Source organism: Neolamprologus multifasciatus, chromosome 3, assembly GCF_963576455.1.
Source record: "Neolamprologus multifasciatus chromosome 3, fNeoMul1.2, whole genome shotgun sequence".
Lineage (NCBI taxonomy): Eukaryota > Metazoa > Chordata > Actinopteri > Cichliformes > Cichlidae > Neolamprologus > Neolamprologus multifasciatus.
This window is the reverse complement of record NC_140441.1, coordinates 1,414,406-1,486,494: the sequence shown is the minus strand read 5'-3', so window position 1 is coordinate 1,486,494 and position 72,089 is coordinate 1,414,406. Positions and strand designations below refer to the sequence as shown.

Genomic DNA, 72,089 nt, shown 5'->3' with positions numbered 1-72,089 from the left:
TGTTACATCATATTCTATAAGGATGTTATGTGTTTAAGATACTTGTCTTTGAGATGGAATAGACATAAAATGATAGGAAATATAAATAAATATTTATTAAATCTTTGCTGAAGCTCAAGTGCTCTTCTTAATTCTTATAACCTGACAGGTTGTGCTGTATTCTATGATGTAGGATGCTAACAGTGGGTATAAATGACTACATCTGTGTGATGATGGTGTATTTGTAGCTTGATATTCAGATTTCAGCCTCTGCCTTTGACTCAGAGGTGACAAAGTGTAAGGGAGAAATGTTTACTCGTTATCTTCGGCTTCTTCTTTAAACACTCCGACTGAGTCCAACCATGAACCTGATCACTGATCTACGCACGGTCATGTTTCCACTGAGAGTCAGAAAGCTGATGTTTGCAGTGGAAAACGTCTCTAAGAACATTTGTCAGCCTTGTTGTGGAAGATTTAAAATAACCTGCAGACACCTCGGTGAGCATGATTGAAGTAGGTTTAATGAACACACTGCAATGTGGAGAGAAACACTCCAAACTCCAAATACTCTCTCATTCCAGTCTCACATTAATTACATAACCCGGTCTGCTTACTTCCATTTACGTAATATTAACTGACTCCGCCCCTTCCTCCCCATGCTGCTGCCATCCTTGTCCATAGTCTTATTACGTCCCGTATTGATTACTGTAATTCCCTCCTATTTGGTCTCCCTAAAAGGTCCCTTCATAAACTCCAACTTCTTCAAAACTCTGCAGCTCGGGTCATAACTCTACTCTGTCAAGAGCTCATATTACAACAGTTCTTCAGCAGCTTCACTGGTTGCCCGTAGAAACCAGGATAAACTTTAAAATCTTACTTCTTACATGCAAGTGTGTCCATAAATCTGCTCCTTCATATCTGTGTGACCTGCTCCATATCACCACTGTTTCCCGCCCTCTCAGATCATCATCTGCTGTTCATCTTAGTGTTCAGTCTCATCACTGTGGGGAGCAGAGCTTTCAGTCGCTCTGCTCCCCGGCTCTGCAACTCTCTTCCTCCTGCACTAAGAAATATTGACTCCCTCTCCGTATTTAAGACACAGCTCAAAACACACCTGTTTAAACTGGCTTATTCGCTTTAATGCTGATTTTATCTGTTGTCACGCTCTGTTTTGTAATTTTAACTTATTTTATGTATTTTATGACTACTGTTCCTTTTATTAATTGTGTTTTTTGTAAGGTGACCTTGGGTTTCTGAAAGGCGCCTTCAAATAAAATGTATTATTATTATTATTATTATTATTATTATTATTATTATTATTATTATTATTATTATTATTATTATAAACACCAGGCTGATCTCTGGCCACCGCCCTCACATATACCCACTCTCAAACAAAACACATTTCACAGCACGTCATACATCCCTACACCTTTAGTCCAGCTCATCTTTGACCCCCTCCCACACTAAGGACAACAACCACCAGTCACCTCCCTTGAACAGGATGTCTTTAACTCTACAACAGGTCCACTGTGAAGGTGCAATAAACATGAGGCCCATTAGCATTAACATTCATGCTGGTGACAGGAGTGATCTGCTACGACACCCTCATCAGCTTCCTCTTTATCAACCCAGCCTCTGCATCGCTTCCTGTGGTTTCCTGCTGATGTGAGGAGAGCTGTCCTTATTTTAACTGTGAGTTTCGGCTCTGTGGGCTCTCCTGTAAAGGCTCAGTCGAGTTACAACAGCATGTGGCTCCATCTAGCTGTTTATCATAAGTAAGTAAGAATAATGTGTTTATGTCGCACTTTTCACAGATAAAAATCACAATAAAACCAGAAATATAAATAAACTATGGAACAATGAAATAAAAACCTAAAAAACGAATTAATAAAAATATAAAACAAATAAGATATAAAATAGAAATAAAATATAAAAATAAGCAACATGAGCTGCTTTTATGTAAAGGACAAAGCAGAACATCTGAGCTGAGACCAGTCAGGAGGAATCATGAAGACAGAAACAAGAGTTGAATGCAACGCCTCAGGTACTGTATATGCTTTAGCAAAAAGGAAAGTTTGAAGCCTAATCTTGAAAGTAGAGATAGTGTCTGTCTCCTGAATCCAAACTGGAAGCTGGTTCCACAGAAGAGGGGCCTGAAAACTGAAGGCTCTCCCTCCCATTCTACTTTTAAATACTCTAGGAACAACAAGTAGGCCTGCAGAGCGAGAGCCAAGTGCTCTCTCACAAACACACACTCAAACAGAGATGGGTGTGGCTTCACACAGACTAAGTAGCGGGTTAGTCAAACCGTCCTCTGCTGTTAAAAGCGCTCACGTTCATTATTCTGTCATCGAGCTCGTTCATGTGAAGCTCCTCCCCCGAGGCCTCCATGCAGGGCGGGTCCCGCACTTTCAGTGTACACTGTGTATAAGGACACGCTGTCTAAAAATGTACATAATAAATACACTATACATAGAGTTAGACCTCACAGCACAAGCATACTGCCAACCTATTACATGACTGTGTTGTACATACACATATATAGTGTGTTTTTCTAATTAGTAAAAACATCAAGAAGTCACCAGCAAAGGAGAACACACCATGGCCCACATTTAAACAAGGAAGGTTTATTCCTCTAAAAGATTTATTATTAAAATAGATATAACATCCCCCCAAAAACAAACAGAAGCTCAGCTCTGTAGAGCGGCCAATCATAATGAAGCCCTTCATTATAAGTTGTTGACTCAAGCTGCTGCTCTTCATATGTTTGTCCACCAGATGTCACCAAAGAGGACTGTGTTGAAAAGCTCAGGGAGACCTATGGATATATTGAGCTTTTTATAATGGTTATACTGAGTTATGGAATGCAAAGCCCATCATTCCCTTCGTAGTCTTTGACATCAATGAGTGTGTATTGGGACCAACATTCCAGGAAGTCTGTATAGCCCAGCTTTGCTCACCCAATATCCAGCTTTGCTCACCCAATATCCAGATATGAGTCTTAGCGACCCATTTTTCCATTAACGACCCAAAAGGCTAGAAAATTACTCTTACTTCACTAACTACTGAGTCCCACAGTGATGACAATCGTAAACCCACAACTTTTTAGGAAACAACCACATTGACACCATTAGATCCTTTTTTACAGAAAAATGTTTTTAGATCATGATTGTTAGCGAGAGGTACTCAGACCCCAGGGGCTCTCCAGATCCCCCCCAGGTGTGTCATATGATTCCTGAAAGGAACACACGCAGCTCTGCTGCTGCTCTCTCTCACTTTCACTTCTGCAAAATGACGTTGAGCTTCTTGTTTTTCAGCTGTTGCTCCGCCTCTTCCTGCCTCTCTCTTTACAGGAATCAGCCTGTACTCAGTGACTGTGTGCAGCGGGTGGGAGGAGTGAGGAGTGGTGTGTGGGTTCACACAGTAATGACGGCCTCAGGTGATCAGGAGAAACTCACCTGGATTTCCTTTTTCCACAGCAGACTGAGAGTTTCAGGTGGACCCTGAAGGAGGTCTCAGACACAGGTGGTAAAAGTACACACAGTGTGTACTGAAGTAGAAGTACTACTGTTAAAAAGTACTTTTTCAACTTCTTTACTCAAGTAAAAGTAAAAAAGTCCTGGCTGTGAAATGAGAGTAAAAAGAGCTGATTGAAGAACATTTCTAACACATGTGTTTATACAAAGCTAACTGAACCATGTGCTGCATCAACGTGATAATAAAATAATAAGTCCTGTTTGTCTCTAAAAGAAGATCCACTGGAGTCCATCAGGTTTCTCTCAGCAACAGTGGTGAGTGCAGCTGATCACACTTCCTGTTTCTACACAAATCTTCACTCTGTTCACTTCATCAGGACTCATCACAGTCACACTGGATCCATAGAAATCTGCTCATGTAACCACAGATCCACTGTAGGAACATCGAGCTGCTGCTTCAGTCTCACTGTGGCTCTGCTCAGGACTGTGGACTCAGTCTGTGCTCTGGACTTCAGACTGACTCCACACTTCCTGGTTATTCATCACTTCCTGTTCCTATTAGATTGATTCTGGATCTGATTGATCATAAGGATTACAGACGTGAAAACACCTATTTATTCTTTATTGATATAAAGCCTTTGATACTGTAAACCAGCAGATTTTGGTCAGTACTTCAAAAAGTCATTCACACATTTTACAAAGATTATCTGACTTAGTGTATCCTGTAAGAGTCACAGATGTTCCTAAATCATTCAGAAAACAGTCGATGCTGCACTTTATAACTTTGTGTGGAAACATGAATCTCATTATTTAAACAGATGTGTTTGAATCATCCTGATAATCAGGCTTTAAACATGTCAGAGTTCCACACATCAGCTGTGATATTCAAGCTGAACTGGATCAAACATGTCATCAGACACAAACATAGATGATGGTGTTCAATGCCAAAGCTTATTTAAACAAACTGGAGGACAGAATTCCTCCTTAAATGTGATTTTGATCAAATCCACTGATCTCGTTTTCACACACAGGCTTTATCATGGTGGCTTCTTCTCTACTAACATCAATCTTTGATTTGGACAAACAAATTGTATAACTTTTAGTGAGATATCAGTATGTAACATCTTGTTGTACATTTTCTGTCACATCGTCATTAATCACACAAAGTATTCATGTTCCAACAGGTCGGAGTCATCATCATTTGTATGTATGCAGCAACAGTGGACAATATTATGCGGTTAATCATGAGTTTTCGACATGGCAGTATACATGTTACAAAGACACAAAATAAAAGTAAAAATATCCCAACTCCAGTGAGTGGTCTTTTTAGCACCTGTAGCCAGGAGCCAGTGTAAAGCCAAGAAAACCAGTTGCTTAGTTTGTGGCTGTGGTGCATTTTGTATGGCTTCTTTTCTTTTGTTTAGTAGTTTTCTTCCTTCACCTGAGAGGGTGTGGCCTAAGTATGTTACTTCAGATCTCCATAATTGGAGTTTATTCAGAGACACTTTGTGGCCTTGCTCAGCCAGGTAATGTAACAGCCATAGTATTCTGTTTACACCCTTCCTCTGTGTGGCCAGTCACTAAAATATCATCTATGTAAAGTAGAAACTGTCCTCCTGCTGGCAGGAGGCAGGACATCATTGATTTCTTTAAAGCTTCAGCATAGAGAGTGGGGCTGTAACCTAGTATAGGTGTATCTCTGTCCCTCAAATGAGAAGCTGAACAGATATTGTGAATTAGGATGTAAAGGCACTGAGAAAAAGGCGTTTGATAAATCTATCACTGAGAACCATTGTTCTTCTGGAGTGACTTGATTCAGTATAGTGTGAGGCTTTGCTACTACTGGTGGTATCATTTCAGTAATTTCATTTATTGCTCGCAGATCATGTTCCAAACGATACTTTCCAGTATTAGCTTTCTTAACTGGGAAGATTGGAGTATTGCAGTAGCAGAATTAGTTTTTATTAGAATTCCTGCTTTTTCCATATCTTTTATCACTGGCTTAATCCCTTCTGTTGCTTCCTTAGATAAGGGGTATTGTGGCTTAATGGGCCTGTGGGATGAAACAGTATGTACTGTTGCTGTGTCTGCGTTTTTTTTAATCCCACATCAGTTGGTCCATCCGACCACAGTGTAGAAGGTAAACTTTTAAGTGCTGGCTCTTCTTCCAGCGAGAGAATTTCTCATTCTTGTGTGCCGTCATGCAGATGAGTGTTGGGTGTAGTTCTCATCACCCAGCCCAGTGTATATCTTATGCACCCTGTTCTTTTACCCTGTGCCCAACCCTCTTCCTCTGTAGGTGTATATTTATCATTTTCTACCTTTTGCAGGATGTCACCTAATTGCTACCATTGTATACCTGCTGTTTTTTCAAAACTGACACATGGGGTTTTGTGATCCTGTTTAGTTTTTTAATGGGTCTGGTTGGATCACTGAGCATACTGCATTTCCACTTTTTGTAATATATAAGTGTTGCAGAGTCAGATATGGGCTTTTTAGGCTGTGCACCTGTTTATCATACAGAGGGTCTGGGCCTGGGGTTTGTTTATAGCGCTGGGTGTTGTGATACTCAGTTGGCTTCATTTTTTCGGTACTTGCAGGGAGATGTTTTTCAGCTGCTTCTTTGAGCTGTATAAGCGGTGGCAAATCTAATGACCAGTGGTAGTTTGGCTCTCCTTTTCCTTCCCTCTGATAGGGGTCTCCCTCTGCTAACATTATTTCCGCTGTCATGCCTGTTTCTGTGGGGATGACTCCTATCCCTAATTTTGTCATCGCATCTCTTCCTAGTAAGTTTACTGGGCAGGTTGGGTCTATTATAAATGGCATGTAACAGGAGCGTTGACTGGGTTTGTGCAAAAATGTCAGTGGCATTATTAGTGGCTGGGTTTCTACATGCCCTGACGCTGTTTTCACCATTACTACTTCTCTATAAAAGGTTGCGTGTAGGGGCTCTGCCTTAAGTACTGTTTTACAAGCTCCTGTGTCACACAACACTTGCAACTTTTTGCCATTTACATAGACCGTAAGTGTTCCATCCGGTAAACTTACTAGCTGATGAACGTTATATACTTCAGCTTCATCCTGTTCTAAATTGTTTTCTTTGTTTGTTAAAGCTTTTACTTCTTTTTCATCTATGTGGCTCTCCATGTCAGCTGTCTGGGTGGTTGCAGCCACAGTGGTTGCAGCTGGTCATTCTGTGTCAAGTGTTCTCTGTGTCTTACAATGGCGTGCAAAGTGACCTTCTTTCCCACACTTCCAGCATGCAGTACTGGAGTCACCGTCTGCGGTGTATGTGTGTCTCTGTCTCCCTCTGCCTCTTGCTCCTCCTCTATACATTCCTCTCCCTCTCCTTTGACCTCTGGAAACTCCCCTGTAGCCTCCACTCCCACTAAAAGCTGTGAGAGCAGTGTCTGTGTCTAGGGCAAAAATTGAGGCTTTCTCTTTGTTTTTCACTACTGTTTGTGCATGATTAGCGTATTGAAGCGCCTCATCTACTGTGCCTGTATCATGTGTTACCCAACATTTTTCTACATGAGACCTAATACGTGGTAGTATCAAACACAGTTATTAACGCTGCTTGGAGATCAGCATGACCTGGGGGAAACGCTCTACCATCTGGTAGGGAGCAGGTAAAGTCTCCCCTAATTCTTCCCCAGGAGAGGCTTAGGCAGTCCTGGAATAACTGCAGTACCTCGTGACCGTTTAGATGCCACTGGGTGATTACTTCACGCATGGCAGCTTGCCATGGTTCGCACCCTTCTTGTATTGATGGAATGCCTTTTATTACATTTTGTCTGTCTTTATGTGTCCATGGGCGGTACACAAGAATTGTGGGTCTGTTGTCCCTGCCTCCTCCCTGACCATCACCTAAAAGTGTGCCATATCTGGGGTTTGCTACTTCAACTAATGGACATGCTAGTGTAGATGGCGGTGGTGGTTGGTCTGGGTGTGAACCACGACCGTCGCACTCTTCTTCAGAGCCATAATCAGATCTTCCTGGATGAAAATCTGTTTCATGCTTGGCTAACATTGTTTGTGCATCCTCATATGCATTGTCGAATTTAATTTTCATTGCACTTGTCCATATGGGAGATCGGTTAAAATGAGATTTTGGTGTAATTCTGGTTGTGTTTTCTGCAGCTAGTGTGGAAGGTTTAACGGGGGGGTTTAAAGGAGAGTTATGTGGGTGTGTGAGTGGAGGCCTTTGTTCAGCACGTGCCTGATTTATAGTTTCATCATCAGGGGTTATTAAAGCTGCTGCTAATTGTTTTTTCTTTTCCTCTTTCTTTTTTTTATTTTCAGTTCTCTTTTCAGTTTCATTTTCTCATACTTGGAAAAGCCTATACTCTTCCTTACGTTTTAATTTCTTCTTTGGGTCTTTTGTTAATGTAATTTCTTGTTTCAGGCCAGCTCTCAGCTGGGTGACAGCTGAGGGATTGCATTTCCCTTCCCAGCTGCGGTTTTTTGCTTTTCGTGGATTTCTCCACCTATTTGCACTTATTTTACCTGCTCCGGTTTGTTGTTTTTCTAACCATTCTTCATCAGGTGTTAATTTTACTTGTTTATTCCCCATTTTCAAAGATTTTGCTGGGCAGTCACTGGCACGCTTGACTTCAGAGTGGTTTACTGATTCGGCCTTCGACTTCACTCTAAAAGTGAAGCGGTATCAGTTTTATGAGATGAAACTCAACCGTTCTCCTTTGTCACCAGTATGTGAGCCTCAGCAAAGAAAACATAAAATGGAAGTAATTCAGCGGCGTATTGTGCTGTAAAATCAACTTACTTCCAGACACACACACACATAGACATTTGCGCGCTTTTACAATTTGTTACGAAGTAATTACGGCTACTTCTAAAACCTACGTTTAATTTGATTCCTTTTGGCGAATCCTAACCTATTTTATTTTGTTACTTTAAACCTTTGCGGCGGTTTTATATACCAAAATAGTGTTTCTCACCCTCGGACGTCTCACTGGTGGTTCGGATCGTCAGACTGAATTCCACCGCTGTGGACCAGGCTACCGGCCCAGACCCGAATTCACGTCCTGGGGCTCTCTCCTCGTCTAAGAGGGCTGTCGACAGACTTCGGTGCTGGCTTCCCACGGCGTCAGGAATCAGTGCTGGATCTTGGAACAGAGTCACAGGTAACAGTTCTGATATTTTCTGATCCGGCTCGAATGTTTTCTGAGGATACAGAATAATCTGAATGATGTACCCAGCGAGTGAATATCACTTTCTCACTTTACTATAGTACAGAGCACTCCTGTCACCAGTTTACATGCATGTGGAACGTTAACACAGTGGGGACGTTGTAATGGGAGACGTTAAACAGATAGTGAAACTCCTTCGGCTTATCAGGGATGTAAATCCTTAGGTGACGGCCAAGTAGAAAACAAGGTCATAATTCTTTTTGTGAGGGAGGAGGTATAGGCTCCCACTTCAAATCAAGCTCACTGGGTGTGTTGCAGGTTATTGTTGAATTTTCCACAACAGTGTGTTGCTGGGTCTCCACCAGTTACTCTGAGAACTGAAGAAGCTTCTCTGATGAAATGTCTTCAAGAATCTTAAAGAAGTCCTGATGCTTTTCTTTCCAAGCTGCTCAGACTACTGACGCTTGTTTCTCTCCTTTTAAAAATGAAATTTAAAGTGAATTTTGAATCAAATGTTTCTTTTCTTTCTCCCTGAGAGTGCAGACATGTCTGCTGCCAGCAATCTGCGATCTGAAGATCAGTTTCTGTGCTCCATCTGTCTGGATGTGTTCACTGATCCAGTCTCTACACCATGTGGACACAACTTCTGCAAAACCTGCATCAGTCAGCACTGGGACATGAATCAGAGCTGTCAGTGTCCCATGTGTAAAGAGACTTTCTACACTCGACCTCAGCTGAGGGTCAACACCTTCATCTCTGAGATGGTTGCTCAGTTCAGACGTGAAGCTCAGCAGAAAGCCAGCAGCAGCAGCTCAGAGCAACAAGCTGCCAAACCAGGAGAAGTTCCCTGTGACGTCTGCACTGGAACCAGACTGAAGGCCCTGAAGTCCTGCCTGGTGTGTCAGACCTCCTACTGTCAGACTCACCTGGAGCCTCATCTGACAGTGAAACGTCTGAAAAGACATCAGCTGATTGATGCTGTGGAGAACCTGGAAGGCAGGATGTGCACGAAGCACGATAAACTCCTGCAGCTGTTCTGTAAGACCGACCAGACATGTGTCTGCATGCTCTGGCCTGTTTTAGACCACAAGAACCACGAGTTTGTTCCTCTGAGAGAAGAATATGAAGGAAAGAAGGCAGAGCTGGAGAAGACAGAGGCTGAGATTCAGCAGATGATCCAGAAGAGACGACTGATGATTCAGGAGATCACAGAGTCGGTGAAGATGAGTAAAGATGCTGCAGACAGACAGAAAGCAGAAGGTGTTCAGGTCCTCACGGCTCTGATGGAGTCTGTTGAGAGACGCCTGAAGGAGCTCATGAAGGAGATCGAAGACAAACAGGAAGCTACAGAGAAACAGGCTGAAGGTCTCATCAAAGATCTGGAACAGGAAATCTCTGAGCTGATGGAGAGAAGCTCTGAGGTGGAGCAGCTCTCACGCTCTGAAGACCACCTCCACCTCCTCCAAAGCTTCTCCTCCCTGAAAGCTGCTCCACCCACCAAGGACTGGACAGAGGTCAGAGTTCATCCACCATCATATGAGGGGACTGTGGGGAGAGCTGTGGCTCAGCTGGAGGAGACAGTCTGGAAACCCATGAAGAAGAAGCTGTTTGAGGCTGAGCTGCAGAGGGTCCAGCAGCATGAGGTGGATGTGACTCTGGATCCTGATACAGCTCATCCTGCTCTCATCCTGTCTGATGATGGAAAACAAGTTTATCATAGTGATGTGAGGAAGAAACTTCCAGACAACCCAGAGAGATTTTCTCAGTCTGCTTGTGTTTTAGGAGAGCAGAGTTTCTCTTCAGGCAGATTTTACTTTGAGGTTCAGGTTAAAGGAAAGACTGAGTGGGTTTTAGGAGTGTCCACAGAGTCGATCAACAGGAAGGGAGACATCACAGCGAGACCTCAGGATGGTCTCTGGACTGTGAGGCTGAGAAATGGAAATGAGTACAAAGCTGGTGCTTCCCCTCTAGTCCGTCTCTGTCTTCATCCTGGTCCTGAGAAGGTGGGGGTGTTTGTGGATTATGAGGAGGGTCTGGTCTCCTTTTATGATGTAGGTGCTGCAGCTCTGATCTACTCCTTTACTGGCTGCTCCTTCACTCACAAACTCCACCCATTCTTCAGTCCATGTAACAATGATAGAGGTAAAAACTCTGCACCTCTGATCATCTGTCCTGTCAATCAAACCGATCAACGACTGATTTAATTTGATGAATGATTGATTTTTCTTGAAGGGAACAAATGAACATATTGAGTGTAAATCCTCTACAGTCTCCATGTTTCTATAGAATCTGATCATCAGGACTCTGATTCACACTTTGATTCTCATGGAGTTTGATTTGAACAGAAGAAAAGTTGAATCAGGAAATGTTCCCACTGATGGAGACTCGAGCAGAAGAGCAAATATGACCAGTGTTGGACTGTCAGAACAGCTTTGAAATTCGTATGAGTTGTTCGCACTTAAGTAAAAACCATCATCACTTCATGCGGAGACCTCTTCGGCGCCATCTGCGGTCTCAAGGCTGGAGCTGGCGGCTACCCCTTTGGCGCCAGCAGCGGCAAGGCTGGAGCCGAACAACAACACCCTGATAACGACTGTGTTTAGACTTGTTACGGATTCACATATTGGGTATGGATACAAGAGGAAAACCAAAATAACAACACTGGTCCGGCCGGGTCAAGTCAAACGATGATTTAATGAACACACGCGTGGGAGATGGACACCATACAACAGACAGCATCAGATCTCAAAATGGTGGAGCCTTGATCAAACTCTTATAGCCTCTAGTGGCCCCCACCTCATCATAAAAGCCTAAACATTCACATCCTTTCTCACACAGCGCCTAAGCTACGACCTTGGCTCCCTGTTTATCTGCTCCTGATGAGATGGGGCAGTATGCTCTGTTCTCTTCTAACCAGACAAATGAGACGATGACTTTCTGGAACCGTATTTCTTATAACTCAGCAGTATAATGCATCATAAAACAATATCATCCATTCACAATAAATCAGCAGTGTAATGTAATGCAAATCAGTTTAACAAATGTAATAGTTATCACCTTCTTCTAATTCAGGAGAATAATGCAAACTGAAACTACATAATAATTCACAATCTTTAATTAGGGGTCTAACATGGCATAAAATAATATTAAAATCCAACAATAGCAAAAGCAGCAGTGAATCTTTCTAACTGGTTCTTTCTTTATCCATCATTTGTAAACACAGCAGTGTGCTCTCTACCATCAAGTTACCAGTTTCTCTGCATTCATCATGAAAAAAAGCAGCAATGAATCCTTTTAGTACTGGATGCCAGTGTTAGGTTCCCTGGGTCGTCGACCCAGTGTTTTGTATTTTTGGTTCTTTGATTTTGTTATTTCATTATATTCTAGCTTTGCTTCATGGGTTTTAAGATTATTCTTAGTTTAGGTTCTCTGGGTGGGGTTTGGTTAGAGTTTTAGTGTTCTGGTTTTCTGTCTGTGTTCCATAGTTGCTGTCTCCCCTGTCTGCAGTATCCCTACGTCCAGTCAGTTGCTGTGTCCCAATTCAGGGTCTGCACTCTTGAAGTACGCATTTTAAGTGCGGTTACGTCACCGCCGCCCGACGACGGCTGTTCCAATTCGAAGTGTACTTGAAATGCATACTCCAAATGCGCCGTCGATTTCCCCAAATATCAAGCGTGGTCCGGTGCACGCTTCGTGGTCCCATATATCCCACAATTCATAGCGCGGCGGTGGGTGTGGATAATTTTGCCGCAAAATACGGCAGAAGGGAGCGGCCAAGAGTGAACTGTCAAAGGTAAGTACTGAATATGACGTCACTTATTCATGTGCGAATGTTTAATAATGAAGAACATTAAAACATTGCTGTTGGCCACATGTCGGCAAAGTTATGTGACACTAGTGATGTTTGTACTTAAAGTGTTAACTTGGTTTTAAAGCCATATATATGTGTGTGTGCATATATGTGTGTGTATATATATGTATATATATATATATATATATACATATATATATATATATATATATATATATATATATGTATATCATAATAATCTGACAATACTATAATATTGGCCATATTATATTTACATTACCACAGTGAGATGATTTTAGTCTCATGAACAACATTAGCTAATTATTATTTACTAGCTAATCTTAAATGACTGTTCAGTACAGAAATGAAGCCCTTGAATCATGTTTTACAGTCCTGTGGTTTCAGCCTCAGATACTCAACTAATCAAAGTGATGTCATGACAAAAATGATTGACCAACAAAACATTTTTCTCCTTCATTTCTGTCACACAAAGCTGTATGAAACGTGTCTCGCGGTTAGTATCATGGTTGCTAGGCAACCTGAACAGCACGACGAAGGCTAGACCGTCCCATTTCACAAGCCTCTCACCTCCGCACTTCTCGTACTTATAGTACGCACCGTACGTAGTATGCGTAGTACGCGTAGTGCGCGTAGTGCGCGTACTTCAAGCGTGCAGACCCTGAATTGGGACACAGCGAGTGTCTGTGTCTGCCCTGGTCCCACGTCTCTGTTCCCTTTGTTATAGTGCCTGCCTGTGAGTCTGTGTTATGTTTCCTGTTTTACTTTGAAAGTCCATGTCTCATGTTAATGCGTATGGTTTGCTTCCCCTTGTCTCGTTAGGCCCGATTTGCCCCAGCTGTGTCTCCCTCCTGTTGCCCATTCCCTGATTGCTCCCTCTATGTATTTAAGCCCTGTGTTTCAGTTTGTCAGTGTTGCGATCTACTCTTATCTACCCTCACTTATGCTGTGTGTTTTGTTTTTCCTGCCTGCGTTAATGTTTGGAAGTTTGTTACTTTGAGTTCAGCATTAAAGCTGTTTTTTGAGTTCACGTCTGTCTCCGGAGTCTGCACTTTTGGTCCATTTCCTGCCTGCACACAGCCGTTCCATAACAGCCAGGATCTCATCTCTCATTGCCAAATTCAGCAGCAGCAAGCTTTCTACCAAAAAGTTGCCAGTTTCTCTTCCCTCTATCCCTCCCTTACAAATTCAGTGGCAAGTTTTTTGCACCGTGATGTGAGGTTCTCTTCCTCTATCCCTCCCTTGCAAATGCAGTTGCAAGCTTTGGCACCAAGATGCCCGGTTCTTTCTTTATCCCTTATTCCCAAACACAGCAGTGAGCTTTCTACTATCGAGTTGCCAGTTTCTCTACATTTATTCAATTCAATTTATTGAATTCTCACTCACTATGCAATAAATTGAATTTAATTCAATGTAAATATATAGCACCAAATCACGAAAACAGTCGCCTCAGAGCACTTTTTATTGTAAGGTAGACCCTACAATAATACATACAGAGAAAAACCCAACAATCATATGACCCCCTATGAGCAGCACTTTGGCGACTGTGGGAAGACAAAACTCCCTTTTAACAGTAAGAAACCTCCAGCAGAACCAGGCTCAGGGAGGGGCGGGGCCATCTGCTGCGACCGGTTGGGGTGAAAGACGGAAGACAGGATAAAGACATGCTGTGGAAGAGAGACAGAGATTAATAACAGATATGATTCAATGCAGAGAGGTCTGTTAACACACAGTGAGTGAGAAAGATGACTGAAAAAGAAATACTCAGTGCATAATTGGAAGCCGCCACCAGCCTACACCTATTACAGCATAATTAAGGGAGGATTCAGGGTCACCTCATCCCCAACTATATGCTTTAGCAAAAAGGAAAGTTTTAAGTAGCGACAGTGTCTATCTCCCGAATCCAAACTGGAAGCTTGTTTTTGTCACGATCCTGGGTCTTATGACCCAGCGTTTTGAGTTTTAGTTCATTTTGATGTTTAAAGTGTATGTTTAAGCTCATTAGATTTCTATGTTCATTTGCTTATTATATTCCCCTTGTGTTTCCAACCCTTGTGTTAAGTCTTCCTTATCCTTCATATGTTTCATGTCTGTTTCTTATGTTGTCAAGTTCATGTAGTCATGTCAGTGTTTCATTGTTTCCTATTTTATTTTGAAAGAGGTCCTATGCTTCGGTGGTCTGTTTTGCTCTTTCCCTGTGGGCGTCGTTATGTTCATGTTGTGTCTACTTTGCCTTTCTGTCCCATGTTTCAGCTCCCTATGTTCTGTTTCAGTTGCTGTTAAGTTTACATGTTTTGAGTTCAGTCAGTGTGTTTCCTGTTTTACTTTGAAGGTCCATGTCTCATGTGAGTGTTTCTAGTTTTGCTTCCCTTGTCTCGTCCAGCCTGATTACTCCCAGCTGTGCTCTCCTTCTGTGTCTCATTCTCTCGTTATCCCTCAGTGTATTTAAGCCCTGTGTTTCTCTTTGTCAGTGTCGTAGTCTCCCTCATGGCTGTGTTTTCCTGTGTGTTAGTTATCTATGTCCCAGTTTAGTTATATTTTTTGGTCCATTCTGCAATAAAGCAGCTTTTTGAGTTTAATTTTGTTGTCGTGAGTTTTGCGTTTGGGTCCTTCTCCTGCCTGTAGACAGCCGAAACATGACAGTTTTTCAGCGTCCCTCTGAGTGTGGATATTTCTAATTTTAGAGATTTTGCGGAAATGGAAGAAAGCAAATGGTAATGGTAAATGGACTGGTTCTTATATAGTGCTTTTCTTCTCTTCTGAGCACTCAAAGCGCTTTACACAACTTGTGCATTCACCCATTCACGCCCACAAGCACATTTTTCGAAGTGCTTTCTAAGAAACATTCACACACAGGCTGTGTCCCAATTCAGGGTCTGCACGCTTGAAGTACGCGCACTACGCGTACTACATACGGTGCGTACTATAAGTACGAGAAGTGCAGAAGTCTCTCTCTCTCTCTCTCTCTCTCTCTCTCTCTCTCTCTCTCTCTCTCTCTATATATATATATATATGCGCCACGGTAATGACATCCAGAGTAAGAATCTGAATAGATACCATACAATACTTTCACTACTATGCAGTTGGGTGTCAACTGCATAGTAGTGAAATAATTTAATTATTTATTTTGAATGGTATTAGATTAGATGGGATATTTTTCGCAGTTGCATTGATTGGGATGAATTCACTTTTCTGAGGATTTGTTTTGTAGCCAGACATTTCAAACCATTGCAAAATGCTTAGTAGTTGTGAGGAGTTTAGGGTAAGGTCAGTTATAAAAAGCAACAGATCGTCTGCGTAACGTAAGACTTTGTATTCTTGGCCTCCTCGGACAACTCCTGTTATACTAGTATCTTGCCATATGGTTGATGCTAAGGGCTCTATAGCGATAAAAAACAAAACTGGAGATATTGTAAATTTTTGCGAGAATCTTCGCCTCATTGTTTAGCAGTGAAATCAGCTGGTGTGAGCTACATTGGAGAGGGTCTTTATTCTTTTTCAGAATGAGTGAAATAACCGCTTCCAACATAGTTGGAGGGAGAGTGCCAGATGAATAGGACTCTGAAAAGACTTACAGCAGAAGTGGTGGAAATTCATTAGAGAGCATTTTTAACAATTCAAAAGAGGAAACCATGTAGTCCAGGGGACTTGCCGCTTTGCATTCCACCAATCACCATCAAGACCTCCTGGATGGAGAGGTCACTTTCGAGTTCAGTGACCTGTTTAGGGTCAACTGTGGTTATATTGAGGTGACTAAACAAGGTGTCCATAGCAGACTCATCTTGGCTTGACTCTGGGGTGTATAAAATCAAAGTAAAATTATTGGAAACAGGAATTGATTTCTGCGTGTTCGGTAGGCCCTGTTCATCAGCTATTTCAGAGATGAACTGTTTGGATGACTTTTGATGTATTTGATTTGCTAAGACTGTGCCAATTTTTCTCCTTCCTCATTGAAAGTACATCTAGATTCTAGGATGAGTCACTCCGCTTGCTGTGTAGAAATAAGATCAAATTTCCTTTTCAGGGCCTGACGTTCCTTAAGGATGCTTTCTGATGGTGGGTGACTGTAGTTCATATCTAGCTGCAAAATATCATCTAATACCTGTTTCCAGTGCTCAGTATCAGCTTTTTTTCTTGCTGCTGAGAAAGAGATCATTTGGCCCCAAGGACAGGCTTTCAGTGGCTCCCATATGACTGAAAAAGACATCGCAGGGGTTTGGTTTCGTTCAAGAAAGTCTCTATTCTCAGATTTAGTCAAATTCACTAATGTTTCATGCGAGAGAGTAAAAGAGGATTAATCCTCCTTTGGCCATATATGCGACTGGCACCAGAGATGCGCATTCTCATCACTAGGGTAGCGTGGTCCAAAATAACAATAGATTGATGATTGCAAGTTTTGACCAGTGAAAACAGTAATCTATCCGAGAGAACCTTTTGTGGACAGGAGAGTAGTAGGCATATGCCCTTGGTGAAGGATTATGAAAATGCAAAATGTGAACAACGCCGTAGGATTGGAGAAAGCATTTAATATTTTTTTGCTGATTTTGATTTAGGAGTATCCTTATTAGAGCTTCTGTCTAGGTTAGAGAACACACAGTTTGTGTCTACAGCTAAGATGAGATTATGTGTGGTCATATCTGGAATTTGTGAGAATAAATTGACAAAGAAGTTTTCATCATCCCAGTTGGTAGCATAAATACTGGCTAAAATTAGTCTGAGTTGATAAAGATGGCCAACCACAATAATATAACGGCCCATAGGATCAGATAAAATGTTTGATACAGTAAAAGGGATGTAAAACATCTCTCGTCGTAGAGTTGAAGAGTCTGCTAACTGGTTATGTTAAGCTCAAAAAGGTCCTTACACACCTCAAAGATCTCAAGGCTGATATCTCTGTTCTGCAGGAGACTCACCTTTGTATAGCTTCGACAGCAGCCATAGAGTTATCTAATCAAAAACCAACATTATGAATGTATATGCACACCCAGACTCCAAGGAGAGAAAAAGAAAAAAAGTAGATAAATTCTGGCAGTATCCCAAGCCAAGTCACCATGTAAAACCCGGTGACCCTGAAACCCCATCTGAACAAGACCACACATAGAAATGCTGGCATTGGGAAACAGTAGGACCAAGAGAAAACAAAAAACAAAACTGGCAGCCGCCTGACTATAGCTCAGAATGGAATAACATAGCACCTTAATAAAGACCTTAAGTAGTGCAAATGTCATTTATCCAGCCTAAACAAGATGTGTGATTAATGAAGTAATTACACTGTCCACCAAACTTTGCGTCTTGCAAAGCCTCATCACCAAGGACTGGCTAGAGACAAAAGTCAATCAGGAGGGGCACTTCACCCGACAGCTTCACTTGGTGAGACAATGTTTTTTACGTATAACATTGCCTTCTCTGAATCCAGAAACTCCTTACTCTCGCCCCTGTCTATCTGGAAACATCATACCGGACATCTTGACGCCCTCGAAGCAGGTTCCTCACGTCGTTAAAAGCGAAGCGAACTTTGGCAATGCTCTCGGTGTAATCAGGGAAGATAGCCACTGGGTTCCCCTTGTATTGCAATGGCCCCTGCTCCCAGGCGCGCCGCAACACATTGACACAGTCTTGGTAGTAATGGAGTTTTGTAAGTAAGTAAGTAAAACGTTATTTATATAGCACCTTTCTAGATAAAAATATCACAAAGAGTTTCATACAAGGACAACAAAGTATAAAACAAAACAGACAACATTTTAAAAAATGCAATTCTAGAAAGATGTGTTTTTAGTTGTTTTTTGAAAGTAGTTACTGAGTCCAGAGATCTTAAGCTCAATCGGAGCGAGTTCCACAGTCTGGGAGCTACAGCGGCAACAGCTCTGTCTCCCTCAGTGATCAGTCTTGCATGACGAATGACAAGTAGACCCTGATTACATTACCTAAGAGACCTGCCAGAGATATAAGGCTGCAGAAGTTCAATGATATAGGCAGGTGCTTGTCCATGGATAGCCCTATAAGTCAGTATCAGAATCTTGACTCTGGATTTATTGGGGAGCCAGTGCAGCTGTATTAGCATTGGTGTTACATGAGAGTACTTAAATGTTTTGGTCAGAAGTCCAGCTGCAGCCTTTTGAACAATCTGCAGACGTTCCAAGGAGTTTTTGTTTAAACATGTAAACAGTGAATCACAGTAGTCCAGTCTTGAAAATAATAATAATAATAATAATAATAATAATGACTTTATTTATAAAATGCTTTCAGACAAAGTGCTGTACGGCTATTTGAAAATAAAGAGATAAATAAAAGTTATGCATAGCAATACAAGTTAAAAAGACAATAACAAGTTAAAAACATAATAAAAGTTACAAATTATAAAAATGTAAAAAACTAAATGGCATAGAATTAAGACATGTAGGATAGGCTGAACAAGTGGGTCTTCAACTTAGCTTAAAAAACCTCCAAAGGCCATGCCTGCCTAATATCTTGAGGGAGTTTGTTCCACAAAAATGGGGCACGAAAAGAAAAAGCATGTTCCCCAATAGTTTTTATTTTCTGGCCCTAGGAACTTTTAAAAGGCCAGAATCCTGGGATTGGAGAGGACGGGATGGAACATAAGGGTGCAAAAGATCAGAGAGGTATAAGGGGGGCCAAACCATTTAAAGCCTTGTTAGGTGAGCAGCAGGACCTTAAAATCTGCTCGAACCTGACAAGGTATCCAATGAAGGGATTTCAATACAGGGGTAATGTGCTCAAATTTTCCAGTTTTATTTAAAATATGAGCAGCTGCATTTTGCACCATCTGTAGACATTTGAAACTTTTCTTTGGTAGCCCAGAAAGAAGAGCGTTACAATAATAGATACGTGAAGACACAAATGTGTGGAGAAGAACCTCTGCAGTGTCGCTTAATAAAACTTATCTGATTTTAGCTATGTTCCTTAAATGATAAAAATCGGTCTTTGTTATCTCTTTTACATGAGACTCGAAAGAAAGCACCATGTCGAACCACACACCCAAGATTTTAACCTTGTCCCTGCAATTTATGACATTGTCATAAATTTTCAAGGTGAAATTTTGGGACAAGTATTGAAATATTTGTGGTTAAGTGACCATCAACTCAGTCTTATCAGTATTAAGAAGCAGGAAATTATCCGATAACCAAGTAGACATGATTCCAATTTCGACACTTCAGCACAATTTCCAATGGTTAAAGGAACAAAAAGCTGCAGGTCGTCAGTGCAACAATGAAAAGTTACATTAAAAGAGCGTAAAAGAACACAGAGAGAAGAGCAATGGGCCAAGTACAGAGCCCTGAGGCACCCCATGCACCACTGCACAGGTCTCAGAGAGATCATTTTAAAAAAAAAAACAGTCTGAGATCTCCCAGACACGTAAGATCTCAGCCATGGTAAAACATTTCCTGGAACTCCAATAAAATGTTGATGCAATGAAAGCATGAATGACAATTTCCAATCTTTACGAGATACAATAGGGCTTAGTTTAGAAATGTTTCTTAAGTGATAAAAACAGGACCGAACCAGAGATTTGACATGAACATCCAGAGTGAGAGCTGGGTCAAAAATTACCCCTAAGTTCCTGATAGACGATTTCACAACTGTGGCAAGGGGACCAAGAGAATTCATTATCTTAGGTATGTGTTTAACAGGGGAACATACAAGGACTTCATTCTTTCGTTCATTAAATTGGAGGAAGTTGTCAGCCATCCAAACTTTAATGGATTCTAAGCACTCATTCAAAATCTCCAGCTTAGAAACATCTTAGGGGTTGAAAGAAATGTTTAACTGGATATCAACAGCATAGCAGTGGTAGCAGATGTCCTCAAAAGGGTTCAAAATATGCTGGAGGAAAGCAGATACATTAAGAACAATAAAGGCCCAGCACAGAGCCTTGCAGCACACCATAGGACATTAACGTGGAAGATGACCTGTACTTAGAAACTGCACTGTTAAAAAAACATGTTCTTCTGTGTTTTTTGTCCATTCTGAGGTACCTCTGACCTCAGTTACTCCTCCTGTCTCTGTCACACCCTTTCAATCACTTGTTGGTCCATTACTGTCCTGCACAGTGTTAATGCAGAGTTGTTAAGGTCAGCCTTCTTTTGCTCGCCCTCACTTTTCATCCGGGCTTAATGGTCGTCCCGTCACAGCTCTTGTCAGCTGAAGCTGTCTGGAAATCTTCCCCGTGTAGCGAAATGAGCCTTGGGTTTAACGCTCTCTGTCTCCGCTGCATGAGATCGCTTTCCTGCAGCACTGTTGACATTTTAAGGTTGTTATTGTGGGTCCAGCTGCTGTAGCGTTTGGTCAGGGTCACATCAAAGATGGTAGAGGGGAGAGCAAAGATGGTAGAGGGGAGAGCAGGAGTCCAGGTCAGCCTCGGCTTTCCGGGCCGACAAAGCAGCCTGTAATTAAGCATAAAGAGAAAAAACAAAACAAAAACAGATGAACAGGAAAATGATGTTGTTTGAAAATAATGTTGTTTTGGCTGTGTTGTTCAGAGAGGGGCCAGGCCCTGTGTCAGCCTTCTCCCCCCCTTTTTTTTGTTTTTTCTCACTATATAATCAACTCCTAACTCACCAAGTTGACAGGACAACACAGGTACACGTTAAAATTCTTAAGATCATGTTTAAAAGCCCAAAAAAGGAATTTTATTTCATTCAATAATCACTTGTATTAATCAATCAGAAGAAAACATGTCACAATTTGACTCTTTTAACCACTAAATTTATTATTTCATCACTGGTTTGTGATTTACCAGTGTCTGTCTTTTTGAAGTCAAGTTGTTGTCCTGCAACCCAGAGAGTTTATTTGTTACTAGTGGATAGACTTTATCATTTAACATCAGGTGTATGTTACGTTTTGCTACTTTAACCTTGCTGGAAACTCTTCACGTGTTCATGAGTGTAAGCTGTTTCTTCATTGCGTGTATGTGCGTTTGTGGGTGATTTTAACTTTTTTCTCAAACAAGGCATTTCTCTAACACGTGCCTTTCTCATACATTTCTCTGGTTGTGTGTGTTTTTAATTTGTTTCCCAAATTTTGATTTCCCACCTTAAATAACAGCATTCCATGTCTTCAGCCAGGAATTAGAGCTTGCTTGTGAGATTCAGGAACACATGGTGCCAAAAACAATTCAGTGAAAAACTTGCCTGAAAATTTCCAGTGATGGTAACCGATAACTGGAGGAGAAGATGTCCTTTAAGCTTCTTTTTTGGGTGGGGACAAAGTGAGAGGTCAGACTGTAAAATTTTGAGCCAGAGCTTGGCCTGTCTGTCATCCCAATTCTGTTAATCTATCCTTTTGCTGCTGTACTCAGGTCTCCAGGTTGAGAGAAATCCACCTGTATTAAGAGACTAAAACATTCACTTACTATTTCTTTTCTGAAAACATCCATTCGCTTTATCTGCCTAGATTTTACTCTCTCTCTTGGTGTATACTTCACACAGTCAGGCAGTTGCCTTTTATGGGCATGCAGAGTTCTGTCACACACACAGCTACTCACCCCCAGCAGCTGCAAAGCCATCTTCACGTCCTCTATCCACACTCTCTTATTTTATATTATATTATTTAATATACATACACACAGATAGACATCTAATTTGTCACGAAGTATTTCACGGCCACTTCTAAAACCAGTCTAAACAGAGTTCCTTTCGGCGAACTCAACCTATTTCACGTGTTTTATGAAGTAATTCCAGCTACTTCCACCCGTTTTGCGCATTTCTCGAAGTAATTCCGGCTACTTCTAACCCGCATTCTCCTAAACCTTTCCAGCGGTTTAAGACCAAACAGTGTTTTCTCACCCTCAGTCGTCTTTTGCTGGTTGTCAGGTTGTCTGGCTGAATCCCAGTGTCGTGGTACTAAAGCACCGGCCTGGACCCGAATTTCACGTCCCAGGTCTTTCACCTCTACCTGGAGACGGTTGTCGACAGACTTCGGTGCTGGCTTCCCACGACGTCAGGATACAGCGGTCAGACCTCACAGAAACGTGTCTGTTGTTTCCATCGCTAAGCTCGAAGGACCAATTTAAATGACAGGGGATTTCTTAAAATCACCCCGCAATTCTTCAGCTGAGACACTTGAGTTAGAAAACACAAACACTGCAGTTGTCTTTACTCGCGAGGACAAGTGACAGAGCGCTCGTACACGTAAGAGACACTCACGGACTTGTGCTCTGTCACCGTCTGCGTTCTTTATTTATACAAGAGAAATGAATACATTCGTTCAGTGACATGAGCATGTGCGTATGTGATTGTGTGTGTGTGTGTGTGCAAGGTGAGGACTGCTTGTTCAACTTCTTACTATCGCTGTGGAAAGATTCAGATACAAATATCCGAACACGTTTCATAAAGAACAATCAGTTCTAAACAAGGAAAAGGTCATCATGCAGTTTTCTATCATCAATAAACTTATATCACTAAAAGCTTATACTGACTACTCAGTACAATTTTCCATTGACAGACACCAATAACACTGAGGTCAAAGTTCAAACTTCAGCTCTGCTGGTGTCACATGATTAAACCGTCATGTCACATGATCACTTTGCTATGTAATGTTATAATAACCCATTGTCCTTTCTAATCTAATGTTGAAGTCTTCCCTGTATGGGTCTTTGTCTGATTTTAAATTAAAGAAATTAAAGAAATGTGAAGCTTTTTATCACCTTATGAATAAAACTCACCTGAAACCTTCCTGTTTTTGAAAGTGCTGCATTCAGATGCTCATATTCAGCTGCTGGTGAACCCTACTGCTCAGATATAACAGGACACAAGATTTTAAAGTAAAAGCTGAACATACAGGAACACAAACCACACACAAACCCAAAAACCTATGCATCCCTGTGACCATTTTCTGCCACTTGCTTTTTAATCTCAAGCCATTTCCACTGTATTGAATGGAATATAGCCAAATTTGCCAAAGGATATTCATTTGTTACAAATTTTAAAACTTTGGTCTGAGTTTCTTAAACTAGCTTAAAATGGTTAAGCAGCAAAAAAAAAAAGAAAACCCTCACACTTATTACCCTAATGGCAGTTTTCTGCCCCATTCATAGCCATTAAAAATGGTATTTTTTTATTTTTTATTCCACATTTATTATAACATAAACTAATGCATTACTTCACATTAAGATTTCATCTTGGACTTCCCTAAATTTGTCTATTTTTTATTTGTTCAGCAGTTGGAGCCATTTTTACACATTTAAAGCATGCATCAAAATTCCACGTTTTAAATGTGCAGAAAAAATAATGATGGATCAAAATGAATGTTGGTGCCAATCTTTTACCCATGTAAAGGCCTGATTATAATAACAATCAAATATTACTTGAAATAGTTTATAAAAACTATTTACGTATTTTATTTTATTTTTATTTTTTTTGGGGGGGGGGGGGGTTCAGCTAAAAAAACAGCGCGTTCATGTAAAGATGCTGGGATTTACAGGGTTAAATCCCCCTAAAACATAATATAAATATCATTAAAACAGAATATTTTAGGCAGATGTAGTTTTAAAAGACTGACTTGTTTAAAGTGGAAAAAAATATTAATATATAACTTTTTTATAGCACTTTTTGGGGCGGGACCGTTTTGTATTCTTAGGGTAGCTAGTGTGATTTTTTTTCAAGGAGGACCTGAGGATTAAAAGCAGCAAAATAAACACAGTAAAGATGAACATGTTACATTCCATCATTAGGTGTGTTTGAGAAACAATGAGACACAAACATGAGTTTATGCAATAATCAGCAGAGGGCGTCTGCGAGCCAGCCCTGTCTGAGGATTTACTGTTTGCAGCTCTTCTTCTCCTGTCAGCAGCTTTACTTGGTTCAAGGCTGGGTTGGCCATCTGGTGTACCGCAATGACTGATGTACATTTTGGGCCATTGTGATTTACCAAAAAAAAGCTATTTTATAAATCATTTTTATCAACCATCCCATTAGAAGAACAAGAAAGAGATCAGATTAGCTAAAAGAACTGCTCATGAAGAGAGACGTTTCTTATGTGTGTGAGAGAGAGAGAGGGGGCAACTCTGCACACAGAGGTAACAATGGAAACAAAAACAATAATAAGAACATTGTTATTACTATTAGGTTCGTTTTTACTGCCTTGCTATGAAATTAAAACCACATATTTGTTCTCGAGGATTATTGGAGGGCCAGTCAACATTTCCTCCACCAGTATGTACAGTGTATGAGATTTTTGTGTAATGTGTATGTTAATCATTAATCCTGTTGTAGTACAGTTAGTGTGTATCACTCACTTTCTGAGCCTGCCCTGTCCCCAGTCATGCCTTTCATTCATTCTTTTTGTTTTGAGCTTGTATGCCCGTTTCTGCTTCAGTGAAGCACTTTGTAATTTTATCTTGAAAGGTGCTATATAAATTTTACTTTACTTTACTTCACATCTGTATGTTTACTTTACTGTCTGCTTTCTCTGCATGCTCTCACACTGTAGGGTCCCACTTTGACGAGCAGCTCTTTTTTTCTATGGGCCCCATTAAAATACTACATATACAAGATAATAATACCAATGACACAAGATTGTTTACAAAACCACCAGGTTATAAAAACAAGACAATTAAAATGAATGTTTCTAATATTATTCATCACTAATAATTGAATCTTTCATGTACAGGTGATTTATGCAAGAGACAAGTTTGTTTACAAAAATCTGCTGTTTAAATTTTAAAATAATGTGTTTTTCAAATAAATGTGTTTATATTAAAAGTGAAAGCAGATGTGATGTCAGAATTTTAAGACAGCTTTGATTATGGGGCAGATTACTGCCATCATACCATCGAGACTCGTCATGAACCCCTATGACCTGAACATCAGCTCCTCCCTGTGCAGCTGGATCCTGGACTTCCTGACAGACAGACCTCAGGTGGGTCGGCTCGGCAGCATCGCCTCATCCAAACTCAGCACCGGTGCCCCCCAGTGATGTGTGCTCAGCCCCCTGCTGCAGACCCTGTTCACTCACGACTGTACAGCAACACACAGCTCCAACACTATCATCAAATTTGTGTGATCACAAAACCAGCAAGACAGCAGCTCTTCTTCCTGAGGCACCTCAGAAGATTCGGCACGAACTCCAGAATACTTACAAACTTCTACCGATGCACCGTTGTAAGTTTCTGACCGGCTGCATCACCACCTGGTACCTGGACCTGCACACAGGGATAGTTTGTACCTACAAGCCACACGGGTTTTGAACTGCACACAGCATTAAAAACTCACTGCTAGACTCCACACCGTCATTTTAACCACTTTAAATCCTCACTGCACAAGTTTTTGCAAAAAACGTAAATAACAATGATTGTCCTAAATTGTCTTAATATTTAATACTTTAGTATTTTATTACTTTTTTTATTTTATATTTATTATTTCTTCTTAAATATAACTGCACACTTTCTATATATTCATGTAAAGCTGAGGAGCACAAGCCAAATAATTTCATGATGGGTAAATGTGGCTACACTGTTTATCTGTACATTACAATAAAACTTGAAACTTGAATGTTTGAACAGAAATCCTAAAAAGCAAGACCCTAAACTCTTTCATGACTGTATCCTCCCTCCGTCCTCTGCACACGTGCGAACCCCATCAGCCTCTCTGACTGAAACACGAGAAAATAGAAATGCACCTTATCCTGTTCACATAAGTCAAGAAACATCATCATACAACAACAAACATGTGGTGTTCAGTCAGGCTGGTTTACCACACTGAACCACAGGGGGGCGATAGAGGCCAACACGTCAGCAGGAAGTCAAAAGGACATGCTGAGTCACTGAGCTGAGAAGGGGCACACGGTGGCTGAGCTCTCCAGAAAGGAGCAGCTCCACACAGGTGAGTGGAGCTAACTGATGGCGGTTACTTTGAATAAACTTTATGTAGTCTCAGAGAGACACAGGAAGCTTCTGTATAAAATCAAAGAACAAAGTGTTTTAGTAATCTGGCTCTACTCCACAGGTGGGCAGTAACGAAGTACAAATACTGTACTTCAATAGAGTTTACTACTGTCTGTACTGAGCATTTGTTTTTCCAACTTTTTACTGCTATTCCCTAAAAATATCTGTACTTTCTACTCTTTACAGTTTCCAGACAGGTCGATGTTTAATCTTTAAATCTGATCTCTGTGCGTGTCGTTTTTAACACTTAGTTTTAGACTTAGAAAGCTCACGTGACCTCATCAGGTGACTCTACAGCACTGAAGCACGAGGCAGGTGTCTGCACTGATCCGTGTTCGTTATTTCCTTATGTTGTTGCTCTTCGTTACACACACCTCTCTGTGAGGGTGGTCAGCACAACTACACACACACTTCCTGTTACCTGCACTCAGACTGGGTGTCAGTGCCAGCCACACTAACCTGTGACGCACCTGTCACCTGGGTTCATTCAACACTTCCTGTTTCATGCTTGTACTGGACACAGTTCTAACAGCTCCCGCTTCAGTTCTTGCAATCAGCCAGTCGGACTCCGTCATCACAGTGACGTCAGCACTGGAGGAGTGAGAACAGGCAGGTAAACGTTTCAGTGGGTCAGACAGAAATCTCACAGTTATCCACTGATAAAATACATGTGTCATACAAGATCCCTCAGATAGTAGAAGTAACAGAGAATCTCAGTAAACATTATGTAGAGACGCTTCTTTATTATTATTATTATTATTATTATTATTATGATGAGGTGTGCAGCATACAGAATAGAGCCGGATAGGTTTGATTAGGAACCTTACAGACAAGACAGAGCTGGTAGGAAAATAATACAAGCGCGATGTGACTTTGTGTACTGAGTGTGTGTAGTGAGAGAGTGAGTCTGTGTGTGTGTGCGTGGACTGAGTATGTGCAGTGTATTCTATGGATAATTTATAGTGTATGAGCTACAAGTTCATACTTGTAGTTGTAATACAGTTATCATTACACAGCTGGTTCCTGTGTTCAGTATTTGTAAGAACGGAGTTGCTTCATACTTTACTCTGGATTTTCTTTAGCTGGTGAGATACAGCAGTTTTTGAACTGTGTTTGGGAGAGTTAGGTTTATCTGGGTTTTCCTTCCTTTCCATTGATAATATTATCCATTTTAAGTTTTTAAGTACTGAAGAAACTTTGTCAGTGCCAAAGATCAGGGATAAATGATGAAGGCTGAAAAAAAGTTTCATTTTGGATGACATGGTTAGGATGTGTAATTCCTTTGGTTTTCCAGGAGAAAAAGTTTAATGTTTTTTATTGATTATAAGTAAGGTATAAGGTATAAGTATAAGGAATAAGAGCCTTCTTGCTAGGTTAGAGCAGTAGGCCTGTGTTTGATGGACAAAGGTTTGTACACAGACTGGGACTAGGCCTCGTCATTCACTCAGCTCTGGTGGGGATGTGCTCTTGTTTTCAAAGGTTAATCGGATGTTTCAGCTGTTTCTTTCACACCACAGTCACCCTTAAATGTCTTTATTTAATCCATACATGTTCTTAAACAGGAAGTGTCTGCATTCTGCTCTCAGAGGTGATTGTAAGATAATGTCCAGGTTTTTTCCAGACCACAGTGAAGGCGTTCAACACTCCTTAAATGTCCCTGCAGGTTCCAGCAGGTTCACCTGAGCTCTGCAAGCTACTGTGTTGAGGATAACTGAGTGAAGATGAGTAAACTGGAGAAAAACCAGGAGCGATCAGCCATTCCACCATCCAGCTGTGCGTCTCTGCAGAGTGACTGGTCCAGAGACTCCCCTCCTTACTTCAGAGATGAGCCTGGACCCTCAGACACAAAGTAAGAGGCTGTCTGACTCCTCAGACATGTAACATGTACATACAGTGGTTTGCAAAAGTATTCGGCCCCCTTGAACTTTTCCACATTTTGTCACTGTTGGGAAGCACTAATGTAACAAAGTGTTCTGCAGGTTACCTCTGTGGTGGCCATCTTGTTTTCCCAGTAAAGAGGAGGCCTGCCTCAATTGCAGCTCTTTTATATGTTGCAGCTTTAAGGCAGGAATGACTCCGGGAGTTGCTTTCTCACTGCATATGCTTTATTTCACAATCAGATCGATGACAAAAACATACAACAGCACCTTGAACTTTCCCACATTTTGTCACATTACAGCCACAAACATGAATCAATGTTATTGGAATTCCACGTGAAAGACCAACACAAAGTGGTGAACACGTGAGAAGTGGAACGAAAATCAGACATGATTCCAAACATTTCTTACAAATAAAAAACTGCAAAGTGGGGTGTGCGTAATTAAAATAATTTAAATAAAACGAGTACTGATACAAAAAAAAGAGAGGAAAAGATAATTTATTCATAACACACGGGAAAATACCCAGGGAAACTGAGTTAAGGATGAAAATCCTGAAAACCATAAATTTCACACCTGAGCCTCAACTCTGGCGGCCCGGTACCAGACGACTCACGGCTCGGTACTGGTCCATGGCCCGGGGTTTGGGCACCGCTGATTAACACTCAAAAACTTTCAGCTAATTTTAAGTTTCATTATGTTTGAGTTCTTTTCATTCAATAAAGCATGAGTTTTGAGACTCTTTAATGCTCTCGGCTCTGCAGAACTCAAGTTTAAGATGTACAATCTGAATATTAGTTCAGGTTTTGCTCTAATTTAATTTAAATATCTCTGCAGATGCATCAGTCAGGCAGAGTGCAGACTGTATGGCTCCCCAAAGATAAGGGTTAGGGTTAGGGAGCCTAGCTGTTTCTTTTATTAACACAGCCAAAAGTGATCTTGATTAAATGATCCATGGAAGGAAAGAAATGTACCAAAACTTTTATCCAGATTATAATTTTGAAGAAATGGACCCAGATCACAGGAAAGGATGAATATGAATGGGTGGAGAGGGTGGAGAGGAGCTGCAGGCTGAAAATCAGACATCACCACCAAAGTTCGTCATCAGCCAAGAAACACACGAAGCAGGAAAAGAGACAAAAACTGATTCAGGATCAGAAGGTAGAAACATGCAGGCTACAAATCCAGACTGAGGAGAATCCTCTGCTCTACAACTAGGTAAAAGCATCAGAAAGACCTCTGAGACATTTCATTGGTCCCACAGCCAACAGAGGGTGGAGTCATTACAGGTGCTCCACCCTTAGCAGCTGAACACTCTCAGGCACGTCAAAGCAAACACAGCTTCAAAGCTTCAACACAAACACTCTACAGCTCAGAAGGCATGCTCAGTGGTGACATCGGCAGTGACATCATCACCATCTTCATCCAGTCCCTGGCCTCCTCTATCACGCTGGCTCATCTCTATGGAGACGGCTGGTTTGTTCGCTGTCTTCCTGCTCCAGCAGATGAACAGCAGCAGACCAGTGGAGATGAAGTACGGACAGAAGACCACTAGATGGCAGACGAGTCTGAGCACAGACTCACAGGGAAGAGGAGGAGGACCTAAAAGAGGGCACAGAGGAGGAGTTAGGCAGTGTTCTTGTACTCCAAGTACTGCATACAGTACACATATAGCTAACCTGTCTTTAACCACACTGAGCCTGTTATCTACAGCTCTGACCTTTGACCCTCAGGTGTACATGTTTGTGGGTCAGATCTGATCCAAACCTGCAGGTGGTGAAGGTGGAGGTTAGACTGTCAGAACTCTAGTTAAATATTATTGATAATATTACTTATAATTAGCCAGAGTACCCAGGGAGACTTCACGCAGACATGGGGAGAACATGCAAACTCCACACAGAAAGACCCGGGCCTGATGGTGGAATTTCATGTTCTCCTCGAGTACTCCGGCTTCCTCCCACAGTCCAAAAACATGCAGTTAGTAAGTAAGTAAGTAAAACTTTATTTTTATAGCATCTTTCTAGATAAAAGATCACAAATATCTTCACACAAGGATAACAAAGTATAAAACAAAACAGACAACAGTTAACAAAATGCAGCTCTAAAAAGATTTGTTAGTAGGGATAGGTTAATTGAAAAATCTAAATTGCCCACAGGTGTGAATCTGTGAGTGAATGTTAGTGCGAATAGTTGTCTGTCTCTGTGTGTTAGCCCTGCAACAGACTGGCTCCCAATGATAGCTGGGATAGGCTCCAGCGCCCCCTGCGACCCTGAAAAGGATAAGCGGAAGTGACTGAATGGATGGGATACTTATAATTATTCCTGAAGAGGCTCAGACTCAGTTTGTGACTGACAGGAGGATTTTTGGCCAGACAGGTGTAACCCATGGTTATTTTATTGCCAATTGTATTCTATTTTTATTCTAATTTGAAGTGTTACTGTTTTGTTAAGTGCTGAGTTTTCCCATGTACCTTGAATGCACCATAGCGCGTGCGTGGTGACTTTCTTTCACTGCATCCGCCTGCACGGTAGTGATGGGATTTCCGGCTCTTTTTAGAGAACCGGCTCTTTCGGCTCCGAACCGGCTCTTCAGGTTGTTTTGTTGCTTTAATTAATTTATTATTAACAATAATATAAATTTATGCACAAAAGGAATTACTAATGTAAAAAAAAGTGGTTTTATTTATATATGTTTATATATGGCCCCTAGAGACAAAGCACGTACAAACTCTAAAGCTTATACAAACTCCAAAAAGCACGTACAAACTCCAAAACACATTTCTAACGTTAACTGAACTTCCAAAACAGAGCTACCTAGATCACTTAAATTACACAATTGAAAGCATGTGTGTATTGTTTGTGTATTTATAGACAAGCACTCATATTTATTCAAATAATTAAAAAAAATAATAATTTACCTGTTACTACCACACACCAATCCGGTCGTTGGTACTTGCTAGCTTGTGTAGCCACTAGGTAACAAAAGCTCAACACTGCGCCCAGCATCCTGGAGCACTTCTGTTGTCGTTTATACGTGCTTCTGAGTTTGTACGTGCTTCTGAGTTTTTACGTGTTTTGGAGTTTGTACGTGCTTTGTCTCTAAGGGCCACCATAAATATACTTTATTTATTCACTCCACATAAAATGTAATAAATAAATCATATAATACAAAAAACAACTATTTACATTTTAAACTTTTAACTATTTAAATTTTCAGCTTTTTCCTTTTAAACAAATTTAACGTGAAACAACACAAAACACTGCAAACCACAACACAATTAAATATAAATTAAAATATTAAAACAAAAAGAAGATGCACATTCTCTGTCATATGGGCCTGCATGATTTCTGAATCCTTTATCATCTGCAACTGAAAACAGTGGATGATTACTATACCTTTCTAATGTGACGTTGTTGTCTCTCGCTCTCTTTCTCTCTGGCTCTGTTACTGTGCTGCTGCGATTGTAACTAACGCCCCTCCCCCCTCTGCCCAGCGCAAAGTACAGGCCGTGCGTGCGGAGTTTAGCGGAAAAAGGGCGAGAGAGAGGGTGAGAGAAAGAAAAAAAAAACCACCTCATGGCTCGCGTCGTTCACTTCAAAGAACCGGCTCTAAGAGCCATTTCGTTCGCGAACGACCCATCACTACTGCACGGAGCTAGATGCGCAAAGCTGTGTGAAGATTCAGTCCTGTAACGTGTTGCGCTACGGAATTAATGTTTTCTTTGAAGAATATCCTGGTGAGTCTCACAGTTGCAGTTTAAGTTGTGATTCATAGTCCAGTTTCTGAGCGTAAAACCAGTCAGGATACTATGCTTGTCAGAAATGTGATGTTTGTCTTAGAACCTGCTAACAATTGCTTAGCTGTGTTAGCCTGTGGAAAGTATGCTAGCGTACCCTCATGTGCTCCCTGGGCTAATGCGCTTACATGTGAAGTTTTAGCTAACACACCACGGAGACACTTTTCATGCTTCATGATTTGCAGTGAAATGTATTTTTGTCGTTGATAAATTGTTATTGGCCAATAAGAACTGTATAGATGTGTGATGTGTGAGGAAAAAAGGGATAACACTAGAGAAACTCATGTTTTATTTTACAAGTGAAGTGATTGCACTGCACGTTGTGTGCAGGCTGGTTTTTTTTTATGTGGTAGAAATCTGCTGCAAGGACTGAGCGGTGCCGTCTAAGGACTGGATGCCACTGGAGGTGCCTAGAAAGGACGTTCTCAATCTGAAGGCCACCTGTTCACTTGGAGGGTGGTAGGATGCAACGATTTTTTTTTTGATTAACGTTTTTTCTGAGATCTCAGGACGCTTTATGTTGTTACTTTTTTCCTTTTTGGGTCAGATCTGATTCCACTTAACACAAAAAAACTGATGCATCAAAAAGCAAACCAGTGACTAAAGACAATTAACACTTACTAAGAACCCTGAATACTAAGTGCACTGAACTGAAATGGACAGCCTACCTAATACATTTATGGACACTTTAAGTGATATATTGTACATTGTTGAGATTTACATGTTTGAAATGATTTAAATGTTTTGTTCATGTCTATGTTTTGGACCATTTAAATGTTGAATACACTCAAATCACTTTTCTCCCTTTAAGTTGTTGTCAGTGTCTCATTCTGAGTGGAGGGATATTCCTTCTTTAAGTTGAGTTACCACTGCCAGTCTCCTTACGATCCTAACTGAACCCAACAAGAGTAGATTCTCAAATATTGTTTTTTTTCCTTGACTTTGTATGACAGATTACTGTGGATTCGACTGATTTTGGACTGCTCAGTTAAAAAGGGTGACATAGGGTTAGGGCAGAATTAACCTTAACCCTGTTCATAAGGGTTTTACTTTGAGGACAACAGTATTTAAATGAGTCACACGATGTGAATTACAAACTCTGTGACACACAATTTACTCTAACAGTGAAAAACAAATCCTGCCTTCTTCTCCTCCCTGAGCCTGGTTCTGCTGGAGGATTCTTCCTGTTAAAAGGGAGTTTTTCCTTCCCACTGTCACCAAAGTGCTTGTTCATAGGGGGTATTGGGATTAGAGAAATGATTTTACTGCTATTGTCCATATTACCATTGCATTAATAATTAATAGTGATATTGCATTTAGATGTTTAAACATATTGGCACCCAATTTAGCCTTTATTACAGGTGCAGTTATAAACACTTTAAACTGTTGAGTTGAATTTATAATCCTAAATGCTTTTTAATGCTTCTTATAATGTTAAATGTTTATAGGCAGATTACATTGCATTATATGAAAGGCTCACCTCTGAATATAATCTGGGCCTAAAAGTCTTGACAGGAAATTACATGCTTTTGCAGAGCGTGCTTTTGCAAAAGCGAAACTAAGAGCAGATTGTAAGTGTAAGTAATTGTGAGGAGCTGTTTGGATGATGCTATTTGAATAACCAGGTTGTTTATTATTATCTTTTATGCTTTTATATTCTTTTATTAAGCTTTTAGTAGTGGTTCTTGCTTAAAACATTTACTCAGTATATTACACATATAGTTTCAGTGGTGTACGTGTGGCCTTCTGTCTGGTGGAAAGGTTACAGGTTTTAGCTGGTGAGGTGAGAGGTGAAACAAAGTGCAACGGAGGCCATCACATACACACACAGTAGTAAACTCATTTTGTAGGTGAAGAGTTCAGACTTATTTTGCTGTAACTGCATGTTGTGCCTGCATACGTGACAGTTTGTTGCAGAACTGAGCTTGATGTTCCAGAAGATAAGCGCGGGCAGGACGAGTGACAGGATGCACCTGCCGTGGAGACGAAGACAATGTTCTTTTCAAATTATGTTAAAAGTCATTGTGGTTTTGATTTGACGTATGCATGTGTTGTATCTGCTTAATGCATGAAGGGGCGTTGTATTACCCCAACCCTATAAAACCTTTGGTTTGAGTATTGTTTGACAGATCAACACTGATTCTGCACAGTGTTCATCTCCCACGCGTGTGGTCATTAAAATCAATTGTTTGACCAAGCTCTTCTGGACCATGGTTGTTTTTACTCTCGGCCTCAATATTGAACCCCTAACAGGGGTCATTGTTGAGGTGTTAATATATCGTGAAATGGAAAATCAAGCCATGATAAACATTCCCATGATCTGCTGCACTTTATTTATTATGTCAATGTTTTCATGAAGTCTTAGCTGGACCATCACTTTGAATTATATTGTTTTCTCTTCCTCAGTACAGGTCTGATTATGTCTCCTACACAGACCCTTGCAGGTCACACAGTTAGAATGCATCCCTAATGATGTAGAAGAAGCTGACGAGGCTGGGTCACAAAGACCATGACAAAGGTCACTTGACAACACTTGAACAGCTCAGGAGCTCCTGTTAACTCTGTGAATGCAAACAGAGCAAACACCTGGAGAAGGTCCAAGCCTAATGGAGTGCTCCCATTGGTTCCTCCTCTCAGGAACACTTTAGCTTAATTCCTTCATTCATACTTCACTTCCTGTTTGTTTTTACCTTTAACTCACCTGCAGAAACAGTCAGAGCAGACAGCAGCAGCACACACACACCTGTAACAGGAGGACAGAGGTCACTGAGGGTCACTAAAGGTCAGAGGTCATCATGAGGACAGACAGGTGTAGGAACATCAGCTCACCTGCAGCAGTCAGCAGAAACAGGCCTGAAACTGAAGAACACACTGATCAGAGATCAAATAGTCACATGACCAAAGAGAAGCATTCAGACTGCAGTGATTGGTTGCTGTTCCCACAATAATTCACAGCGCCATCCAGTGGTGGAAACACAGATAATATCTTGATGCATGCTCAATCATCCAGGTAAGTAAATGCCAAAAAGTTGATTCTTTTCATCCTGACGTTTTCAGTGGGAGAAACGTTTCGTCACTCATCCAAGTGACTCCTTCAGTCTCAACTAACTGCAGGTTTCCCTCATAATCAGTACATCTGCATAATAACTGAAATTGCACCACTAAAGGAACAATGGGCTGGAAGGTCAGTTTATCATCATTAATATGCAAATTATCATCACCATTGTGTAACAACGACTGACCAAAGACCACTGATCAAAAATCATTGAATGTTGATCATTTGTCAAAGCGGCAAATGCACCTAAAGAAAGCTCCAGTGATCCAGGAGAGAAGTGTAATAATAGCTGCTAGTGAGGAAGCTACCCACAGGGGGGCACTCAGAAATCAATAACACAAAGAAGGAGTGAGTGAGCGCAAGAGAAAATAAACAGCTAGCTAAACAATGTGCCATTCATGATGTTTTATTCATAGAGGAATAAGAACATTACAAGAAGGGCAACCACTGCCTAAGCAAAAACCCGTAACAATCCTGTATGTGTCACTAGTAGTACTTTGTAGTAAAACATGAGTATGAACTTATACAAAATTCAATTCAATTCAATTTTATTTATATAGCGCCAAATCACAACAAACGTCGCCTCAAGGCCCTTCATAGATACAGAGAAAAATCCAACAATCATTTGACCCCCCATGAGCAGCACTTTGGTGACAGTGGGAAAGAAAAACTCCCTTTTAACAGGAAGAAACCTCCAGCAGAACCAGGCTCATGGAGGGGCGGGGCCATCTGCTGTGATTGGTTTGGGTGAGAGAAGGAAAACAGGATAAAGACAATGTATAAATACTGGCACTTAACAGTGTACACTATATTACTCTGTTTGTGTCGGGAAAGGAAAAACTCAATGCATCATGGGAATCCCCGGCAGCCTACGTCTATTGCAGCATAACTAAGGGAGGATTCAGGGTCACCTGGTCCAGCCCTAACTATATGCTTTAGCAAAAAGGAAAGTTTGAAGCCTAATCTTGAAAGTAGAGATAGTGTCTGTCTCCCGAATGCTCTCCCTCCGATTCTACTTTTAAATACTCTAGGAATAACAAGTAGGCCTGCAGAGCGAGAGCGAAGTGCTCTAATAGGGTGATATGGTACTACAAGATCATTAAGATAAGATCATTTAAGACCTTGTATGTGAGGAGCAGGATTTTGAATTAAATTCTGTATTTAACAGGAAGCCAATGAAGGGAAGCCAAAACAGGAGAAATCTGCTCTCTCTTTCTAGTCCCTGTCAGTACTCTTGCTGCAGCATTTTGGATCAGCTGAAGGCTTTTCAGGGAGTTTTTAGGACATCCTGATAATAATGAATTACAGTCGTCCAGCCTGGAAGTAATAAATGCATGAACTAGTTTTTCAGTGTCACTCTGAGACAGGATATTTCTAACTTTAGAGATGTTGCACAGATGGAAGAACGCAGTCTTACATATTTGTTTAATATGTGCGTTGAAGGACATGTCCTGGTCAAAAATGACTCCAAGGTTCCTCACAGCATTACTAATAACTAATTGGTGTGTGTTACCCGGCTTCATGGACAGATAGAGCTGTGTGTCATCTGCATAGCAGTGTAAATGTATGCTATGTCTTCTAATGATGCTGCCTAGGGGAAGCATGTATAATGTAAACAGAAGTTTTATTGATTATAAGATACACTATATATCGGTTTCATATCGGTATCGGCAGATATCCAAATTTATGATATTGTATCTGACAAAAAAAGTGGTATCGTGCCATCTCTAGTATTTAGTAGCCAAAAACTGATCCACCCAAAGGATCGGGTCCCCCGACACAAACAGAGTAATATAGTGTACACTGTTAAGTGCCAGGAGGAATGCCAGTATTTATACATTGTCTTTATCCTGTCTTCCTTCTCTCACCCCAACCAGTCACAGCAGATGGTCCCGCCCCTCCCTGAGCCTGGTTCTGCCGGAGGTTTCAACCTGTTAAAAGGATGTTTTTCCTTCCCACTTTTGCCAAAGTGCTTGCTCATAGAGGGTGATTGTTGGGTTTTTCTCTGTATCTATTATTGTAGGGTCTACCTTACAATATAAAGTGCCTTGAGGCGACTGTTGTTGTAATTTGGCGCTATATGAATAAAATTGAATTGAATTGAATACATTGCAGAAACCAAACAACCTCTGAATAAGAGGATGGCACAACACAGAAGAGCTACCTTGTCAGGCCAGGACTCTGCAGTCTGTTTACACCTACAGGCCAGTGGACAGTCTTTCAAAGATGAGGATGTACACATCATGGACAGGGAGGAACGCTGGTTTGAGCGCGGAGTCAAGGAGGCCATTAACGTGAAAAGGGAAAGACCATCTCTGAATCGAGGAGGGGCCTAAGGGTACATCTTTCGCCATCTTACAATGCTGCGATTGCAGCCATTCCCCAACTCTCTGTGAATGGTATTCATGGTTATTGATCAACGGGCTTTGATCAGAGACCATGACTGATGAAACATTTCTCCCCCTGAAAACCTTACATCCAGATGAACAGAATCAACCTTTTGGGATACAGAGGTAATAATTTTGGAGAAATGTTTAAAGAGAAGATTGGAAGTAATATGAAGGAGACTCACAGCAGAGGCAGATGATCCATCTCAGACACTTCTCTGCAGGTTCTTCACAGTTGTGACCTCCATAACACCACAGTCCGCTCGTCTCACCCTGGCTAGGTATCGAGCTGGTGGGTAACAGGCGTCTTTGAAAACGTCGGAGCACTATTGCAAATATGTGATATCTTAATAAACCAAGCAGATATTTGAAGTTTACACGAATACATTCTCGCCTGAAAATATCTTAAAAGTTTATTTTGTGACCCAGAAAGAGTAATAAAAGTTATATTAAAATGAAGTAGCTGCGGCTATTGTTGGAAACTGGAATTTCCTGGCCGCGCTATGAATTATGGGATATTGTGGGGCACGAAGGATACACCCAACCAATCCTTTAAATCTGGGGAAAAGGAGGACACATTTGTTGGGCACATTTGGAGCAGCCTTCAAATTTGGACAGCCTTCGTCACATTGCTGTAACGTAATTGACTAAAAATGCGTTATCTTAAGGATGCTACCCCTAAATTTGGGCATAGCTACAGATTCTTAGGATCCAGTTTAAAGTTTTACAGGTTCAATGTGAAGCTGTTGCTTAGAAACAAACAGCAGCAGTACTGAGCTCAGACATTCACTGCTGTTCAGATCTTTATTTTGCAGCTCTGTCACACATCACCAGTTTAACCAGTTTCTGCACCTTTGATCTCAGTTGACTTTATAAGAATGTGACATTTTTCTGGTTAATATTATTATGTTCTTTATATACAGCACTTCACACCTCCAGACTCACTAACAGCTTCTTACCCTGGGCAGTTCAGACTGTTATCCCCCCACTCCTGCCCACCCACCTATCTGAGCCGTGGTCTGACTAACCCTCATCACTCAGGCCACTCATGCATGGACCCTATTCAGACCAAGTCCTTTTAAACTGTTTCAAAGAAACAGTCCTCCATTGTGTGCCTTTCTTTGTTTTTGTATATATCACTCTAGTATTTATTTCTTTTGTTTATTTTTTCTATTTTTACAATGACAATTAAATGCTATTCTATTCTATTCTATTCTATATTTTTTATTAAGGAGACGGGTTTTTACTTCCTGAAAAGAGAGGAGGGGGAAACACATGAACATGATTGTGGTGACCTTCAGTATGTGTGAAATCTGTGTTTAGGACTGATCTTTGTGGTCCTTGTTTTGTTAGCTAATGTTGGGAGACATTATCTTCAAAAGTAACTTATTACTTTACAACATAATTAAACATTTATGCTAAATGTTACTTTCTGAGAAGATTAGCTAGTTAGAGTTTTTGCTTTTCCAAGACAATCATTTAGCTTGTTGACACTAACATGTTATTACAGACTGAAGCACTCTGTGCTGGATATGATGGACTCTTTGAAGAAACGTTTTTAATATAATGTACATATTCTAGGAATTAGCTGGAGCTCTTCTGCCTTGCTCTACGATAAATCCTAAAGAAGTGAAAGGTGATGAAATGTAATGTCACCAATTTATTCTTTTTACACTACATTGTGACATCTTCCACACTAAAAGAATAAACTGAGATATAATATAGATTTATGTGTCTGGGGCGGCCCAAATACACATTTTATTTTGAAAGGTCACAGAGGAAATTGAAGAATCACTGAACAGCATCACTCGAGTATTCATTCAAACCCACCATGACTGCATGTTTGGATGAGTAAAACCCACTGATCTGGACAGAGGTGACCCAGTCAGTTCATTTTTATGTAGGGTCAGAAGGTCAGCACAGTAATCAGATTACACCTGTTCATATCAGGTGAGTGAGAGCTTTCATACCTTTAAGTTTCCAGCAGAGGAACAGAAACAAACCCAGAACTAGAACCAGGAGAAGCCCAGAGACCAGACCTGCTACAATGGGGACCAGGAGAGAGGGAGGAGGAGAAGGAGGAGGAGAGGGAGGAGGAGAGGGAGGACGAGTAAAAGGAGATTTTACAGGAGGAACAAAGTTTGTGGAGGTGCTTGGAGGAGGACAGTGAGGAGGAGGAGGACAGTGAGGAGGAGGATGGATTTTGGGAGGATCTGGAGGAGAGAGGATGAAGATGGTTCAGTCAGTTTATTATCAGGTCACATTGTTACATCATTTTTTAAACAGGAAGTGATGTCAGTGTTCTGACCTCTGACCCTCAGAAAGCTCTGAGGAGACTTTCCACTCTCATCAGTAGTACACCAGTAGAGACCTTCATCAGCCTGCTGGATGTTAGTGATGATGTGCTCTGGTTTAGGACCAACAATCCTTCCTTTAATGAAGAAATAAGCTGTGACTGTGGCACCATTCCTCTGTCTGCAGCGCAGAGTGACATTACTTCCTGTCCTCACAGGAAGTGCAGGGATCTCCAGGATGACACTTTTTTCTGACCATCAGAGACAAACAGAGTTAATGAGAGCAGAGTCACACAGAGACAGAGACACAGCTGGAACATCTCACCTTTAGTGTCTGATTGGACACTGAAGGAGACGTTGTCACTCTTCTGTCTAGAGGAGTCCTCACACCAGAAGGTTTCACTGGGAGCAGAAACATCCACAACACAGTAGGAACCAAGAAGCCTCCCAAAGCCTCCACAGTCCTCAGGGACGTTTCCTCTGGTCCTCTTCACTGTCCACCCATCAGCTGTCTGTCCATCATCAACACAACTCAGATACACTGAAGAAGATCCTCTGAAGACCTGCTGAAGGTTTGGACTGACAGACAGAGACACTGGAGGACACACACACACACACACACACACACACACAGTAAATGTGTTTGTGTTCCTGTTGGAGTCTCACTGATTGTTTTCACTTCCATCTCCTCACCTGCAGAAACAGTCGGTGCAGACAGCAGCAGCACACACACACCTGTAACAGGAGGTCAGAGGTCAGTAAAGGTCAGAGGCTCCACCACCTTGTGTACCTGCACAGGTGAGGAGCGTCTTTCTCTGTGTGAATATGACCAAACAGATAAGCAGATGTTTGTGACAGTCACACTGAGGGGACGGCAGTCATTACAAAATCACATGAAAGTTAGAACAGTTATGAGGGAGCTGAGTGTGAGCAGAGAGGTGGCATTAGACTCCAGAGTCTTGGAGGAAAAAGTGAATGTTAGCTCAGAATTGAACATGTTTTAACACCTAGATTAGACCAAAAAAAAAAAAAAATGACGGACACCTAAACACTGCATAATCATTCCCAACATCCTGGAGGACAGCTGAGAGAATTTAGATGCTCTCCAACATTAGATTAGATAAAATTTTATTAATCTCTCAGGTGAGTTTCTGTTTCCAGTAGCACAGCACAAACAGAAATTGTAAAAGAATGTAAGCAGAACTAGAAATATACCATATACAGTGGCTTGCAAAAGTATTCGGCCCCCTTGAACTTTCCCACATTTTGTCACATTACAGCCACAAACATGAATCAATTTTATTGGAATTCCACGTGAAAGACCAACACAAAGTGGTGAACACGTGAGAAGTGGAACGAACATCATACATGATTCCAAACATTTCTTACAAATAAATAACTGCAAAGTGGGGTGTGCGTAATTATTCAGCCCCCTGAGTCAATACTCTGTAGAACCACCTTTTGCTGCAGTTCCAGCTGCCAGTCTTTTAGGGTCTGTCTCTACCAGCTTTGCACAGCTACAGACTGAAATCTTTGCCCATTCTTCTTTGAAACAGCTCCAGCTCAGTCAGATTAGATGGACAGCGTTTGTGAACAGCAGTTTTCAGATCTTGCCACAGATTCTCGATTGGATTTAGATCTGGACTTTGACTGGGCCGTTCTAACACATGGATATGTTTTGTTTTAAACCATCAGACCTGTAAAGAACACGTTTCCATGGACCGTGATGAAGCTCATGTAGCTTATAAATGTTGGGCCATGGCTGGAAGACCTAAACAAGGCCCAGAATTTGAACAGAAAAAAACGTGTGAATGCCAGATACAAGTACGCTGTTCGCTTTAAAACTAAAAATGAGAAAATGCTGAGAGCAGATTCTTTGGCCAAGAAAACGCTGTGTAATAATATGACAGATTTTTGGAAAGACGTGAAATCAGAAGAACTTCTTAAGATGGTAGACCTACGTTACTCGTTGCTGGAACATTGAGCCACCAGCATCAGTTATTCTGTGATCAGCAAGTCTGAGCCTGTTAGTCTTCGTGCAAGCTTGTATTAATTGGATTTTTCTGTGTGTGTGTAGATCTTCCATGGACCCGTCCCTGTATCTTTGAGTGAGCGAGTGAGCGAGAGGAGCATTGGAGAAAAAGGAGTGGGATCGTTGCTGAGAGAGTGGAGTGTGTTTTCGGACCCTTCCCCTCCCCCTCGGACCCTGGAGCCATGGACCCCTCTCCCAAACACTTTGTATATATTATCACCTGGTGAAATCACTAGTGATGTGCGGATCGATCCTGAAATATCGATTCCTCCGATACCAGTCATTTATGTTCTAGAATTGATTCTCACATTAAAATATCGATATTTTAGTAATTTAGGGTACATTTGTAGTTTATCATTAACAGGAACACAGTGGAAAGAAACTATAACATTCGGATTGTCTACATTCAAAGGGGGGGGGTGGCACCAAGATGGCGGCTTGAACAGTCGTGCTTTTTCAGGAGCTCCGAAAGACCGCAAAATTTGCTAAGTAACTTTATTCTCTTTCCACTCAAATTTTAACTATGGACGCCTGAAAGGTTATTAAGAATGCAAAGCTTCAATTTGTGCCGTCAAACCCCAATGTTAAGACGTCTTCGCATGCTAAAGTCAGTGACCATGGCTATGCTAGCACTGAAGCTGCCAATGTGGGCCTAAACAAGCGAGAACGGGGAGCAGACTCGGCGCCGTCAACTCCATCAAAACAACTGCCGGAGGAGAAAAGAACAAAATCTTCAGAGAAGGAAGATGATATCTCCAATAAAACTATTTTTGAAGCCATTCAGGGACTTGAGAAGAAATTTGAAGTATAACTGGAAGATATCAAGGAACAAAACAGACAAAGTGCAGCTATGGTTGCCAGCTTGGCTAAGGCTGTGGAGTTTAATGCTGCAGAGATAGCTGATTACAAACTGAAAGTTGTTAAGCTGGCAAATGCGAATGAACAGCTGCTTAAAGAAAACGAAGACTTGAAAAGAAAAGTGAGAGAAAAAGAGCGCTACCGAATGAGGTGGTGCTTAAAGCTGAAAGGGGTGAAGGAAGACGAAGACGAAAACATTAGAGGGAAGGTTTTGCAAACACTTCAGAAGATTGCCCCTGACTTGAACTTAGAAGAGGCCGTTGATATTGTTCATCGCTTAGGGAAACGAGTTGATGGCAGAAACAGAAACATCATTATTTTAGTCACACAAAGGCGAATCAAAGAAGAATTGTGGAGGCGCACCAAAGATTCTTCAACCTGCAAACAAGAAGGCATCAGCTTTGCAGAGATGTTGCCGCAGGAGGACATACAAGATCGACAGCGCCTATGGCCTCTGGTGGAGGAGGCAAGATGTGCGGGTAAACGACCCTACTTTCGTGGTCCACATGCCTTCATTGATGGACGCAAAGTTGAGGAAAGACAGGAGAACTTAAAATGACAAAAACTGAAATAGTGGAAACTTGTTCGCAGTCTGAGGAGCTCAGCATTTAGTACTTTTTTTCTTTTTCGTTTTTTTCACGTGGTAAGTGATATTCTGTCTATAGTTCATGTTGAATGTTAACATTTGTTTTGGTTCTTTAAATGTTAGGGGTTTAAGAGAATCTGTTAAAAGAAAAGCCTTATTTTTGTACTGCAAAGGTAAAAAATCAAACTGTATTTTTCTACAAGAGACTCATTCATCTGATAGTGATGTATCTTTTTGGTCAAACCAATGGGGCAGCAAAATCCTGTTCAGCCATGGCTCAACGAGGTCGGGGGTGTAGCAATTTTTTTTCAATAACTTTCCTGGGGATCTTGTAATACAACGGACTGACTTGAATGGTCATTGGTTGATTGCTGTAATGAGAGTTGAAACTTTGTTTTTCATTTTAGTCAACGTTTATGGATATAATGATGAGAGTCAGAATAAAATTATGTTAGAAGATATAACTTTAAATATTTTTGAACTTAAAGGTCGATACCCTACGGAATACATTTTAATGGGTCATGATTGGAATATGACTCTTGATGAATGGACTGATAGACGGCCCTCAAGAAAAGGTAGACCACAAAAAAATAACCGAATTATAGATTTTTTGATAAACAACAATTTGACAGATATTTGGAGAGTAAGAAATCCAGGAATTAAAAGCTTTTCCTGGTCCAAACAAAATGGAGCTTGTAAATCTAGAATAGACTATTGGCTAGGAAGTGACAACATTCTTAACCACACTGTAAAAGTTGTGATGTCAAATGCACCTCTTTCTGATCATTGCTTTATTGAACTACGCTTAGAATCGGAAATTAGACAATCAAATAAAAGAACTTATTGGAAGTTCAATGCCAAACTTTTACAAAATGAAGATTACTGCAACATAGTCAAAAAAATTATAAAAGATATTATGGCTGACCATTTAATTGTAGGATATATCAGTAAATGGGAATTCATTAAATTCAAAATTAGAGAATTTAGTATTCAATTCAGTAAAAACATAAGTTGAAAGCAAAGAGAATATGAATGTAAATTATTCCAAGAAATTACTTATTGCTGTAGTAAAGATGATCTAAATAGCCAAGAAAGGAGTAAACTTATGGAGTTGCAAACTAAATTGGATCAGCTTTACCTAAATAAAGCAGAATGAGCTTTTGTGCGTTCACGCGCCAAGTGGATTGAGGAGGGGGAAAGAAATTCCTCATATTTTTTTAACTTAGAAAAGAGCAGACAGAAAATAAATTTTATATCTTCCCTGTTAATTGATGGCATTGAACGTGATGAACCTAAAATTTTGGAGAATGAAACTTATACATTCTATTCCAATTCATACTCCTCACAGTTCTCCCAAGCAGATTGTGATGTCTTTTTTGATCAAATAGATAATCTGATCCCTAAAATTGATGAATAATTTAAGGAATTTTGTGAATCTGACTTTAGAATTGAAGAGTTAGATGCATCTGTTAAGAAAATGGCGCCTTATAAATCCCCTGGTCCAGATGGGTTTACAGTTAATTTCGTCCAATTTTTTTGGGGAAGACTTAAGGGAAATTTTATTCAAAGCTATACTGGCCAGTATTGAAAAGGGAGAATTGATGTCTAGCGTGAAACAAGGATTAATTACATTAATTCCTAAACCAAATAAAGATGAACAACAACTGGATAACTTAAGGCCCATAACTTTATTAAATACAGATTATAAAATTTTCTCTAGCTTAATTGCAACAAGGCTTAAACAAGGGGTTTCAAGTATAATTAGTGAGACACAATCAGGGTTTTTAAAAGACAGGAACATTCATAATAATATCAGATTGGTTTTAGACTTACTGGATTACAATGATCTAATTAGTGATGACAGTTTTATTCTTTTAAGCTTTCGATTCAGTAGAACATCCTTTTATTTTAGAAACACTAACTCTATTTGGATTTGGAGATAAATTTAGGAAGATAATAGATGTACTGTATAATATAAATAATAATAATAATAAATAGCTCTGTGTCGTTAGGCTATGGCAAAAGATTTAGCGTCAAAAGAGGAATTAGGCAAGGGTGTGGAAGCTCTCTGTTGTTATTCATAATGGTTGTGGAGATGCTCGCAATTCTAATTAAAAACAGCAGCGTTGCCGGATTGAGATTATGGATATTTTTTTAATAATTAGTCAACTTGTGGATGACACTACTCTTTTCTTAAAAAATGAACATCAGATTCCCCTGGTAAAACAAATAATCACTACATTCTCAAAAGCTTCAGGCTTAAAGTTAAATTTAAATAAATGTGAACTATTGGCGTTAAAGGAGTGTCATTCACAATTACTGTACGATATAAAGGTGAAGAAGGAGGTAAAATATTTGGGCATCACAATATCAAAAGATCATAAAGTCTTAGAAAAAGTAAATATTTCAGATAATGTTGACAAATGTAAGACAATCTTAAATAAGTGGTTACAAAGAGACATCACAATTTTTGGAAGAATATTATTAACCAAAATGGATAGTTTATCTAGATTTATATATCCAGCTTACTCTTTATCAATATCAAATAAAGTTATTAAAACAATTAATACCTTGAATTTTAATTTTATTTGGAGGAATAAGTGCCATTATATATCTAAAGATCATTTGGTTAAACCATACATTGAAGGTGGTGGAAACGCAGTTGACTTTGATATAATGAATGGTGTCTTGAAACTTAAATGGTTAAAATCCTTCCTAAATAATCCACATTCCATTTGGTGTTTTATACCAAGTAAGGTCTTTAACACATTGGGGGTGTTGTGGATAGGCGTAGCTTTGGGTCACGTGGTGTCGGTAATAGTAATAGTGATCGCTATATCAGCTGTTCAGGTCCCGAGGGAATTTTTGTGAATGAGTGGGTGATGGGGTAAGTCGACTTTTGCTGACCGCTCAAGCTTAGAATGTTTTTGATCACTGTTTTTCTACGGATTTTAAGGATTTGATAACAAATAAAGAAGTTTTTAATCTGGAACTTTGACTTACGTTTTGAACAGCAGGCGCGTCAACATTATTCCCCTATTCAGCTGCTCGGCGACTCAAAGGCTTGACAGTCGCCAACATTTGTCAGCAAAAAGTGCGACGGCAATGGAGCCTCCCGCAATCAGCGCTGAATTAACGCCGACGCGAGCCCACACACCGCCGCCACTACACCCATAAAAGCGGCTAGTCTGACAGATAAGGAGAAGACGACGGTGGTATGTAAACTGTGTTTTTGTGCTCCGTGTTGTTTGTTTGAACGCAGGTTGGATTCTGACCATACGAAGATGTTGTTGTGACACGCCCACCACTACGTTTGCTGTTGGATTTGATGTGTGTGTGTGTGCTGTGGCTCTGCAGGCGTTCAACTGAGTTTGAAGGAATTGCTGTTGCTTTTGTTTTGGATTTTGGAATGCTGCTTATGTTGGATGCTTAAAATGAGTGGATCGCAGGCTGCATCTGTTGTTGGAAAAACTGAAAAGAATAAAAGATTAATTTCTCTCACTGAGAAAGCTCTTGCAAACAAAATTGAAACCATCCAAACAGATCGGAAAAGGCATGTAAACAAAATGAAAAGTGTTATTATGTCTCTTAAAGAGCTAATGAAAGATGATAAAAATCATTCACGAGTCAAATCACAGTTTGATGAGTTAACACACCTGTTTAAGGATGCCAATGCATTGCATGAATCTCTGCTTTCTCTAATCTCATTTGATGAGAAAAATAAACAAAATGCATGGTTCTCAAGCATCGCTAAATACAATAAAGGGTTTATGGAGGATGTTACGATATGGCTTTCTGAAACTGATAAACGTTCGGGGAGGCCATCATCTGACAAAGTACAGTCACAGGAAACTTCCCTGGGAGGAGAAATGGAGGTGCGAGAGCACACTGGAAAAGAACCTCAATCATCTCTTAATCCCCAGAATGATGTTAATGATGACGTGTTGCCATCCGACAGTGTGTCAAATCAAGGCAGTAGGTCAAGCTCAAGAGTATCATCTACTTCATCTGCACGTCTCAGGGAAGAAGCTGAAATGGCCGCCTTGCTCGCACGTCAACATATGCTGAAAGAAAAACACTCTCTTGAAGAACAAGAGGAACAATTGAGGAGAAAGAAAGAACAACTTCAGCTTGAAGCAGATATAGCTGCAACTGTTGCAAAGGTGAACTTGCTGAGAACTGGATCCACTATGCGAGCGTCGCTTCACGGAAATCTAATGGAATGGAATCATATTTTAAAACAAAAGGAAAAAGCCTTGAAATTCTTAATGCGGATGCAGTGACTTTTGTTCCACAGACGCTTACAAAAGGAAATGCAATCACTGGGAATGCAGAGCCTTAACTAAAAACAGTGCAACAGACTATGAAAAGGGAAAAGCCTGCACCTCCTCTTATGGGGCCTTCTGACACTTTTGGAACAATTCCACCTTTGCCTAAGCCACAAGCTGCTCATCCAGTAGCCAATGAAAATCTGTTGTCCATTATGGAAAAACAAAATGAATTAACTTGTATGTTGGTCCATCAGCAAAGTCTTTCTTCACTGCCCAAAAGGGAGATTCAAACCTTTGATGGCGATCCTTTACATTTTCCAGCTTTCATGCGCTCGTTTGAACAGGTCATAGAAGCAAAGACTGGCGATGCTGGCGACTGCCTGCATTATCTTGCACAGTACACCAAGGGGCAGCCCAATGAACTTGTTAAAAGCTGTCAACATATGTCTGAAAGTGCTGGATATGTAAAGGCAAAGACTCTGCTGTATGAGCACTTTGGGAATGGACATGTGATTGCGTCTGCTTATTTGAAAAAAGTTCACTCATGGCCACTGATTAGATCGGAAGATGGAAAAGCTCTTCAGGCATATTGTTTGTTCTTACGTGGATTCTGTAATGATCTCTCTGAATTAAATACACCTGCCAATATGCTTGCTGTGATTAGAAGACTGCCATATAAGTTAAAAGACAAATGGCAAACAGTAACATGTGACATTCAGGAGAGGCAACATCGCAGAGCCGCATTCATTGACATTGTTTCCTTCCTTGAGTGTCAAGTTAAAATTGCTACAGATCCCGTCGTTGGAAATCTATGTGACGTTCCAGCAAAACATCTAGCAGCCAAGGGCAGCAATGGAGGGAAACGTTCTCCACATCTAAGAGCTAAAGGAAGTAGCTTTGCCACAACAGTCTCTGATGTCGAGAGACAGAATCAGACAGGGCCTCAAGATCGTCACAGTACTGTGAAGGCTTGTTTTTTCTGCAAAGGCGGACACACACTGGAGTCATGTGCTCTGCTTGATAAGAAACCCCATAATGAGAAGATTTATTTTCTTAAAAAGAACAGCATCTGTTTTGGCTGTTTGTGCACTGGGCACATAAGCAAAGAATGCAGAAAACACCTTTCATGTAAATCTGTGGTCTCAGACATGCAAGTATACTCCATATCCACCAAATAGAGAAGAATGAAGTCAAACCTGATAATGAGGCAGATAACATTCCTGTTACGATCCAGACTAGTGGTCTTACTGGGGCCGGTGAACAAGACTGTAAGCTTGCCATTGTGTCAGTTAAAGTAAAATCAAAGAGAGGTCAAAGAATGGTGGAAACATATGCCTTTCTGGACCAAGGGAGTTCAGCATCCTTTTGTACAGTGGGTCTTATGGACAAGCTGAATATTGCTGGGAGGAGGACAAAGATTCTCCTGCGCACCATGGGACAGGAGAAAGTGGTGGACAGTTTCATTGTACCTGAACTTGAAGTTGCTGGATTGGAAAGTGACATGTATTGTGATATGCCTAACCTCTTCACTCAGCATAAAATGCCTGTAGATACTGGTAACATCCCAAATCAACAGGACCTGGATGACTGGCCACATTTGAAGCATGTTCATTTGCCAGAAATTAAGGCCAATGTGGAGCTTTTGATTGGCATGAATATGCCCAGAGCTCTAGAACCTTTGGAGGTCATCCGGAGTGTAGGTGATGGACCTTTTGCCATTAGGACTGTGCTTGGCTGGACAGTGAATGGGCCACTTAATAGAGAATGCTGTGGAAGGCCAGGATGTTTGGTAACAGTTACTGCCAACAGAGTTTCTGCTGTCACACTGGACAAGCTATGGAAACAGCAGTTCAAGATGGACTTTCCTGAGAGCAGCGATGATGAACAGATGGGGCTGTCAAAGGAAGACTTGAAGTTCCTGGAATTGGCCAGCAAGACGGTGACTTTGGGGGATGGGCACTACAGCATTGCCCTGCCACTGAAAGACCGAGACATAAGAATGCTTGACAACCGTGCAATTGCTGAGCAACGAGCCTTAGGTTTGAAGAAAAGGTTCATCAGAGATAAAGACTTTCACAAAGACCCAAATTTTTATTGTACCTTTTTAAAGCACCTGCCAGATTTAACAGAGTCCCATTTGATTCTGGGTGGTGACTTTAACTGCGTGCTTAATCCTCAACTTGACAGATCTAATCCTAAACCTGATAGCAAAATTTCAAAAGCGGGTAATGTTCTAAAATCCTTTATGCAATCTTATGCTTTTTTTGACCCTTGGAGGAACAAAAACCCAACATCTAAACAATTCTCTTTTTTTTCACCAGTGCACCGGTCATACTCACGGATAGATTTTTTTGTTGTAGATAATAGAATTATTCCCAAGGTTTTAGATTGCCAATACAATTCTATTGTTATTTCAGACCATAGTCCAGTACAATTAGACGTACATTTTTATGAACGCTCAAGTCAAAAAATGGCTTGGCGACTTGATCCTTTACTCCTAACTAAAGACTCATTTAAAAAAATGGTCTCTGAGCAAATACAGTTTTTCTTAGAGACAAATCAAACCCAAGGGATGAAAATGACCGTTGTATGGGAGGCATTAAAGGCCTATCTTAGAGGCCAGATAATTTCATATGTTTCATTTCAAAAAAAGAAAAACTTACAACAAATGAACAACCTAGCCAACAGTATAAAAGAGATTGATGGCTTATATGCAGAAAATCCAACACCAGACCTCTATAAGAGAAAATTATTACTAAATTCAGAATACAAAATTCTGTCCATTCAGCAAACAGAACGTTTATTTTTCAAATCAAGGCAAAAGTTCTATGAACATGGGGAAAGAGCCGGAAAACTTTTGGCACATCAAATTAAGCAATCCATATCAGCTAACACGATTTCTGAAATCTGTAAAACCTCTGGAGAAAAGACGTCCGATCCAAAAACCATTAATGACCAGTTTAAAATGTTCTATTCCAATCTTTATACTTCAGATCCGGTTGATGAAAAAAAGGTTGCTGAAATGCTTGATAGATTACCAATTCCACAAATATCTGTAAATGACAGAACAGAAATTGATAGAGAGATAACCATTAGTGAAATTGTCGAAGTAATTAAATCAATGCAAAGTAACAAGGCACCGGGACCTGATGGTTTCCCTATTGAACTATATAAAATGTTTATAGACAAACTAGCACCAATACTCAAAGATGTATACCAGGAAATATTCTTTCAAGAGAAATTACCAGATACTATAATTTCTGTGCTGTACAAAAAGGGTAAGGATCCCTCACAATGCAGCTCCTACAGACCGGTGAGCCTTTTAAATTGCGATTACAAAATTCTCACAAAAATCTTAGCTAATAGAATTGATCTTATACTGCCAAAAATTATTAATCCTGATCAAACCGGCTTTATACCAGGGCGACAGTCATTTTATAATATGCGCCGCCTATTTAATATTTTATATGCATCAGAACCAAAAGAAAAATCAGAAATAATAATTTCTCTTGATGCAGAAAAGGCCTTCGACCGTATAGAATGGCCATATCTTCATGCGGTCCTAAATAAATTTGAATTTGGCCCATTGTTTCGAAAATGGATTAAAATACTGTATTCCTCTCCAGTTGCAGCAGTGAGGACAAATAATGTAACCTCTGACATTTTTCAGCTTGGTAGAGGCTGCAGGCAAGGCTGTAGTTTATCCCCCTATCTCTTCAACTGTCACGGTCTGCCGGGGCAGGCCGTGTGGTGATTATTTAGGACCCGGAAGCGGCAGCTCTGGTGCAGGTGAGTATTTATTTACCAAAGTAAACACAACAGAAATGGCACGGGTGAAGCTGTAACAGAACCTAAACTGTGCAAACTAACAAAACAAACCAGAACAAAGATGCAGGGAGGTCCGGGGAAAATATACACACAGAGAGATGGATGGAGAAACGCAGGGAGACCAAGGGGAAACAACACAGACGAACCAGCAACGACTATGACAGAAGACACGACTTAAAAACACTCAGAGAACACAGGGAGATTACACACAGGTGGGGGACACAGCTGGGAGTGATAAACGTGACGAGACTAGGGAGGCAAACTGAAAACACTCACATGAGACGCAGACCTTCACAATAAAACAGGAAACACACATACGCAAAGACACAGACTAGGAAACGTGGACTTAACACAGGAATAGATGGCAGAACAGAATACACTAAACAGGAGGAACAGAACCAAAATCACTAACAGAAAACACAAAACGCTGGGTCAACAGGACCCAGGATCATGACATCAACTTAGTAATCGAACCCTTAGCTATCGCTCTTAGGGAGGACAGTCAGGTTGCCGGAATCTCTAGGGACGGGACAGTGCACAAGGTATCATTGTATGCAGATGATTTATTGCTTTATATATCTAATCCAACGGCATCAATCCCTAAATTGTTTAAGAAGGCCAGGATGGCAACAGACCACTTCGGATATATATCTGGATACAAATTGAACTATTCAAAAAGCCTACTGTTCCCTATTAATAACATAGAGCAAGATTTCTCTGCCTTCCCTTTTAAATTAGAAAAAGAAACGTTTAAATATTTGGGAATAAATATAACCCGCACAATGAACGAGTTGCGGATTTATAATTTTGACACTTTGTTAGAACAAACATTGCAAGATTTTAAAAAATGGGCAACACTTCCAATCTCATTGGCAGGCAGAATAAATATAGTTAAAATGGCAGTCTTACCAAAATTTCTCTATGTTTTCCAAATGGTTCCTGTTTTTATAACCAAATCAAGTTTCAAAGATTTAGACAGATTAATAGCAACATTTATTTGGAAAAATTCAAATCCCAGAATAGAAAAAACATATTTGGAAGTACCAAAAGAGGCTGGTGGGCTAGGGTTGCCAAATTTTATCTTTTACTACCGGGCGGCTAATATCTCCAAATTATTGCACTGGAAATATGTTTATGAGAACAACGAGGGTGAGGCTTGGGTAAAAATGGAACTGATGTCTAATCCACTTCCCCTCCTAACCTCATCCCTAGCTCTAAATCAAAAACAGAAAATAACAAATCCAGTTGTAGGAACATCTATTAAAATATGGCTTCAATTCAGAAGGCACTTCTGTTTGCAACAAGTTAGTAATTTTTTCCCTGTTGCTTATAACCCTTTTTTTCTGCCATCCATTTCAGATAAAGCATTCCAAATTTGGCATAATAATGGTTTGAAGTTTTTTTACAATTTATTTTCAGGAGAAACTTTTAACACCTTTGACGCTCTGATGAGAGATTACAACATACCAACCTCACATATGTTTAGATACTTGCAAATACGAAGTTTTGCAAAAACATTGTTTCCTTCTTTCCCATACCTACCTCCTAAAAATCAAGTGGATACCATTTTGGAAATAGATCCTTTTGGCAAAAGGAGAATCTCCGTCATATACAAACTGATACAGAGCTTAAGGCCTATTACTTGGGAAAAAACTAAAAATAATTGGGAAAAAGACATTGGGGTGGATTTATCTGATGATGAGTGGAGATCTTGTTTAAATCATATACATACTTCCTCCTTTTGCATTCGCCATGGTTTAATTCAGTTTAAAATTCTTCATCGTCTTCATTATACAAAAGAGAGGCTTTCAAAATTTTTCCCAGAAGTCGATCCTGCCTGTCCCAGGTGTGGACATAATCCAGCAAATGAGGGTCACATGATGTGGTCTTGTCCGAACCTGGATAATTACTGGGGAAATATATTTAAAGCATTATCTCATATCAGTGCGCAGAACTTAGTGCTTGATTTCCGCATTGGCATTTTTGGAGTTATGCCATCTCAATACAAAACGAGTAAATCTCAGGAAAATGCCATAGCATTTGCTACATTGCTTGCCCGTAGACTTATTCTATTCCACTGGAAGTCTGATAAGGCTCCTTCATACATACAATGGTTAAAGGAGGTGCTTTTCTTTTTACCACTGGAAAAACTTAGATACAGAGTTCTCTCATCACAACAAAAATTCTCTGCGACTTGGAACCCATTTATTGACTATATAAAAACGTATTTTCCAGATGTGTGACATACATTTTTTGTTTGTTCTGTTTTGTTTCTCTTTACATGAGCTTCGGGTGGGGAGGGAGGGGGGGGGGGGGTTCTTTTTTGTTTGTTTGTTGGTTTGTTTTGTTTTGTTTCTTTTTTTTTGTGTATAATGGCAACGTTTCCATTATGTATTGTGACCATGATTTGTGAAAAAAATAAATTTAAATAGAAGTTTAAAAAAAAAAAAAAGACTTTAACAAAGACTACACTGCCTTCATGACAGATCTCATATCTAGAGGATATGCAAAGAGAGTGCCAGTCGCAGAATTAGAGCGCAGTGATGGGAAGCTTTGGTATATCCCTCACCATGGGGTTTACCATCCTACCAAGGGGAAGATGCGGGTCGTCTTTGACTGTGCATCATTCCAGGGTGTCTCTCTTAATGCGCGGCTCCTGAGTGGTCCTGACTTAACAAACGATTTGGTTGGCGTACTGACAAGGTTCAGAAAAGAGCCTATTGTTTTGATGTCTGACATTGAGGCTATGTTTGAGCAGGTGCATGTGCCAGAGGAAGATGCTGACCTTTTGAGGTTTCTTTGGTGGCCCGGTGGTGACTTCAATCAGAGCATGCAGGAGTACAGGATGGGTGTTCATTTGTTTGGGGCAACGTCCTCTCCAAGCTGTGCTAACTATGCCCTGCGGAAATGCGCAGAGGACAACAAAGCATACTTCAGCCAGCAGGTGATTGACACCATTCTGTATAGTTTTTATGTGGATGACTGCCTTGCTTCAATATGCTCTGAAGAAGAAGCCATCAATCTTTACTCAGAGACATTTGCGCCAAGGGTGGTTTCCACTTAACAAAGTGGATCAGCAATAGCCGCGGCATTCTGGCAGTTATACCTGAGGAGGAAAGAGCAAATGAAGTTAAGGACCTAGACCTGGATTGTGACCTTTTACCTGTTGAGCGGGCATTGGGAGTGAGGTGGTGCCTACAGTCAGATGCATTTAAGTTCTGCATATCCATCCCAAACAGGCCATTGACTCGGAGAGGGATCCTATCCACAGTAAGCTCCTTCGATGACCATCTGGGGTTCCTTGCTCCTGTTATCTTCACAGCCAAGAGGATCCTTCAAGATCTGTGCCAGAGGGGGATAGGATGGGATGATGCTATACCATCAGCAGTTGCTGAAGAGTGGAAAAGCTGGGTAGAAGAATTGCATCTGTTGAACAACATCAGCATCGGACGATGTTTAAAACCTCCTGATTTTGGAGAGACGACCACTGCTCAGTTGCACCACTTTGCAGATGCGAGTGAGAAGAGCTATGGGGCTGTTACCTACCTGTTGCTGCACAACAGTTGCTCACAGACGCACAGTTCCTTCATAATGGGAAAATCCAGGGTGGCACCTTTAAAACCAGTCACAATCCCTCGCATGGAATTGACGGCAGCAGTGGTAGCAGTTCGCATGGATAGAATGTGGAGGAGGGAGTTGAGACTACCTCTCCTAAACTCTGTCTTTTGGACGGACAGCACTGCAGTGTTGAAATATATAAACAATGAGACTTCCAGGTTCTGTGTTTTTGTGGCAAACAGAGTGTCAGAAATCCTCAAGGCTTCTAGTGCCTCCCAATGGAGGTATGTGAACACCACACATAACCCTGCGGACTTTGCCTCCAGAGGTATGAAGGCAGAGACCTTTTTACATGACACTGAGTGGATATCTGGTCCTGCATTTCTTACACAGCCAGAGAACAATTGGCCTGTGAACCCAGAAAACTTGCAAGAACTTTCACATGAAGATCCTGAAGTTAAGGTGTCTGCTGCCATCAACGTCTCACAAGTACACGATGATGATCATCCTCTGACCCTTTTAATCCATCGTGCCTCATCCTGGACTCGTCTCATCAGGGTGATGGGTTGGATTTTGAGGTTCAAGACATTGCTATTGCATCGCAGGAAGATACATTTCCAGTCTGCATCTGATACAATTCAGTCTGAAGATGCTCAACATAAGGTTGAGCTCTGGGATGGCTTTCTTTCATTGGGAGAGATTGAGGATGCTGAGATGCAAATAATTAAGTTCTGTCAGAGGAAGAGTTACGGCGAAGAAATTTCTTGTCTCCAAAGGGGAGAGTCTGTGAAACGAAGCAGCTACATATATAAGTTGAATCCTGTTTTGGAGGATGATGTGCTGCGGGTTGGCGGACGTCTCAGTAGGGCTGTCATGTCAGAAGATTCCAAGCATCCTGTCATAATCGCTAAAGAGCTTCACATTTCTAATCTCATTCTACAGCATATTCATAAAGAGGTGGGTCATGGTGGAAGGAACCACATACTCCCAAAGCTGCATCAAAAATACTGGATTCCTGGTGTTGGTACTTTGATTCGAAGCATCATGTCGAGGTGTGTGACCTGCAGAAGGTTTCATGGAGCTGCAGGCCAGCAGCAGATGGCTGAGTTGCCTGAAAGCAGAGTGACCCCTGAGAAACCCCCATTTAGCTTTGTTGGAGTGGACTATTTTGGTCCATTTGAAGTGAAGCGTGGGAGAAGTCTTGTGAAGCGGTATGGTGTTATTTTTACTTGTTTGGCAATTAGAGCAGTACATATTGAGGTTGCCTCATCTCTTGACACTGACTCTTTCGTTAACGCCTTACGACGTTTCATCGCAAGACGAGGTCAGGTACAAGAACTGCGCTCCGACAATGGGACTAACTTTGGGGGCGCAGAGCGCGAGCTGAGACGAGCTATGGAAGAGTGGAATCAGGAAAAGATCTCTGATGCTCTGTCTCTGAAGGGAGTGAAATGGATCTTTAATCCTCCAACTGGATCACATCATGGCGGAGCATGGGAGCGGTTGATTCGTTCTGTCAGAAAGGTCCTTAATTCCACTCTCCAAACACAGCATTTGGACGAAGAAGTGCTCCAAACTGCTCTTTGTGAAGTGGAGTCAATCCTCAACAGTAGACCCATTACGCTGGAATCCACCGATCCAAATGATTTGGAAGCCTTAACACCAAACCATCTCCTTCTTCTCAAGTCCAACCCATCTTTACCACCTGGCCTGTTCCGGAGGGACGATCTCTATGCACTTAAACTATGGAGGCAAGTTCAATATATATCTGACCTGTTTTGGAAAAGATGGACTAAAGAGTACTTGCCACAACTTCAGCAGCGCCAAAAATGGGGAAGGATTAAACGCAACTTTGTTCCTGGAGATGTGGTCCTTATAGTGGATGATTCTGCACCTCGTGTTTCCTGGATCATTGGGAGAGTCACCGGAGCTGCACCAGATGAAAAGGGGCTTGTGCGTCAGGTCTGGATTAAGACCCCAACCAGCCATGTGTGCAGACCCGTCACAAAGATATGCCTTCTTCAGGAGGCCTCTGACCCATGACGATGACATTTTTGACACAGTGTGACATAACTAACTTTGAATTGACTTTGTTGTTATGAGATGTACATCACAGACTGACTATATTTAGGCTAAGTGCTGGTAACCTCTGGCCTATGACTGACTGATCATGTGTAGACAGAAGAAAAGAAGAGAAGAAATGAGAAAATAACTTTGGTGGACTTTTGAGTATGTTATGTTGTCTCACTGGGTGTCTGTGATGTGATGAAGTGTGTGTCGTGAGTTATGGTGTCGGATGTGTAATTATTACTGTGAGAATGTAATAATTAGGGGCCGGAATGTTGTGGATAGGCGTAGCTTTAGGTCACGTGGTGTCGGTAATAGTAATAGTGATTGCTATATCAGCTGTTCAGGTCCCGAGGGAATTTTTGTGAATGAGTGGGCGATGGGGGAAGTCGACTTTTGCTGACTGCTCAAGCTTAGAATGTTTCTGATCACTGTTTTTTTTACGGATTTTTAGGATTTGATAACAAATAAAGAAGTTTTTAATCTGGAACTTTGACTTACGTTTTGAACAGCGGGCACGTCAACATTATTCCCCTATTCAGCTGCTCGGCGACTCTCTTACCTCCCCACAATTTACAACCTGGATAGGTGATAAAGCGATAGATCTTTCAGCCCAATTCTACTTTTACTACTTTTACTGCATAATCCATCATACAAAATGTAATCAAATGGAAAAGTCTCTTTTTAAAACTTTAAACTTTATGCATGAAGCAAAAACTTAATTATCTGCAACATTCTCTGACTGGAAGAAATTTGTTTAACATTTAAACCTATTTTCTGCACATTCCAGCACATAAAATAAAATATTTTTTGTGTTTACACTCACTCTTTCAAATAGATGCAAGTAAAACACAGCAGAAAAAAAATAAAATCAAAGACTAGCGGTCCTGTTACTCTATTTTCACCTCTAAAGGAGGAGTGGGGTAGGCGGAGGTTTACCCTGGTGCAGGTGTGCCGCAGCGGTCAGTGGAAGAATCCGCGAGTTTCTCTGTGAGTTTCCCATTACATTGTAGCGCACTCGGTGCTTGCTTGGAGGTTTAGGGTTTTTTTCGCTGTAAAAAGAAGTTTTCTTCCCACGCACAACGGACACTAATGTTTTTGTCACGTTTTATGGAATCAAACTCAAAGTAAGGTCAGTACTTCCACGCTTTAAACGCTGCACGCTCATACTCTCTCCGCACTCGATATATGATCCATTGTTGATCTGCACACAGCTGTTGTCACGAACGTCGCACTCGCTTACGTTACTGTCATGAGACATTCTCTCAAAAAATCACGGTTTTAGTAACGCAGTAACACAGCGTTCCTACGGTAAAGTAACGGTAATCTAATTACCGATTTTTGGAATAGTAATCCCTTACTTTACTCGTTACTTGAAAAAAGTAATCAGATTACAGTAACGCGTTACAAGTTACAAGTAACGCGTTACTGCCCATCTCTGGCGGGAAGGGGAGGGGCCTTCTTGTTGTTATTGTCCGGGCCTGAAGAGAGTGTGTTGTAGGAGTCTCCCTTGCTAGATTAGCAGCTAGCATACGCAATGTGTTGGAGGCTTGTTGCTAGCTAGTTAGCGGTGCTACACACCTAATACTCTAATAGTCTGTGTTATTGAAGGATTCAGCTCTTCTTATGTTTTTTATCCATTTTTAGATAGGGATGAGATCAGCTGCACACTCTACAGAGGCCCAGAGTTACTGTTAATATCAAAAATATAATGCTGTCCTTTGAGATTTTAACATAAGACTGAGAGTGTAATGGATCTAAAACTGTTTAAATCTTCAGAGCCCTCTACAGCCTGGTAACATGGAGACTTTAAAAACAGCAGCATGAGGTTTCAGTAGTGTAGTCTAATTTGTTCTTTTCATTTAATAATAGAGTCCATATTATATCAACAGCTACATTCACCCTGGAGAGAAACTATTGAGGGAGACCATCAGGACCAAGCTGGGAAAGTTATATATTTAAAAATATATGATCCTCTCTGGTTACTCTGGTATGAATAACTCTGAATCACTTTATGGTAAATAACACACTATCTGCAAAAAACTGTAACAGAATTCCAGATGACAAGTTTGTAGTTCAACATACAAGTGACGACCTTTGACCTTCATCAGGTTTTATTTAATTGTGTTAGAGAAAATCTTATATGCTCTTCATGCAGCTGAGTACATCAAGTGTTTAAAACGGAAGCTGTGCAGGTCTGAGATCAGCAGCTTTGTGAAACACCAAACTGAGGTCCTGTTAATGCTGATATATAGTGACACAGTTACATGAGTGATTAATCCTTTTTTTTGTCTTTAACTTTATCAATAAAGCAGCTGAAGCTTTCACTGACAGCACATGTGGTACTTTGTACTGTTTTCATCAGTTCATTTTGCAGTTAACACATGAACATGTTGGATGATCTGTCTGCTGCCACTGGGTGGTGCTGAGGTCTGAATCTGAGGGCAGCTTCTGTAATCACAAAGACAACAGAACCATCAAACTCAGATATAAATTTTATCCCTCAAAATTAAAATAAAGCTGATTCTTCTGTCCTCACACACTCAGGATCTGAAGTTCTTCTCTTACATTTTTTTCAGTTCTACAGTTTAATGCATAGTTCCTGATTAATGATGAGTTACTGAAGTACAAGCTTTTAAAAAAATGGTTACTGTCTTTACAGATGTGGCAAGAGACTGAAAACATGCTGTTGTTTGCACATATTTAATATTCACCTCTGCACAGGAGCTGAAGCAGGGTGCAGCCTGTTGCTTTTACAGTATAATACTTAATTAAAAGTACAGTAACAGTAATTAGTGACTGAGCAGCCCGGGGCATTTCTCTTGATTTCTTTAGTAAATTCATTCACCTGCACAGCTAAACGAACCCTGACAGCCGAGTGCTCATCATAGCTAGCTAGGTCTCAGGAGCTAGCTAAGGACGGTAGTTACGGATTAGCTTACAAACACGTTTAACTTACCGAAAAAGTGCAGCGGGGCCTCGGGTCCTTCTGTCGGGTAGTCCAGTTTACTGAAGAACACCTCAGACTGTCAGGTTAAAACACTCGGTCGTGTTTTCGTAGCGTAAACGCTGGGCGTCCTGTCAGAGCCTACGCTCTATCTGCTATTCCGAACAGAGATACGCAAGTTTCTCCGTGACTGCAGCTGTCAGTCAAAGCTCTTATGATGACGTTTCACCCCAATTTAACATCACCGCGGTAGGAATTAGAATCAAACTTATGGGAAAGGAGACCTCTTGGACATCATTCAGCGTGATGAGAACTATTGATAACAAAAGAAAGAATCTTTGGAAAAAATTATCTGAGGAGAATTTATTTATTTTAGTCTGACCCCAGTCCCATCCGCTAACATGGAGGAGGCGGGGTTTATGACCTATACTGCAGCCAGACACCAGGGGGCGATAGAGACGTTTTGGCTTCATTTTGTGGTGCTGTCGCGTCGTCCATGTGTTCTACAGTCAATGGTTCTGACTAAGAGATTTCTGAAACAAATTCAAACGTACAGCTCTGCTATTACTTCCAACATAAATGACGACAGAAAACTAAACAGCAGTGATGTTAGTAGGCTTACTGAAGTTGGGCTAGCTGGTATATAATGATGTGCTACGTGATCGCTAGCTACACAGCTATGTTAGCATAACATAAACACAGTGAAGCTGCAGGATGAACGCTAACTTTTTCCACTGGATAAAAATTAACGTGAAGGTTCCTGATGGTTAGAGACAAATGCAATCGCATGGCAGGATGCTGTAAATGGACCAAACTTCAGTCAGGAGAACAACTGAGATAATTCATCCACAATACAAGGTTAGTCATTAATATACTGCTGCATGGGCTGGGCTGTAGTTAGATCGGAAGGTTTTAAAAATAAATAGTGGTGATAAAAACCGAGACAGGCCAGCAGTGACTGTATTTGGGGGAGGGGGGATGAGATTAAATAGAACAAGATACGAAGCATTAAAACATGTTAAAAACACAAAAGCCATATTAAACGTAGGATACTTTGGGCCCAGAAGCAGGAATCATCATGTCATCACTTAAAGACCGGATTACTTAAACTGCAGGAATGTCTTAAAGACATAAAGACCTGGATGGCCGCTAACTTTCTGCTTCTTAATTCAGATCAAACTGAGGTTATTGTACTCGGCGCTGAAAAGCTTAGAAATATGGTATCTAACCAGATTCTTACTCTGGATGGCATTACCTTGGCCTCCAGTAACACTGTGAGGAACCTTGGAGTCATTTTTGACCAGGACATGTCCTTCAACGCACATATTAAACAAATACAGTGGGGCAAGAAAGTATTTAGTCAGCCACCGATTGTGCAAGTTCCCCCACTTAAAATGATGACAGAGGTCAGTAATTTGCACCAGAGGTACACTTCAACTGCGAGAGACAGAATGTGAAAAAAAAATCCATGAATTCACATGGTAGGATTTGTAAAGAATTCATGGATTTTTTTTTTCACATTCTGTCTCTCACAGTTGAAGTGTACCTCTGGTGCAAATTACTGACCTCTGTCATCATTTTAAGTGGGGGAACTTGCACAATCGGTGGCTGACTAAATACTTTCTTGCCCCACTGTATGTAAGACTGCGTTCTTCCATTTGCGCAACATCTCTAAAGTTAGAAATATCCTGTCTCAGAGTGACGCTGAAAAACTAGTTCATGCATTTCTTACTTCCAGGCTGGACGACTGCAATTCATTATTATCAGGAAGTCCTAAAAACTCGCTGAAAAGCCTTCAGTTAATCCAAAATGCTGCAGCAAGAGTCCTGACAGGGACTAGAAAGAGAGAGCAGATTTCTCCTGTTTTGGCTTCCTGTTAAATCCAGAATTCAAAATCCTGCTCCTCACATACAAGGTCTTAAATAATCAGGCCCCATCTTATCTTAATGACCTTGTAGTACCATATCACCCTATTAGAGCACTTTGCTCTCGCTCTGCAGGCCTACTTGTTGTTCCTAGAGTATTTAAAAGTAGAACGGCTCAATCCAGTTTAATGAAAATTTGGTTCCATTTTTATCTCCAGCTTTGCGAGTCAGGAAGAGCTTCCTGTTATTTCTTTGTTCAGTGCAGTGAATCTCTATTAAATGGATAATAAATGAATGAAAGAGCATAGGATCTCTGAGTTTGACTCACCGAGGAGCAGAGAGACACACGGAGTCTTCATTATGCCTGGATGACGACTGAACATCAGTCTGAGAAGCACGGAGACGCCTTCAGCTTCATCACTTCCCCTTTAACACATGCAGTCTCACTAAATGTCGCCACACTGAGGGGTTGGTGAGGGCGGGGCTTGCTTTAATGAGCCGCAGCCTGTAGTTTTCATTTACAAAGATTAAAATCATCATGTTACCATATGATCTGTCCCACCACCTGATACAGGTGCTCTCGACGTTTCCATTCATCCCTTTTCTCAACCATTTATCCAGTTCACCGTTGTAGAGTGAAGCCTGTCCTGTCATATGATGAGAGATGGGGTGGTAGAGGCTGGCAGTCCACCTTTACAAACAAAGCTTCATTCTTGTGTTTCTTCAGGTAAAATTTGCCTTCACCAAAGTCCTTATATCACAAATTTAAAGTTTGTGGTTGGCTCAGGTTGAACATCAAACACTATTTCCTTGCCAAGAGTGAAGATAAATCCTGCAGCAGTGAACTCTCAGTCAGACATTATAAAGTGTGTGATCAGCAGTATGAGCTCCATCCCAAGGTGTAATTTTAGACTAATAACATACTTTGTTCAACTCATATTTCATATTCAGATAAATATTTGTTTGTGAGTAATGGCACTTCTCCATCTTTGTCTTCATCCATTAAATGCAAAAAGAAAAGAGCAGCTGCTGAAAAGCTGTAACACCACAAATTCACCACCTGATATGTAACTTTGTTTTGAAATATTGAGTATCAAATGACACAGAAAGACATCTGGAACATGTAAATCACCCTGCTTTGTGACTGAAAGTGTTTTATCTGAGTGCATCTGAACTGAAAAGGAGGCTTACAAGCATCACATGACAAATTGATTTAAAGTGGTAAGAACATGAAAACAGGAACAAAAGAGAAAAGGAGGAAGCAGCACAACAAAAATAGACAGAAGTTACTGAGAAAGGAAACAACACAGAGCTGAATGATGGTGTTAGATACATTCTTCTTCTTCTTTTTTTTGCCTGTCCTCCCCAGCATCAGAATTATTGTTTGAAGGCCAAGAAAAATACCCAACATTTTGACCCTTTACTACGCTGGTCCACTTGAATTTTGTAGTTTATTAGATTTCTACTAGGATTTTTTTATTATTTTGAATTATTTTTTATTTTCCGTTACTACAATCAGAACGGACAGGACCAGAGAATGGGAAAGAGAAAGACAGAAACAATGCATGGACATCCCAACAAAGATAGTTTGTGCCTGTGAACACCTGTGTGTGTGAGCGCGCTTGTACTCAAAGGTTTCTCCATGTTACTGTTTAATAGTAGGTGTGGGGAGTCATAGCCCTGCCTTCCAGGTTAGGAAGCAGGCACGGAGGAGAACCAGGCCCCGGACATCTAGAGGCCCCCAAAGCACTTGTAAGCGCCCAAGGAGGACCACTGGAGGGACAGATGCGCCACTGTAGAGGAATTTCTTTTACCTAGATATTAATTACATTATGTTATTGTATTAACATGTCTGACACTCATACTTAAGACAAATGGTAGGGGGTGTAGTCAGGATGTTGGGGGGAAAACAGAAACTCCAGAGGACCAGTCTTTTGTCTCTTGAGGACTCTGGGAAGTAGCAAGGGAGTGTGAACCTTAAGGTGTGAAACAGCTGTGTACTGCCTTTTGTTCCTGGAGAAGGTATTTAACTGAGAGGTTGACTTTGGCTCAGTGAGACTCTGCTGACCCTGCCCCGTGGTCATGCAGGGGCTTCACAAGCTTGTTTGTATGTTCTTTGTGTGCATGGATTAAAGAATGTTAGCTACCGCTCGCCGCTCGTCTGCAGGCTTTATTTAAGTGGAAAACTTCCACAACAGTTTGGCGTCACGAACAGGATGGTCCGTGTGGTCGCTGAACAACGGTTCCGTGGACGGGCTGATCACCCCTGAGGGAAAAGGTACCTTTGTCCTACCAGCTGTTGAAGCAAAGGAAATGGAGGAGTCACGGAGCCGTGTGTTTCAGTCACCACCGAGATCATCGACTTTGAGGGGACTCCTGCAGATGGGTGAGTTGTAGCTAACTTGTATACAGTCATGGGGAGTTTTTTGTCTGGCCGAGGGGGAGAACGCTGGCCGACTCCGGAGTTCGAGTCTCCGGAGGGAAAATCCTGGTGGTTTGAGACCCCAGGCTTGTGTTGGGTACGGCTCATCACAAGGACAGTGGCTCGCGCACGTTGTTGGGGAGAAGCCGGCCCAGACCTGTGTTCGGTCCAAGTACGCCACAGGAACGGCGGTTCGGGTACACTGTCGGGGAAAATCCTGGGGTTAGAGTCCCCAGGCTTGTGTTCGGTTCCGGTGTTGTGCAAAAGAAAAGCAGTCTTCTGCCAGAGTAATTGCAAAAACACCGGGCCATCACAGGGAACGGTGGTTCGAGTCCACCGTTGATAATCACGTCTGCACAATACAGTGTGCGGAGTGACGGTATTTTAGCACTTTTCTGCCGGTAAGGGAAGAAGGCCATTGCAGGGGACGCTCTGAATGTAAAGGGAAGCTGGATCCAGTAAAGCGGTAGGCCTTCCACCAGGCGGCCAGAGACAAAACTCAATACGTGACTGTATGGTAAGAATTGAGTAAATGTGTGGTGTGTAAGATTGCAGAGAATGGTTGTGTGGGAAACGTTGATGTGTGTGTAAAAACAGTGAGAAACGGGGTTACAAAATGTTGAAAATGGGGAACAAAAACAAGAAAAAAAAAAAAGAGAGGAGTGTAGAAATGTGTGTAAAAGTTGTTTTCAACTAGTGGGAGAGGGTGGTACTGCAGGCCACCAGCTCCCCTAGGGTGGACACACACAAAATTAGCAGAATTGTTGATGAAAATGAGCAATAAAATTAGGGCGAGGGTTTTGTGTTTAATGATCAAAATGTCTCAGTGTGTCACTTGCAGGTGAAGAGCAGACCTGGATCAATTTTCCACGTGCAGCAGTCGGAAGAAAATTATAGGTTAACATCATTAGAAACACTCAAGCCAAGTTTTGGCTAAATTGTTTTACAGCTTAACTTCCATGTGTTTGTCACCCTGAGAACACAAGCTCCAAGAATCTCTCCCTGAAGACTAGAAATGCAGTTCCAGAACAACGAGATGGATTTCAAGAGCTCACAGCAGCATCCTGAGCAGTGAAGAAAAAGGTCCAGCAGCAGCAGCTGTGCAAGACAGCGACAGCAAGGAGAAAAATGGCATCATCATGACTGGATGGATGGATGTGCATTTCCAAGGAGCTGCAACTTCACTGTGTGTAAATGGACTTTTGAAAAGACTGCTTGAGTTGGACATTTGCCACTTTCAGCGCAAAATGGCAAAATGAGACCGTGGAAAACACAGGACAAAGCTGAAAGACAACTGACTCTCACTGGACTGCTGCAAGGGGAGAGATGAGATGAGACCACAGTCAAAGGAGCAGGGGACAACATGGAGGAAGGCTGTTGTAGTGTGGGAATGAAATTTGGGTTTAGGAAACTGGGAAGAAAAACGACTGCCTTGCGTGGAGAATTGAAAAGTGTCTGGAGCACCGCAAAGAGGAGAGGTACACAAAAATTACACAAACAGAAAAATGCATTAATCCTACTAACACAAACACACATGCAATGAAGCTCATGAAGACCAAACAGTATTTTAAGCATTTCTGTTACCATCATCTTGTTCGGTTCACTTAGTGGGTTAAGCAGTGATACATAGACTAGTGAACTAGTATTATTTTTGGGGAAGGATGATTGAATCATTTCAGGGGTGAACAGAATGCTGCGGGAGGGTCAGATGAGTGGGGACCAATAGATTATTGAGTTTCTGGTTTCTGATGTGTGAGGGAGGTCTTATCATGACACACATCTGGGTACATGGGAAAACAAAAACTCATTTTCTAATAGAATATTGCTGTTGTGTGAGGTGTGTGACTGGTGGATGAAAGTTTTGGGGATTTACTTGGCTGATGCATTTTCTTTTAGTACCACTTTGAACCTGCCAATTAGTTTTGTTTTTTTTTTATCATTCTAAGGGAGTACGCTTAGACAAGTCCTAAAACTAGGCCTTCATATTTTTTGACTTTTAACAGTGCACTGAGATTTTTGTTTGGCAATTTTCTCTTTTTCAAGCAGGCTGCAAGATCAGAAACGAAAGCGCTATACAACATGTTGAACAATCGCAAGTGAGCTTCTCCAAAATTAAAATGGGCTCAGGAGAAAGCCACTTATTTGGGACAATCAGAAAACAAGTCCCTGCCAAAAAGGATTCAGCGAGGTAATCCAGTCTAAATTCTTTTTTTCTTTTTGTGAAATGACGTCATTGCTGGCAGTAGAAACTTATTGCGTCACGAGAGGTTCTACTGTCAGCAAATAAAATGGGGACTGACTGGACTGACTTGACACCAATATGCAAGATTGCACCTCCACCCAGAGAGACAAAAGGGTGGATGTATATATGTATGTTTCTTTGTTACAGGAGCAGAAAGGTGACAGCAACATCCTGGGTTGCATGGGCTTTTGAGCCGTGCTGACTTAACCTTTTAACACTAGAATTACTGAGCCTTTTTTTCCCTGCTGCAGTCCCTACTACTAGATTTACTAGCCTGCGCAGATTTGCGTAAATTCCCCCCCCCGACCCTAACACCTCTTGGCACCCCGCTGAGATTTTCACAGGTCTTCAGCTCCATTGTTCTCCTGCTTTTGTTGTGCAAAGACACCCTCCCCCAACCCCCAACCATGAGAGATTCAGGTCTTTCCTTCCCTGCAAGGCTACTTTCCTTCCTTACTTGCAGCGTACAATACACCATGGTAGTTCTTGTCAATCCTTGTCACTACATTGCATGCCTGCCCATAAACACATATTCACAGAGTTGTACATATATTTATATAGCCACACCTTACATATTATGCATAAAGTCTAGTTATACACACACACACACACATCTATATCTATATATATCTATATATCTATATCTATATCTCTAATATATATATATATATATGTATATATATGTGTATATATCTATATATATATAGATATATATATATGTATGTATGTATAAATGTATATATATATATATATATATCTATATATATATATATATGTATATATATATCTGTATATATATATATATATATATCTATGTATATATATACATATATATACATATATATATATATATATATATATATTAGAGATATAGATATAGATATAGATATATATATATATATATATATATATATATATATATATATATATATATATATATGTATATATATGTATATATATCTGTATATATATATATGTATATATATATATATATATATATATATATATATATATATATATATATCTATGTATATATATATATATATATATATATATATATATATATGTAGATATAGATGTGTGTGTGTGTGTGTGTATACATACACCAATATTTTTGAATACACGTATCCATATTTATGTTTCCAGATTGTTTGTATAGTGCACTTTCTATACCGTGCTCTTTGTACAGTTTTTATTTAGCTGCTTTTGTCTTGCACTGTCCACTTTTTTGCAATGACAATGCAGATTTTCCACTTGTGGGACAAATAAATGCAGATTTGCTGTGTGTGTGTGTGTGTGTGTGTGTGTGTGTGTGTTTGTGCAACATTGGCATTTGTTTACTCAGATCCAAGGCAGGCAAAACCTCTGTGTTACAACCTACATAGAAAAGACACACATTCACAATATATGGGTACACAAGTCTTTTTTATTTCAAAGTATTTCCGACTTTACAGCGTTTGCAGACCCAGTGTCCATCATCCCTGCATTTGGCACAAGTGAATTTCTGACATGTTGCACAGGTAAACCTGCTGCGATTCCTGTTGCAGCTCTCTTGCACCTGGCACTGCGTTGTCTTTACAGTCCCTGGCACAGCAGCTGCAGCAGCTTCAGCAGCCTGCCTCTGTGCTAATATTTCCTTGAGCTGCATGAATCAGCAACGAAGTTGCTGAGCTAGAAGACTCAGAAACAATCTTCTTTTGCCTGTCCACCCTGTACATGCCTTGTACAAAATGTAGGCATTCACCGCCGCCAGGTCCAGCATATTGTAGAAAGCCGCTACTGGCCACCTGCGTGTTGCTGCTCTTACGGAATACATCCGTGCCATTTGGTCCAACACGTCTACACCACACTGTAAAAGCAGAGAGAGAGAGTCATGAGTATATGTTTTTTTCTATAGGCCTGTATAACACACATCAGAAAACATTGTAGCACTGGTTTAAAATTGTACACACATTCACATACCTTCATGTGGTTATAGTCTGCTATCGTGTTGGGTTTCCTCTTTCTGTCGTCACCGATCATCACGTCTTGGTGCATGGAACTTAGAACACACAGTCTTGTTTTTTTTAGGTGCATAAATTGTCAAGGAGACACCGCCACTTCTAAGCACTGAAGTGGAGAATACCTCTCGCTTTGCAGTATCTTTTGCAAGTTGAGGAAGTTCACGCCGGACTTTATTCACCATGCCCAGTAACGTTGTTTTGCGCTGCAGCAGTCTGTGCGACAGTGACAGTGAAGTAAAGAAATTGTCCGTTGTGACGTTTCTCCCATCATCCAAAAACGGCTCCATCAGTTTCATGACCACGTTCTCTGCCAGCCTCTCTCCCTTCTGATGACTGGGGTCCTTTCCCAAGTAAGGAGATGCACTGCAGACATATTTGGTGTCCAAATCCGTGGTCATCCAGAACTTGATCCCAAATTTGTCTGGCTTGGTTGCGATATACTGTGTGAATGGACAACAAACCTTGGTAGGGAACAGCTGTTCATCTATGGTCATGTGTTCTCCTGGAGTGAAACTCTTAGCACAGTTCTCGTTGAAGCGTGTCCAGATGTCTGAGATTGCCGCAAATTTGTCTGTTTTCACCCGTTCTGCCCGCGTGTCCCTGTCATCAAATCGAAGGTGCATAATTGAAATGAATCTATCTCGGGGCATTGTCTCTTTGATTACTGACACCAGAAATCCTTCTGACCAGCAATCAATCAAACAATGGCACCAACGGGACACATGATTGCTCTTACAAACAGGATGGAAATGAATGCCATCAGTTCATGAACTGACAAATTCCAGTCCGGCTCTGTTCTGCGGGCTTGATGTACCGTACAGTCTCTGATGGTCTGCAGCATTCCCACGTCTAACAGGCAAAGGAAGCTTTGGAGCACACTTGTAATCTTACGTTGTCAGAAGATAAACAAATAGAGAATGGTAAATTTACATGAACTTCACTCTAAATGGGTTTATATAACCCATATGTAATATGGCAATGAGGTGTGAATGTGTGTCTTTTATATTTGCAGGTCAGTCAATGTGTGGGATATTTTGTATAGATACGGCAGGCATTTCTGAAAGTTGTAACACAGAGGTTTGGCCTGACTTGATTCTGAGCAACTCAGAGTAAACAAATGCAAATGTGCCAGGCCTCAAGGATAATGGGTGGTTTGCACAACAAAAGCTGGAGGAGAAACGAGCTGACGACCTGTGAAAATCTCAGCAGGGGTGATTAACACCTCGGGACTTGCACCAGAAAATAAAAAAGCCAGTAATTCTAGGGGGAGTTGGGTTTAGGGAAGTTACGCAAATTTGCGCAGGTTAGTAAACCTAGTGTTAAATGCCACTTTCTGTGTCTTTGTGAATTTACCAGCGGTGTGTTATTCATGACCTTGTATTGTTTACAGTGCAGAGGTCACTGTGAGAAAGTGTGCATACAGACGCGCTGCGCTAACATCTATATCACTTTTTCCACAGCAGAGGGCTAATCATATGATCTAATCACATGATTTACAGCACCACTGGCTAATGTTTTTTCTTACAACAGGGCCTGGAGTGAAGCTACTCTAGGGGAGAAGCCCTGAGAATTTTTAAGAGACAATGCACAACTTTATTGTGTATGTCTAATTGTGTTAAGCTAACATAGGGCAAAAGAGGGTTTTCTGGGGAAGTTTTCATTTTTAAATTGCAGGAACCGTGACATGAGGGATATGGAAGGATTGACTGAGGCGCAGATGCAAACTGTGACTAGGAGACAACACTTCAAGTGGACCACTGAGAAGCAGGGACCATCTGCAGGACAACAGACAAACGACAGTGGGCTTCCAAAGGATTGTCATGAGGAGATTTTGAACAGCAAAATCTTAAAAATAAAATGAAAGAGTTTCGTCGTTGACGCTGAGGAAGACAACTAAGGTGTACGACGTGCTCTGCCTTAAATCTACAGCTGCGTTGGAACAGAAATCGAGGGATGGAGAGAGCGCAAGGAAGATCAGCGTTGGGAATTATGACTCTGTAAATGGCACAGACACCAGGAGCCATGACTGTGACTGAGACTGACCACCTAATGCTGTTTCATTTTGACACTCTGGAGAAGACCTTTCCTCTGTATCATTGTTGTTTCCATTTGCATGTGAGAGCTTAGATTGTGGGGAAGATTAAAGATGAACAAAGGGTGGTGGGAGAACAGTGAAGTGAGGATACACAGTGTGAAACTCCTTTAAGTGTACAATAATGTTGATGTGATATACAGAATGTCAGGAAAGAAATTCTGGTTTAATGTGATTCTTGATTTTAGAATCAAAGGGTGGGATTGTAGAGGAATTTCTTTTACCTAGATATTAATTACATTATGTTATTGTATTAACATGTCTGACACTCATACTTAAGACAAATGGTAGGGGGTGTAGTCAGGATGTTGGGGGGAAAACAGAAACTCCAGAGGACCAGTCTTTTGTCTCTTGAGGACTCTGGGAAGTAGCAAGGGAGTGTGAACCTTAAGGTGTGAAACAGCTGTGTACTGCCTTTTGTTCCTGGAGAAGGTATTTAACTGAGAGGTTGACTTTGGCTCAGTGAGACTCTGCTGACCCTGCCCCGTGGTCATGCAGGGGCTTCACAAGCTTGTTTGTATGTTCTTTGTGTGCATGGATTAAAGAATGTTAGCTACCGCTCGCCGCTCGTCTGCAGGCTTTATTTAAGTGGAAAACTTCCACAACACCACCCACCTAGAAAAGAGCTGCCGGGCTATCCTCGGATGGCTACTCCAGAGCAGACCGAGCCCCAGACCAAAGACCTAAGATCCAAGGGAAGGCTGCCGTTTAAAAATTTAAATGCTTCAAAAAAACCATTCTAACTAAAGTTCAACGTACAGCACTCCGTGGTTAGTCAAAGAGCCGAAATAGTCTAAACATTTAAATATTTTATCGTCTCATTTAATTTTCACTCAAAAACAGAGTGTACTTTATGTAAACAAGGTCTGGTGGCCTTATATTGCAAAATGAAGGGTAATTTTGTGCTAATGTGTTAATCTTAAGTAAAACTAAGGTGTAACACTGAATTGATTGACAATTTATACTTTGTACTTTAAAAAACACTCAAAAGAAGTGAGGATATTTTTGACTCCTGAGGACCACAGGTGAATGGCAAATGGGAAGACATTATGAGGGTTAAGAACAAGCCTCCTGCTGATGGAGAGAACAGTGTTTGAGTCTGTCCACAGTGAAAAACACCAGCTGACCTCTGATGTTGGACAGAAGCACAGGAGTAGAGGAGAAATCCTCACAGACACTTTGTTTATGGTGTTTACACTGCACGTTTGTGAAGCTCTGTCAAATATTAACTATAGATTCCTGATAACCTTTTGTTTATAAATGAAGGAGCTTCAGTGTGTTTAAGTTTAGCTCTCTGTGGCTCCAACCACTCAGTGTTCCTTCTTTCTTAAAGCCCTCTTACACACTTAGACGGTCCTGCTTACACATCAGTATTCTGCAAACATTAAAGGAGTCATGTTTGCTTCTGCCATGAGTTGTTGTGTGAAGCAGGCAGGACTGGACCCAAACGCAGACTCATGGATGCAAAAATAAGCTCAAAACTCAACGAACGGAGAATAAAAAACTAGACTGGGGAACATAGGAAGCTAAACCAACAAACACAGCACACAGCCAGGTATGAGGGAGATACC

General features: G+C 41.0%; 2 protein-coding genes across 6 annotated transcripts; one reads left to right on the top strand and one right to left on the bottom strand.

Annotated features, from left to right (window-relative positions):
• Window positions 1–3,692: 3,692 nt before the first annotated feature.
• Window positions 3,693–11,031, top strand: LOC146520981 (E3 ubiquitin-protein ligase TRIM21-like). Its single transcript, XM_085154412.1, has 2 exons — window positions 3,693–3,773; window positions 9,145–11,031. Exon 2 carries the CDS (start codon window positions 9,154–9,156, stop codon window positions 10,810–10,812), a length of 1,659 nt encoding a protein of 552 aa, XP_085010538.1. The 5' UTR covers window positions 3,693–3,773; window positions 9,145–9,153; the 3' UTR covers window positions 10,813–11,031.
• An 18,162-nt stretch (window positions 11,032–29,193) lies between these two features.
• Window positions 29,194–63,544, bottom strand: LOC146520980 (uncharacterized). 5 transcript variants are annotated; one of them, XM_085154459.1, is made up of 9 exons: window positions 62,088–63,541; window positions 40,441–40,482; window positions 40,073–40,342; window positions 39,762–39,998; window positions 39,424–39,666; window positions 37,639–37,779; window positions 34,841–34,870; window positions 34,713–34,754; window positions 29,194–29,816 (listed from the first exon to the last, which is right to left on the bottom strand). In XM_085154459.1, the coding sequence occupies exons 1-9, from the start codon at window positions 62,140–62,142 to the stop codon at window positions 29,587–29,589; spliced, it is 1,290 nt and encodes a 429-aa protein (XP_085010585.1). In that variant the 5' UTR covers window positions 62,143–63,541; the 3' UTR covers window positions 29,194–29,586. The 5 variants fall into 5 exon arrangements, with proteins under 5 accessions (XP_085010585.1, XP_085010586.1, XP_085010589.1 ...); XM_085154460.1 differs by having other exon boundaries at window positions 34,841–34,864; XM_085154463.1 differs by having other exon boundaries at window positions 29,720–29,816; window positions 34,702–34,754; window positions 34,841–34,864; window positions 62,088–63,544.
• Window positions 63,545–72,089: the final 8,545 nt, after the last annotated feature.

Excerpts from the sequence above, each read along its gene's own strand:
- LOC146520981 (XM_085154412.1), top strand. The coding sequence starts at position 9,154 with ATGTCTGCTGCCAGCAATCTGCGATCTGAAGATCAGTTTCTGTGCTCC.
- LOC146520980 (XM_085154459.1), bottom strand. The coding sequence starts at position 62,142 with ATGTTCAGTCGTCATCCAGGCATAATGAAGACTCCGTGTGTCTCTCTG. Across the intron at positions 40,483-62,087 it reads GTGTGTCTCTCTGCTCCTCG|GTGTGTGTGTGCTGCTGCTG; the intron begins GTGAGTCAAACT and ends CTCCTGTTACAG. Across the intron at positions 37,780-39,423 it reads CCTCTGCTGGAAACTTAAAG|TGCTCCGACGTTTTCAAAGA; the intron begins GTATGAAAGCTC and ends TATTTGCAATAG.